At 37.4% G+C, this 60,948-nt stretch overlaps 3 protein-coding genes and 1 pseudogene across 9 annotated transcripts; 1 reads left to right on the forward strand and 3 right to left on the reverse strand.

Annotated features, from left to right (window-relative positions):
- Nucleotides 1-20,974: 20,974 nt before the first annotated feature.
- On the reverse strand, nucleotides 20,975-31,529 carry LOC112805659 (cationic amino acid transporter 8, vacuolar-like; annotated as a pseudogene).
- A 4,846-nt stretch (nucleotides 31,530-36,375) lies between these two features.
- LOC112696785 (phosphatidylinositol 4-kinase gamma 1-like) lies at nucleotides 36,376-40,879 on the reverse strand. Of its 6 annotated transcripts, none has more exons than XM_072197189.1 (4): nucleotides 40,700-40,879; nucleotides 40,014-40,047; nucleotides 39,771-39,880; nucleotides 36,376-38,259 (listed from the first exon to the last, which is right to left on the reverse strand). In XM_072197189.1, exon 4 carries the CDS (start codon nucleotides 38,082-38,084, stop codon nucleotides 36,735-36,737), a length of 1,350 nt encoding a protein of 449 aa, XP_072053290.1. In that variant the 5' UTR covers nucleotides 38,085-38,259; nucleotides 39,771-39,880; nucleotides 40,014-40,047; nucleotides 40,700-40,879; the 3' UTR covers nucleotides 36,376-36,734. The 6 variants fall into 6 exon arrangements, with proteins under 6 accessions (XP_072053290.1, XP_072053288.1, XP_072053289.1 ...); XM_072197187.1 differs by having other exon boundaries at nucleotides 40,010-40,047; XM_072197188.1 differs by having other exon boundaries at nucleotides 40,014-40,061.
- An 8,189-nt stretch (nucleotides 40,880-49,068) lies between these two features.
- LOC112696786 (4-alpha-glucanotransferase DPE2) lies at nucleotides 49,069-57,834 on the reverse strand. 2 transcript variants are annotated; one of them, XM_025749650.3, is made up of 23 exons: nucleotides 57,352-57,834; nucleotides 56,622-57,003; nucleotides 55,711-55,831; nucleotides 55,545-55,603; nucleotides 55,292-55,419; nucleotides 55,048-55,174; nucleotides 54,771-54,967; nucleotides 54,313-54,391; nucleotides 54,167-54,205; nucleotides 53,389-53,508; nucleotides 53,124-53,225; nucleotides 52,934-53,017; nucleotides 52,606-52,848; nucleotides 52,381-52,506; nucleotides 52,212-52,286; nucleotides 51,999-52,070; nucleotides 51,377-51,496; nucleotides 50,871-50,968; nucleotides 50,577-50,736; nucleotides 50,378-50,476; nucleotides 49,813-50,010; nucleotides 49,599-49,692; nucleotides 49,069-49,504 (listed from the first exon to the last, which is right to left on the reverse strand). In XM_025749650.3, the coding sequence occupies exons 2-23, from the start codon at nucleotides 56,964-56,966 to the stop codon at nucleotides 49,311-49,313; spliced, it is 2,880 nt and encodes a 959-aa protein (XP_025605435.1). In that variant the 5' UTR covers nucleotides 56,967-57,003; nucleotides 57,352-57,834; the 3' UTR covers nucleotides 49,069-49,310. The 2 variants fall into 2 exon arrangements, with proteins under 2 accessions (XP_025605435.1, XP_025605437.1); XM_025749652.3 differs by having other exon boundaries at nucleotides 56,622-57,036; nucleotides 57,352-57,785.
- A 956-nt stretch (nucleotides 57,835-58,790) lies between these two features.
- On the forward strand, nucleotides 58,791-60,478 carry LOC112805660 (uncharacterized). The gene is made up of 4 exons (XM_025848011.1): nucleotides 58,791-59,082; nucleotides 59,166-59,759; nucleotides 59,922-60,164; nucleotides 60,243-60,478. The coding sequence occupies exons 1-4, from the start codon at nucleotides 58,791-58,793 to the stop codon at nucleotides 60,476-60,478; spliced, it is 1,365 nt and encodes a 454-aa protein (XP_025703796.1).
- The last annotated feature ends 470 nt before the right edge of the window (nucleotides 60,479-60,948 follow it).

The raw sequence follows: 60,948 nt of genomic DNA on the forward strand, positions 1-60,948 counted from the left end.
TTTAGCATGTTTTGTTTAATTTTTATTAAGTTTTCATAGGTTTTAGTGTAAAATTTACATTTTTGGTTTCTACTTTGAGATTCTGTGTTTTTGTACAATTTCAAGTATTTTCTGGCTAAAATTGACGAGTTGGAGCAAAAGTCTGATTCAGAGACAGAAAGCACTGCAGATGTTGTCCGGATCTGACCTCCTCGCACTCGGAAGAGCTTTTCTAGAGCTACAGAACTCCAAATGGAGCGTTCTTAATGGCTATGAAAATCTGACTTCCGGAGCTTTCCAGAAATATATAATAGTCTATACTTTGCTTTAAAATAGAAGGCTTAAAACTGGCGTCCAACGCCAGCCTCCTACCCCCTTCCAAGCGTCCAGCGCCCAAAGAGGACCCCCTAGCCAGTGTTCAATACCCTAGAGGCCTCATAGCACGTGGATCTCATCAAAGTTCAGTCCAAACACTCACCAAGTGGGCCCCAGAAGAAGATTTTAGCACTAAAAGATTGTTTAACCCTTTCTAATGTAATCCTTCGTTATTAGCTTAGCATTTAAAGACTTTTTACACTTGATCTACAAATCATACGAGACTTTATGCCATATTCTTTTACCACTATGTTTTCTATCATTAGGAGTTTCTAAACCTCCTAGGTTGAGGGGAGGAGCCCTACTGAGTTTTATGGATTAATAAAAGTATTACTGTTTCTCATCAATCCATGTTTAATTTAATTCAAAGAAGTATCTTCGTTCTTCAACTTGATGAATGGGATGACCGGTGACAATCATCTTTGTTCTTCATACTAAGATTGCGTGCCTGACAACCACCCGTGTTCTTCTTGGGTTCGTGTGAATACTTAAGTGGAAAGCATCGAACCGCCAGCTTGATTATACATCTCTTAGACGGCTAATCCATAACTTCATTGGGACTTCTCGAGACACCAGTTCAGCCGAGGTATGAGGAGATTAGGGGCTTTGTGGTAGATTCTAGAACCAAGGCGCAGCATCCTCTGACGCGGAAGATTCGACCTTGTCTGTGGCATTTTGAGTAGGATCACGAAAGAGAATGAACTGCAGGAGCTTCACCCTCAATCAGAATGGATCCGCACTAACCCTGGGGTTCAGATCTGGAGGAGTATTGGCGGCTGCTCAAACCAGCGTCAATCACATACAGCTTGCCAAAGAAGAAATTATTCACAATTGAAGAAGATAGTAAAACCAGAGTTAATCCAGAAGGACAAAGCATCTCCAAACCTTAACCATCCTCTTTTCATAGTTTACATGACTTCTGAGTTATGATTACCCTTTTCTTTTTATTTCCTTTTATGCAATCACAAAGATACCTACATCTCTTATTTGCCTGACTAAGATCTGCAAGATAACCATAGCTTGCTTCAAGCCCCAATCCTCGTGGGATCGACCCTGACTCATTCAGGTATTTCTTGGATGACCCAGTGCACTTGCTGGTTCAATTGTATGAAGTATGGGGATTCGTGCACTAGCCTCTCTTACACTCAGTTCAGAGCTCTTCTCATTGAGCTTCAGGTCCTCCCTCACATCCGTCCAGCCACCGCCTGCTCCCTCACTTCCCCTCTATCGCAACCTTCCTTCCGCTCCATCGTGCAGCCACCATGCGAATGTGGAAGCTTCCATCAGTGCTAGCTCTATTCCACTGCAGCCACTGTCTTGTTTGAAGCCCGTTTGGAGGTGCTCATTTATCTCAGTGTCTCCCTCCTACATGCTCTGTTCAAGGAATTTAGCTTCTAGGTAATTTTTTTAACTATATTGAATAATTTTTCATTACTATAAAGTTTTGTGAATTGTTGATTTTTCTATGAACTACGAACTGAACTCTATTCTAGTTTTGCTGCGTCACCTCTTCCCCTCGCATTGTTCTGTTGTGTTTATTTTTTTTACTATAATTTTCTGTTATTGATCTTGTTACGTTGTTATTTTGCTAAATTGTTGGGTTGCTGTGTTTGAATTTGCTGGATTGTAATTGGGATTGTTCTTGTTTTTTTATTGGATTGTTGAATTTTCTATTTAGGTCTTATTCTTGCTTATTTGCTAAATTCAATAAATTTTTATTGTTGTGTACCTATTGTTGTTCTTGAGATTATTGAGTTGCTATGTTTTTGCTAAATTTTTAATTGCTAATTATCTAAATTGTTGTAGTTGTGATTTTTGAGATTGAGATTGTTCTTATTTCTTGTTATTAGGATGTTGGATTTTTTATTTGCTATATTTGCTATTGTTTGTGATTTTTAAGATTGAGATTGTTGGCTGGATTTGCTATTATATTGTTGTGTACCTATTGTTTGTCTTTGAGATTGTTGGGTTGTGTTTTTGGTAATTTGTAAAATTGTTATTATGATTTTTGAGATTGTTGGGTGGTTGTTGTCTTCTTTGTTGTTGTGGTGTGTTTTTTGGTGCTTTGCTGCTCACTGTTGTGGTTTTTTGTGTTCAATTAAGTCAATTAAAACTATGATTTAGGAATAATTGTGCTTAGATTGTTTAGTTAATTCAACATGTGAATTTTGCCAATTATGCATTTCTTAATTCCTAGATTAAAACTTGCACTAGTTCCTTTCGTAGCAACAACCTATGTGACTAATTTTGCACTGTTATGAACTTATCCATTCACTTTGTAGGCATGCACTTGGTGGCTTTGATGGAAGCACAAAGGTGTCAACCGTTGAAGTGTTTGATCTTTGTCATGAAGTATAGATAACCAGGGAACAAATGAATCATCCTAGTCGCGAAGCACAATTGTGTCTACTTACATTAGTCTTAATTGTAATTCAGTGGTACCTGTTCTATGTTGTGCTAACTGAATGTGTCTATATATGTTGAGTTTGAAAAACTAATATTTGATTAAAATGATGAACAAATATTATTAGAGAATTATTAATTATTTATATGATTATGTTGTGCTTGTGTGCAGGAAAATAATTTTATAAACATGGCCCAAGGAACAAATAATCAAGCCCATACATTGTGGTCCATCAGAATTAAAGCCAAGCCCTATCACAAGTCTATGAACCAAATATGAGGAAATAAGGAAATGAGCCCAAAATTCTTCAAGCCTTATACGGTTACCTACTCCCATACTTGAATCCAATGTTTAAATCACTTTAATCCTACTTAACTTCTACCAAAAGCCAAAAGTCCTCTCTTCTCTCTCCTCTCTCTTTTCACTTCGGTCATGTCACTCAGTAAGAAAGAAAGACAGAAAGAAAGAAAAGGAAAGTGTAGAAGCTATGGTGGGATGAAGGACAAAAGGCATGTTTCTAAATCCAAGCAAGAAGAAAGGGCTACAACCAAAAAGCTAGTCACTCCTCGGTCAGAACACATCCAAAAGTTTTTTTCTCCTTTTGTGCTTCCCCAAGGAACCAATGAGAAATCAGCCAAGCACCAAGAATAGTACAAGCATCAATGAAGAAAACGAAGTCAACTACGTTCAAAAACTTATCAACGCTCAAAATAAAACTTGGAGTCAAAGCAAAGCTCTATGGTCAAGATTGAAGAAGCTTGAAGAAAAAGGATGAGAGAGATTGGGCAAGTTACATACAACAGATTTGGATTTCTCTTTTCTAACTAATGAAGCTGCTACAAGCTCTGTGAAGGTGAAGAAGACATTGTGAACCTTGAACTAACTTCAACCTTGGAAACTTCACTATTCTATAATAAGCGTGAACGGCCAAGGGTTGAAGGTAAGAGAGTAAGAACAAAGCAGAGAGTTCGGTTCTCATATCTTCCTAAGCTTGTTGAGTTCTTCTCCTTCATGTTGTTCATTTAATATTTCTTTTTCTCAGTTGAATCTATTTGAGTCTCATTGAAAAAGGCAAACATGGTGAAGTTTGTAAGAAAAAGCCAATGAGAGGTAAAAGGCAATGAGTTAAACTTTGAGAAAAAGTCATCAGATATTTCAGATTTTCTTTGTACATCTTTCTATTTTGAGTCATGATCTTGTGAGAATTTGCTTGCAAGATGGGTTAGCACTTTGCTGTTGAAAGCTAGATTGAGGTCTAGTCAAATTTAGATTGGGTTAGAATCTAGATTTGTCCCAGATAGGATTGGGTAGTGATAAACTACTATTTTATGTTATATTTTAGACTGAATTGAGTGGGTTTTGTCAACTATTTTCACACTTATTCATGTAAATTGCATGTTTTTCATTTCCTTCTTAATCTTATGCTATGATTGAAAACATGCTTCCTATAGCTTAAAAGTGTTGAATCTTAATTCTCCTTTGTTACCATTCGATGTCGTGATGTGTTTGTGAAGTGTTTTCAGGTTTATAGGGCATAAATAGCTTAAAGGATGAAGATGAGGCATGTCAAAGTGGAAGGAACACAAGAAACTAAAGAGCTGAGAACCGAGGAGCGACGCGCACGCATGACTGACGCATGCACGTGATTTGGAGCGTCTTACAGCGACGCATACGCATGACTAATGTGCACGCGTGACCAGCGCATAAGTTCAGCGATGCGTACGCATGGCCGACGCGTACGCGTGACAGAACTTCACGTGCTGAACTTAACAGAACTCACTGGGGGTGATTTCTGGGCTGATTTGGATCCAGTTTCAAACCCGAAAACACAGACGAGAGGCATGGGTGGTGCTGGGACTGGACACACTTCAATTTTCACTTTAGTTTAGTTTTAGTTTTGAATTCTAGAGAGAGAAACACTACTTCTCCTAGGGTTTATGATGTTCTTAGTTTTTTGAATTGGATCTACAGAGAGCTGCTAATACCTTCAATTGGAGTCATCATTTTTACAGTTTTCTTCTCCATTACTTCTATTACTTTTGTTTTTCCATTTGATTGCTCTGAATTCATGTTTGGATCTTGTTATTTTTGAATCTATTAATGCATTGAATAATTTTTACATTTAATTTTTGTACTTGTTTGATTATGCTTAATTATTGTTCGTGCCATTTTTTATTTAACTAATTTTTCACAGTTATCATGTCTTTTATTTACTCCTATTATGTTTTTATGAAAATGGCATTCATGTTAATGGGGTAGACATTCCAACTTGGCTTAGGAATTGATTAATTGTGGTCCCTATATGAAACCTCCACCAGGTCTCAAAATTCACAAACCAGGTCTGATATACAGATTAGATAGATTCCTCTATGGATTAAAACAAGGGGGCAGTGTACCTGGTGTTGAACGCCAGGAAGGGGGCAGCAATATGGCGTTGAACGCCCAAGCAAGGGAGACCAGTCACATGCTGATAACAACCCTCCTAAGCAAGCTAGTAACCCCCCCTTCCAAGACATGAGGTACTCGACCTTCATCAACCAAGATTGATGAGTACAAGGCCAAGTTACCGTACCCTCAACGACTCCAAAAAGCAGAAAAGGATAGGCAATTTGCCAAATTCTTAAAAGCTTTTAAGAAGTTGGAAATCAAAATCCCCTTTGCAGAGGCTTTTGAATAAATGCCTTCATATGCTAAGTTTATGAAAGAATTGTTGACCCACAAGAGGAATTGGAGGGAAGTAGAGACAACAACTCTTACTAAAGAGTGCAATGCAGTCATTCAGAGGAACCTTCCTCAGAAACTGCAGAGACACCCTAACGCTCTTCTCAGAGACACAGAAGTAAATCCTAGAGAAGAGTGCCTGGCCCTCATTAGTACCAAGGAGGCTGAGCCTCAGATGGTACACACTGCTGAGGAGCTAAATGAAGAAGAAATTCAAGAAGAGGCTGGAAACACCTTGTTGCACGCCACTACAGAGGTGAAGGAACCTCAAGTTGATTCTTCTCTGGGCATGTAAGAGGAGCCTGTGACTCCCACAGAGCACGCCCTTGCAGAGGTAAAAGAGCCTCAAGAGCTATCTTTCTTTGGCATGCAGAAAGAACTGGCAGATGAGCAGTTGGCTCATTCCCCAGCAGCCTTTAAGGAGCTGCAAGTCAATATCTCTTTGACAGAGGTATTGAAAAAGAAGACTCCCTACACGGCCCATATAAAAGGTATTCTTTTTTAAAAGAAGGACCTAAGGGGAGATGAACGAAAACGGATTCTCACACACAAAGCTCACTCCCTCATAAGTATTCCGTATAATCTTACTGTTGTGATACACCACCAAATTAGCGATATCCTCCATTACACTAGCAACACACTCAAACAACTCTCTTCTTCACAATGAAATGGTACCGAACTTTGCCTTATATAGGAGAAGCACTCAACACGCTCTCCATGTGTTTATTCACTAACCAACCAGACTGAGAGACGTGGCAACACGGCCCCACGTACTGACTCAGCATGCCCTCCACGTATTGCTTCACCAACCAACCAGATTGAGACACGTGGCAACACGCCCCCACGTGTTGACTCAACATGCTCCCCACGTGTTACATCACCAAGCAAGCAGACTGAGACACGTGGCAACACGTCTCCCACATGCTGTGGCAGCACACCCCCACGTGTTGGCAACATTCCCCTGCATGTTGAAGCTTCTCTCTGATATGTTCACCAATTTATAAATACACTAACTGCATTTATTTTTAACTAAAACACCAATAATAATTTCATTTTATAAAAAATTAGCCTTATATTATTATATATTTAATATTAATAATAACTTATATTACTATATATTGATAATTAAATTGCATATTTTAGATATTTTTTTTTGTGAAAGATCATATTATGTCTGAATTATTTTCATGTAACAAAAAAATAATTAAAAAAATTTGTTTGAAATTCGATCTCTATATATTAAATTTTTTTGGATCCGTCTAGACTTTTATAATCAATAATAGTGCCAAAAAATATTGTCCAACTATATTTTTGATGGTCGCTTATTAATTGTTATAAAAAGTATTTAGTATTTTTGGAGCAGAAAGCCAATGCTAGCTTTTTGTTATTTTTTACATACAATGGAACCACAGAACATCAATTGGCATTTGATTCAATTAAATTCTGTTTGGCTAAAGCCCCGATTATGGCGAATGTTCGTCCGTGTGAACCTTTGAAATTGTATATTGCAGCCTCTGAAAATACTATAGGGTGTATGTTAGCCCAAGATGATGAAAACAAGCATGAACGGGCTGTTTATTACCTTAGTCGAGTCCTAACCGATATCGAGACAAGGTATTCCCTGATTGAAAAATAATGTTTGTCATTATATTATGCTTGTATGAAGTTAAAGTGTTATATGGTGGCTAAATCGGTGAAAGTTATAGCACAGACCGATGTTATTAAATATATGCTTAGTTTCCCTATGCTGAGGGGACGTTTGGGGAAATGGATGTTAGCATTAATAAAATTTGATTTGTAGTATATCCCAGCAAAGGCTGTTAAAGGACAGGTCATTGCAGATTTTCTTGTGGATAATTCGAAAGATCTGAATGACCAGGGGGCAAATATAGTTGATATAGAGGTCAACTATTGGAAATTGTATTTCGATGGATCTAAGCACAAAGATGGTGCAGTGGTTGGAATCCTTATTATCTCACCAGAGGGTATTCCGTCAGAATTCTTTTTTGAATTAAAGTATCCTTGCTCTAATAATGTTGCTGAGTATGAGACTTTAATTTTAGGTCTCAAAATTTTAATCGACAAAGGAGCTTTAGAAGTTCAAATTCTAGGGGATTCACAGTTGGTTTTAAAGCAGCTATCAAAGGAGTTTAAATGTAATAATGAGACGTTACAAAAATATTTAGTAATTGCTTGGGAATTGTTAACGTCGTTTCAGAAAGTTTCTTTGGTACATATCCCTAGAATTTATAATGAAATTGCCAATGAGTTGGCTCAAATCGCTTCGAGATATTGGATTGGTCTGGAAACTGTTAAGAAGTTATCTAGTATCCATCAAATTTTAGTACCAGCAAATGAAAGAGAAGTGCTGTGTATGGATGAATGGGAGGACTCTGATTGGAGAAAGACTATTGCTCGGTATTTGAAAGATCCCAATATTGCAGTTGATAGAAAAATAAAGTTACGAGCAATGAACTTTATTTTATTGGCTGATGAGTTATATAAAAAAGGGATTGATGGAAGTTTGATGAGATATTTGAGTCGAGAAGATCAGAATATTGCTTTGGGTGAAGTTCATAATGGAATCTATGGTGCTCATCAGGCAGGAAAGAAAATGAGATGGGTGTTGTTCCGAGGGTTACCTGAAACGTGTAGCTCGGTCGTCTGGAGAGGCCCGAGGTGGGGGTTCAGGGACCCGAGCTTGATATGCAGAGTGGTTGGTGGTTGTACCTGCAATGACACTCCGATGCTTAAGTTAGCATGGGTCCAAGCAGATATGTGTAGAATGTGGAATGAATGCCATACCTGGGTGCTCCAGTGTATTTATAGTAGTTGGCCGTGATCTTCCCTGGATAAGATATTCTTATCTTATCTTATCTTTGGGAGTTTTATCTCTATCTTTGTGGAACCGCCTTTTCTAGGCCTTTTCGGCCTTTAGGTTTTGGGCTGCGTTCCTTTTGATGGGCCTTCCTTGCTTTATTGTCCGAGGTCCGACCTTTAGGCGTGAGCCTTAGGACGAGGTCGGACCTTTTATGAATTTGCCGAGTTGGAGGAGCCCGGTCAGGGTATGAACAGTGCCCCTGCCCGAGTTCGTCCTTTTTGGGAGGTCGAGCTCGGGCATAGTAGTTTTTCAAAATTCAAAAATGGCCGTTCCTGCATTTATTGCATTTTACCGTTTTTCCTCGATTTCCGTTCGGGCCCTGTGAAGGCTTTATTTATTTGCCCCTTTCCTCCTTTTTTGCGTTTTGTTTTTCTTTATCCTTTTTCGAGCACTGCTTCTTCTTTCTCTTTGCTCTGCTTCCCCGAATCTCTCCGTGTGTCTTTCTGGGGTTTCCTTCTGTGCCGTCGTTTCGTTCTCCTTGCTTCGGAGCTCGTCGTCTTCGTTTCTTTCTTCCAGGTTTGTTCCCATGTTTCTCTTTTCTTGTGCACATATGCTTCTGTTCTTTGTGTGGCTCTTGTTTGTTTCTTTTTCTTTATGCCTGGGTTGCCCCGAAAAGAGGCGCCGCCATTGCTTGTTGTTTGTATATATGGGGGGGGCTCTTTTTGTTCTCTGGTATTTTTTGTTCCGGGTTGCCGCATTTTCTTCGTGGGGTTTTTGTTTCTTGCTTTGCTGAATGGGTTTTCGTTGTCTTCTTTATGTGATTTTTGCTTGCTGTTGTATTCTTCTTTGTAGGTAAGAATTTTATGTCTCGAAAGGTTCTTCAAGCGATGTCGACTAAGATTCCATGTGGTCTTGGTTGGGTAAACCCTCTTCCTCTAAGAGTCCCTTCTGTGGTAGATTCTGAGTATTTAGCTAGGTTCCATAGGCACTGTAGCATATGTGAAAATAGAGAGTCTGAGAGGGATTATGAACTAGTAGCCCCGGATTCCGAGGAGAGAGTGTGCTTCCCGCCCTTAGATAGTTCCGAGAAGCTCTTCTTTTATGCTTTATGATTGTTTTTTCTCTAAGCTGAGTGTCCGACTTCCCTTTACCGATCTGGAGTCCGAGGTGTTATGGTCTTGTAACCTTGCCCCTACGCAGCTCCATCCAAATTCTTGGGTGTTTTTAAAGCTGTTTCAACTTTTGTGTCAGTTTTTGGGCGTCTCTCCCTCTATTTCTCTTTTTTCCTATTTGTTTGTGTTGACGAAGCCGGGGTCGGGTGGAGGGAAGGTATCTTGGGTCTCTTTTAGGGCTAACCAGGGAAGGAAGTTTTGTACCCTGTATGATGAGTCTTTTCATGATTTTAAGAACTTTTATTTCAAGGTCCGGGCTACTGGAGACGTCCGACCTTTCTTTCTAGATGAGAGTGGGGAGCCTTCTTTTCCTCTTTGTTGGCAGGAGAATGTAGTGTCTACTAAGTATACCCTTGAGAGTCTAGATGAGGTGGAGCAGGCTTTTGTGGGTGTGGTAAGCAGTTTATGGGGTCGGGCACCTCACTTGGACACGAAGAAAATGTTGGGAGATCCAAGCCTTCTCCGTTCCGAGTTAGGTAGTTCCCGACCTCTCCGAGATTCATCTTTTTTAGTATTTTGGTTTTGCTTGTTTTGGTGGAATTTCTGTTTGTGGTAATCCTTTTTCTTTTATTTCTGCAGAGATGTCTTCTCAGGCGGATTCCATGAAGTACCTTCGTCGGACGAAGAAGTCTGTGGCTGCTCGAAATATCGAGGCTGGGGAGGCTTCTGCCCGATCTTCTCCGAAGAAGACTACTGTGGGTGTTACTACTCGGTCGAAGACTATTCCGACTCCCCAGTTCCGAGCTATAAATCAAGATCCTCCGACCTCTGGACCCGGTCACTCTTCCCCGCCTTCGTCCTCGGGTCCTCCTCCCAAGAAACAGAAGACCTCCCAAGAGCTTGCGGGCTTTAATGACAAGGATTTTGATGCTCTTGGTTGGATTGAACAGCATATTCTCCCTCAGACCTTTATTTCTACTGATGATGTGTCTATGGAGCACCATTTTCAGTATATGGCGCGGAGTTGTGTCCGGATGGCTAGTCTTCATGCCGCTATTGCCCGGGAGTTCAAGAAATCCCCCATTGGTGCGACCAGCTCCCGACTTGAGAAGGCTCAGTCTGAGTTCGAGAGGATTAGTGAACTGAAGGCTGCTAGGATTGCTGAGCTGGAGGCATCTTTGGAGAAAGAGAAAGCTAAGGCTACCGCGGCTGTGGCGGCAGCGAATGCATCTGAGGAGATGGCGAAGGCGGCTACAGAGAATTATACTCGGACATATGCTGAGCTTGTAGAGACAAAGGAGAGATTGCAATCCGCTCAGGATGATTTTTACGAGCTAGAAGGTCATGTGGCTAAGGGTATGGATGCTATGTTTGAAAATTTGAAGGCTCAGGTCCGGGTTCTTGCTCCTGACCTGGATCTGAGCTTATTCAGTACGGATAACATTGTTGTGGAGGGAAAGATTGTTCCTGCTCCCAACGAGGATGAGGTTCCGGTGTCCGACCCCAAAGTTCTGGTTGCGAACCCGACTTCACCTTTGGCCGGGGATGGATCTGGTGTGGAGGTTTTAAACCGAGATGACGGTGCCGTCGATGCTGTCCCGATTTCTATGTTTCCTCCGCAGCCTCCTGTTGATGTGGAGTCCGGAAAGGATCTTGATTCTCTGTAATCCTTTTATCTTTGGTTTTTTGCCCGGCCTGGGGGCTCTTTTTGTTTTTGAATGGTTTCTGTGAATGCTTTGGACACCTTTTTGCTATTAGCTACTTGTAGTAACTTTTTAGCTTATTATGCGGTGTTTTGTTCGCGTTTTGACTTTTTGTTCCGCCTTTATGCTTTTTAGTTGTTTTTGGATAACAACCTTTTAGCTAGCGCTTGAAACTTTTGTTTTACCCTTTCCTTTGATTTCGTTTTTTCGCTTGTACTTTTTAGTTGTATAGCAACTTTTTAGTAAGCGTTTTCGAAATCTTTGTTTTCGCCGTTTTAAGGCTTCCTTCTCGGGTCCGGGCTTTTTCTCGGACCTCAGGAGGGGGCGGTTGAGTACTTCCCTTTGTTGGGCCCGACCTTGTCGTTGGTCGGCCTTTTAAGTTATTTTTGTAATCTCTTTTTATTTGGCTTTTTGAGCCTTTTCAGAGTTGCTTTATAACTTCTCACATTAATTTGAACCTCGTCGCTTTATCTTTGCCGACCTTGTGTGGTCTCTTGGCAATGATTTTTTGCGTTTTGTCGAGCATAAATTAATGCGCCTTGGCGGGGTACTTTTCAGGATTTGTTTCATCACGAGGAAGAAGAAAAGAAAATAGAAAAATTTGATTAGTATTAAAAAAGAAAGAATATTTACGGAGTGTTTACCCTTGACTAGGTCGGGTGCCTTACTTGACCGGGTGTCTCATTAAAAAACCCTTGTAGGGAAAAAGAGTACACCTCGGGTTAAATTTTTCTAGCTGTAGTACCGTCTTAGATTACAGGCGTGCCAGGCCCTGGGCAGCTCATTGCCTTCTAGGTCGGATACTTTGTAATAGCCTGTTCCTAAGACTTCTGTTACCTTGTAGGGTCCTTTCCAATTTGCAGCTAGCTTTCCTTCTCCCGACTTTTGTGTTCCGATGTCATTTCGGATTAGAATCAGGTCGTGAATGGAGAAGCTTCGCTTTATTACTTTCGGATTGTATCTGAGGGCCGTTCGCCGTTTTAAGGCTTCTTCTCGGATCCGGGCTCTTTCTCGGACCTCGGGGAGGAGGTCGAGTTCTTCCTTTTGTGCCTGCGGGTTACCTTCTTCGTTGTAGAAGATGACTCTGGGTGACCCTTCATCTATTTCGATAGGAATCATTGCCTCCATCCCGTAAGCTAGTCGGAATGGCGATTCTCCCGTTGTAGAGTGTGGGGTTGTCCGATATGCCCATAGTACCTGGGGGAGCTCCTCGGCCCATGCCCCTTTGGCCTCTTGGAGTCTTCGTTTTAACCCGGCCAAGATGACTTTATTTGCGGCCTCTGCTTGTCCATTGGCTTGTGGGTGCTCGACTGAGGTGAATTGCTGTTTGATTTTTAGTTCGGCCACCAAGTTCTGAAAACTTGTGTCCGTGAACTGTGTTCCATTGTCTGTTGTGATGGAGTAGGGGACTCCGAACCTTGTGACAATGTTTTTGTATAGGAATTTGCGGCTTTTCTGAGCTGTAATGGTGGCTAAGGGTTCAGCTTCGATCCACTTTGTGAAGTAGTCGACCCCCACTATGAGGTATTTGACTTGCCCCGGTCCTTGGGGGAACGGGCCGAGTAGGTCAAGTCCCCATTTTGCGAAGGGCCATGGTGCGGTGATGCTGATAAGGTCTTCGGGTGGTGCCTTATGGAGATTGGCGTGTTTTTGGCAGGGGGGGCATATTTTCACAAATTCCGTTGCGTCTTTCTGCAAGGTCGGCCAGTAGAACCCGGCTCGGACTACTTTTTTGGATAATGCCCGAGCTCCGAGATGGTTCCCACACATGCCTCCGTGGACTTCTTCGAGGACGTTCTTTGTTTCTGAGGTCGGGATGCACCTAAGGAGGGGGTTTGAGAATCCTCTTCTGTATAGTACGTCGTGAATTAGTGTATAATTCTGGTCGCCTTTCGTGAGTCTTTTAGCTTCCTTTCTTTCGGCGGGAAGAGTTCCCGACTTCAGGTAGTTGAGTATGGGGGTCATCCATCCTTGCTGTTGGTTGGATATATTTAGCGTTTCTTCCTTTCTTAGCACGGAGGGGGATTGTAAGGTTTCCTGGAGGAGACTTCTGTTGTTGCCTCCGGGCTTGGTGCTGGCGAGCTTTGAGAGGGCGTCTGCCCGGGCGTTTTGTTCCCGAGGTATGTGCTGAATCTGTATCTCTGAAAAGTGGCGTAGTTGTGCCTGTGTTTGGTCCAGGTATTTTTTCATGATGGGGTCTTTGGCCTGGTAGCTTCCATTTACTTGTGATGTGACGACCTGGGAGTCGCTGAAGATCGTGATTTTCTGGGCTCCGACCTCTTCGGCTAGCTTTAGACCTGCTAGCAGGGCCTCGTATTCGGCTTGGTTGTTCGAAGCCTGGAACTCGAATTTTAGGGATAGTTCTATCCGCGTTCCTTGGTCGCTTTCGAGTATAACCCCGGCTCCGCTTCCAGTTTTGTTTGAGGACCCGTCGACATACAGGTTCCATGAGAGTGGGGTTCCAGGGGTCTCAGTGTATTCTGCGATGAAGTCGGCTAGATACTGAGATTTTATGGCAGTCCGGGTTTCATAGTGGAGGTCGAACTCGGACAGTTCCACCGCCCATTGCAGTATTCGTCCTGCCAGGTCTGTTTTTTGGAGGATGTGTCTCATGGGTTGGTTTGTCCGGACTTTGATGGTGTGGGCTTGAAAGTAGGGACGGAGCCTCCGAGCTGTGAACACTAGGGCGTAGGCGAATTTTTCTATCTTCTGATAGTTTAATTCGGCCCCTTGTAGTGCCTTGCTTACAAAGTATATGGGGTGTTGTCCTTGGTCATTTTCTCGTATTAATGCTGAAGCGACTGCTCGATGTCCAACTGAGAGGTATAGTACGAGCTCTTCTCCTTTTAAAGGTCGGGTTAGGATTGGTGGCTGCCCGAGGAATTCCTTGAATTCTTGAAAGGCTTTTTCGCACTCCGGGGTCCATGAGAAGGGTTTCCCTTTCTTTAGGAGTGAGTAGAGAGGTAGTGACTTTATTGCTGATCCTGCCAAGAATCTTGATAGGGCGGCTAGCCTTCCATTCAGTTGTTGTACTTCCTTGACACACGTCGGGCTCTTCATATTGAGTATCGCTTGGCATTTGTCCGGGTTTGCTTCGATGCCCCTTTGAGTCAGCATGAAGCCTAAGAACTTTCCGGCCTCTGCGGCGAAGGTGCACTTTGTCGGGTTAAGTCTCATGTTGTGTTTTCTGAGGGTACCGAAGATACTGGTGAGGTCGGTCAGCAAGTTTTTGTCTTCTTGTGTCTTTACCAGCATGTCGTCGACATACACCTCCAGCTGTAATCCGATGTGCTCTGAGAACACTTTGTTCATTAGCCTTTGGTAGGTTGCCCCTGCGTTCTTCAGCCCGAAGGGCATTACTACATAGCAGTAGTTTGCCCTTGGGGTTATGAATGAGGTCTTTTCTTGGTCGGGTCCGTACATCGGGATTTGATTGTATCCCGAGTATGCGTCCATGAAGGAGAGATATCTATAGCCTGAGGCTGCGTCTACTAAGGCGTCGATGTTTGGTAGTGGATATGGGTCTTTGGGGCAGGCTTTGTTGAGATCCGTGTAATCGACGCACATCCTCCATTTTCCATTGGGCTTTTTCACCAGGACCACGTTTGCGAGCCATAGGGGGTATTTTGCTTCCCTAATAAACCCTGCATCTAGCAGTGCTTGTACTTGTTCTTCTATTGCTTGCATGCGCTCGGGTCCGAGCTTTCGGCGTCTTTGTTGGACAGGTCGGGATCCCGGGTAAACTGATAGCTTATGGCACATCAGGTCGGGGCTTATGCCTGGCATGTCGGAGGCTTTCCAGGCGAAGAGGTCGGAATTCTCCTTTAAGAGGGTTATGAGTTTCTCTTTTAGGCTTGCTTCGAGGTTTGCTCCTATGTTTGTTATTTTTTCAGGTGTGTTCCCAATCTGGACTCTTTCGGTTTCTCCCTCTGGTTGTGGCCGAAGATCTTCTCGGGATTGAACTCGTCCGAGTTCTATTGTGTTGACCTCTTTCCCTTTTAGGCTCAGGCTTTCGTTGTAACATCGCCGCGCTAGTTTTTGGTCGCCTTTTAGGGTAACAATTCCTTTTGCGGTAGGGAACTTCATACAGAGGTGTGGGGTCGAGACTATAGCTGCCAGTCTGTTTAGGGTTGGTCGCCCAATGAGGGCATTGTATGCTGAAGTGACGTCGACTATAATGTAGTCGATGCTTAATGTTTTAGATTGCTCGCCTCTTCCAAAGGTAGTGTGTAGCGAGATGTATCCTAAGGGATGGATCGGGGTATCCCCTAGCCCAAATAGGTCGGTGGGATGGGCCTTTAGTTCTTTTTCTTCAAATCCGAGCTTGTCGAAGGCTGTTTTGAACAGGATATCTGCTGAGCTTCCTTGGTCAATCAGGGTTCGATGTAAGTTGGCGTTTGCTAGGATAATGGTGATTACCATTGGATCGTCGTGCCCGGGTATTATCCCTTGAGCATCTTCTCGGGTGAATGAGATAGTAGGTAATTCGGGCAGGGGACTGTCTTCTCGGACGTGATAGACTTCTTTGAGGTGTCTTTTTCGCGAGGATCTGGATGTTCCTCCGCCTGCAAAACCTCCATTTATCATGTGAACTTGCCTTTCAGGGGTTCGCGGGATTTGTTCGGCCCGATCTTCGTTATCTCCCCGCTTTCTCTTCCTGGTCTCTTCTCCTTTCTCTGCTATGTATCTGTTGAGTTTTCCTTCTCTGGCTAGCTTTTCTATAACATTTTTTAGGTCGTAGCAGTCGTTAGTAGAATGACCGTAGAGCTTGTGATATTCACAGTATTCGGACCGATCTCTCCCCGCTCTCTTGTGTTTTAGCGGTCGGGGCGGTGGGATCTTTTCGGTGTGGCATACTTCTCTGTAGATGTCTACCAGGGAGACTCGGAGGGGGGTGTAGTTGTGGTACTTCCGTGGCTTGTCCGAGTTGGGTTATTCTTTCTTCTTCTGTTCCCGATCTCGATCTCGGAGTGGGTAGGTTGATTCCTTCCTAGAAGAGTCTCTTAGCTGGGAGGTTTCCTCCATGTTGATATATTTTTCTGCCCGCTCCTGCATCTCGTATAGGGAGGTCGGATATCGTTTGGATAGGGATTGGCTAAACGGTCCCTCTTTTAGGCCGTTTGCTAGTCTCATGATGGCTGCTTCAGTGGGCAAGTGTTGTATGTCCAGGCAGGCCTTGTTGAATCGCTCCATGTATTCTCGGAGAGTTTCTTGGTTACCTTGTTTGATCCCGAGTAGACTGGGGGCATGTTTTGTCTTGTCCCTTTGAATAGAGAACCTTGTTAGGAATTTTTTGGTTAGGTCTTCGAAGCTGGTGATTGATCTTGGTGGCAGGTTGTCGAACCACTTCATGGCTGACTTGGTGAGAGTGGTGGGGAAGGCTTTGCACCGAATCGCGTCGGAGGCGTCGACTAGGTACATTCTGCTTCTGAAGTTGCTGAGGTGGTGACTTGGATCGGTGGTGCCGTCGTAGAGATCCATATCGGGTGGTTTGAAGTTTCGCGGTACCTTCTCCTTCATGATCTCTTGCGTGAAGGGATCATGGTTGCCTTCGGGGGTGGTGCCGCGTTTTGTCCGATCTTTCAGGTTGGCCTCTATTTTCCGCAGTTTTTCTTCTAATTCTCTGCGCTTTCGAGTCTCCCTTCTCAGATTTTGTTCAGTTTCTTTCTGCTTCTTTATGTCCTCTTCGAGTTGTTTCAGTCGGTTTTGTTGTGCCCGGACTGCTTCTAGAATTTCCGAGCTCTTCTCTTTTTCGTAATTTTGTGGATCTTTGTTTGGGAGTGATGTCTTTGGGTGATTCTGTTTGTTTCCCCCTGGAGTGCGTGGTGATAGAGGGCTGTCCGGTCGTTCTCCGGTGTCAATTTCGTCCTCTTGTTCAGATGCAGCGCGGTCATTGTTGTGAGGGTCGTCCGCCATGGTAGAGGGATGACTTCCAGGTCCCCGGCAACGGCGCCAATGTTCCGAGGGTTACCTGAAACGTGTAGCTCGGTCGTCTGGAGAGGCCCGAGGTGGGGGTTCAGGGACCCGAGCTTGATATGCAGAGTGGTTGGTGGTTGTACCTGCAATGACACTCCGATGCTTAAGTTAGCATGGGTCCAAGCAGATATGTGTAGAATGTGGAATGAATGCCATACCTGGGTGCTCCAGTGTATTTATAGTAGTTGGCCGTGATCTTCCCTGGATAAGATATTCTTATCTTATCTTATCTTTGGGAGTTTTATCTCTATCTTTGTGGAACCGCCTTTTCTAGGCCTTTTCGGCCTTTAGGTTTTGGGCTGCGTTCCTTTTGATGGGCCTTCCTTGCTTTATTGTCCGAGGTCCGACCTTTAGGCGTGAGCCTTAGGACGAGGTCGGACCTTTTATGAATTTGCCGAGTTGGAGGAGCCCGGTCAGGGTATGAACAGGTTATTATATCGCAATCATGTATACTGGCCATCTATGATAAAAGATTGTATTGATTATGCAAAGGCATGTCAAGAATGTCAGAAACATGGTTCGATACAACAGATTCCAGCAGCCGAATTACATTCGATAATAAAACCATGGACATTTAGAGGTTGGGCTTTAGATTTAATTGGGTTGATTCACCCTCCCTCATCGAAACAACATAAGTTTATTTTGGTGGCTATTGATTATTTCACAAAATGGGTTGAGGCTATTCCGTTAGTAGAAGTTGGTCAAAGTGAGATAATTGACTTTGTCGAGGAAAATATTATCCATCGATTTGGAATTTCTCAGACTTTAAGTACTAACCAAGGGACTATGTTTACTGGCTAGCGAATTAAAAATTTTGCGGCTTCGAGAAATATTAATATGGTTACTTCGACTCCTTATTATGCACAGGCTAATGGGCAAGTAGAGGCAGTAAATAAGATATTGATAGGCTTGATTAAAAAACATATCGAGAATAAGACTCGAACGTGGCATGAAACTTTAAGCCAAGTACTCTGGGCCTATCGAAACTCACCAAGAGGTTCGACAGGAACTTCACCTTATAAGTTGGTATATGGCCATGATGCGGTATTACCATTGGAAATTAATTTGAATACTTTAAGAGTATCGAAACAAAATCATTTACCAGTTGATGATTATTGGAATGCAATGTTTGATTAGTTAAATGAGTTAGATTCAGAGCGAATCTTGGCACTTGAGAATATCATACAATAGAAAGAAAGTGTTGCTTGAAATTATAATCGTCGAATTAAAGAAAAATCTTTCAAATTAAAAATATCGAGTCAGGAAAGGTGATTAACTCGATCAATGGGAAATACTTAAAACCTTTCTATTGTTGGCAAACTTAAAAGTTTAACATATATTAAAGATCAGAAAGGATGGAAATTGCAACAAAATAAAGTTAGAAACAAAAGGAATTCAAGGTGCCAATAGTTTTGCCAAATTGGAGCGCAGCTTTGTTCTTTTGTTTTCCAGGGTTGTAAGCACTTCGATTTGCTTGAACTTGTCAGCTTGGATTTTCTCAAGTTGTTTTTCATATTCTCCTTGTTCAGTATCGAGTGAGACAAGTTTCTAGATAAGAATATGTTGTTCTTGTTGGGCTGCAACAAGAGGTTTGGCTATAGTGGCTCGATTTTGGCGAATGGTGGCAAGTTGTTTCTGAATTTGGGCCAATTCTGTTTCAAGTCTTGCTTCTTCTTGATCATGGAAAGCTTGGACATAGATAGCATGAGAAATTCTCAGATCAAATTCTTCATGAGAAGCTTGAATGGGTTGAGCAGTTACAAGAATATTGTCTATTTTTAGTTGGGCTACAGCTTCTTCATTTTCAGTTTCTTGAAGTTGAAACTAAGATGCAATGTTCTCATTCAAAAGTGGTTTGAATTCTTGAATCGAAGTAGAGTATGGAGTATTGGTTGGGAATTCAAAAGAGGATTTCAAAATGTCGGCCAAGAGTTGGTTGAGAATCGGATCATTAACCCAGGTGGTAGGTGGATGATCCAAGAGCTTGATGAGTGATCGAAGTTGTTCCCAAGTGTTAGGATCTAATTCGATCAAAGGTTTTGATGTAACAGGTTTCGAAATTATTGGTACAGGCACTGGTACTTTGTTTTCTTGGATGATTTTATTTAAAACAGAAGTTAAATCTTCCAAAGTAGCGTTAGTTGGAGTGATAGGAACATTTGATGTCCCTGGTTTTGGTCTTGGAAGAGTTTGGAGTGAAGGATCAGGTTACAAATCTAGAGGAGTTTCTATAACTGTAGATCGAGAGGAATCTGAATTGGTAGTATCACCAGCTTTAGAAGCAGAATCAAAATCTGAAACTGCTTGGTTCTCCTCAGAAAAGACAACTCGATCGTTTGGTGAAGTTGATTCGAGCCTGTGGGTTTCTTCTGGAGAATGTTGCAAAGGATTTGTTGTTGAATCAATCACCTGTGTTGTATGAGAAATAGGTGGGAAAGTAGCTGGAATTGTTTGAGTGGGTCTTGTGACTTGAATGGAGTCATGTGATGTAGATTGTTCTTGACCATGTTGTTGTGGCAGAATTGATTGGTCAAGAATCCCAGCAGTTGATGTCGAATGGGTGACAATGACAGGCTAGTATAGAAGGTACACAATTTCAAGTTTGAAATTTATTTTAAATTAAAAGTATTATGTGTGTAGAGGTAATAGTGTTACCTGAGAAAGCATGGATCTTAGTACTAGTTGAGAACCAGGATCAGAATCGGCTGCACCTTCTGATGGAGAGGAGACAATAATAGCATTTTTATTGGTTGGTTCACTTTCATCAGCGCTCTCACTCGATGTTAGTAATACTAACTGATAAGAGATTCAGAATTGAGTTTAGATAAGAATATATAACTTATAAGGATTTTTAAGTTAAAGAGAGGAATTACAAAATTACCTTTTGAGAAGTTCTGGTAGGAGTATTTCTACTCTTAGATGGTGGTGGTCGAAAAACTTCAGTTTTTCTTTTTTGAGTCCTTTTCGGAGAACCCTCAGCAACAGGGATGGTATGAATTGCAGTTTGTTTAATTTCCTCCAAGATACGAGTGTACCTGGAATAATAAGTAGCCCACTATTCGAAATAGGATTTGGTGATGTAGAAACTACGATCGTACACCATGAAATTGAAGTGGTCCCTACGCTGCTGATTCTTTAAGAGGCAAGAATCAAAGTCTTCTTGGATGGTTAAAGCAAAGTGACAGAAAGGTTCATCATTTCGAGGTTGTGGCATTGGTATGGCTTGAGAAAGTCCAAATTGTCTAGCTGTCATATTTGGAGCATACAGGGTGATTTTGAATTTCTCCTTTTTGTGTAAAGGTAACCCTGTTGGTATTACTTGTAGAGCCAGCATGTTTGCCCAACTTCGATTTGCAAGATCATTTTCTTCATTGGTATCAGGAAAGAGTAAACGGTCCAACCAAACAAGACCATGGTTGCGACGCAAGAAAGGAGTGAAATTGAGTTGGTCATTGTCAAAATCTTTACAAGAATGGAAAAGGGAGAAAACAACCCAAAATCTATCTTCATCTAAATCGGTGTCAGAAAAATTTTGCTTGAACTCAGTCAATCGAAAACCTTCAATGTATTGCTTGTCAGTGTTACCACTTCCAGGTTTTGTCATAAAATTTTCAAAAATGGCATTAAGCCATAGTTGGAGAAGCCATAAAGGGCCTCCTGCACTGATGATTTTGTTATCTCGGAGGTCACAAACAAATTGACTAAGTTCTTCAAAAATGTGTCCTAAGAAAAGCTTGGCCAAATTGAAGGCTTTCCCTTCGTAAAGAAGAGTGGCTAAAGGAAGATAAATTCTCGACATTTGGAAACTTCAAGAGCAGAACAAGATGGCATTCAACCAATAAAATAGGAAGGCAACATGTTCATTATCGGTGATTTTTGTACCTTATGCACCCATGTTGTGGGCAATGAAGTCACTGTAAGGGTTGGTCATGACCACGTTGTATTGACGCTTTGATTGCATGTCAGGAGTGCAGTCTGGGAAATTGATCGGAAGCCCTGTAATAGCAGCCACATCCAGAAGAGAAATTCCAATCATTCCACATGGAAGGTGGAAGTTGTTAGTTGTTCTGTTCCAGAAACAGGTCACGGCCCCAATCATCTAAGGGTGAGTGGTTAGTGAAAAGTGGGAGAACCTTAGTAATTCATGGATTCCTGAAGATTTCCAATCAGCATTTTTGGTGGGCTCAAGATGCCAATACCAAGCTATGAAATCGTAGCCCCTAGGACTAATCTTCGGATTATTCCTGAAAGTTTTTTTATTGATAAAATGAGAAATATTGAAGGATTGATTTATCAACAAATCTTCCCCTTTGGCACTTGGGAAGAAAGAGAGTTTTTTGTTTTCCTTTTCTAGAGATTCAATTGGTCCAAGAGAACAATGCGTCTCGGCTCCAATGGTGAAAGTAATTAGGATTCTGGAGTCTTTGGATGGTAAATGAGGATCGTCGATGACTTCATCATTTACTTGGTTGAGAATGAAAAGAGCTTGTGGAGATGATGGTACAATTTTGTGACCTTTTCCTTTATCTTGAGTGGTAGTCTGAGAAGAAGAACCAGTCATTTTCAGGAGGAATAAAAGATTGAAGATTTTGTGAAGAAATCTGAAGCCGTTACTGAAGAAGGAATGTGAAGAGAAGTAACTTCGCGAAGAAGATGAAGTGACGGAGAGAGAAAGCGCAAGTCTCGAAAAACGTGTCGAGTGGATCAATCGTAATGGAAGATTTAATGGTAATTATTATTGATTTGGGAACTGACGTTTCTTTGGATTAAATACTCTATTTTTCGATAATGATATCAAAAGCAATCATATCAATTCAAGGGGGCAATTCGTTGGTCGAAAATATTTTCTACCGAAGAGAGTTGTCAGATCGATGTGAATTAAGTTTGATTTCTCGAGAAGACACGTACATAGGTATGAGTTTGAGAGTAGTTGGTGGGCGAAATTGTGATCACTACAACTCAAATAATCCCCGGTGATGAATCCAAAAACTTGGTATTCAATACCATGGCATAAACACAACTTCGCACAACTAACCAGCAAGTGTACTGGGTCGTCCAAGTAATAAACCTTACGCGAGTAAAGGTCGATCCCACAGAGATTGTTGGTATGAAGCAAGCTATGGTCACCTTGTAAATCTTAGTCAGGCAAACTCAAATGGTTATGGATGATGAATAAAACATAAAGATAAAGATAGAGATACTTATGCAATTCATTGGTGGGAATTTCAGATAAGCGTATGGAGATGCTTTATCCCTTCCGTCTCTCTGATTTCCTACTGTCTTCATCCAATCTTTCTTACTCCTTTCCATGGCAAGCTGTATGTAGGGTTTCACCGTTGTCAGTGGCTACCTCCCATCCTCTCAGTGAAAATGTTCAACGCACCCTGTCACGGCACGGCTATTCAGCTGTTGGTTCTCGATCATGTCGGAATAGAATCCAGTGATTCTTTTGCGTCTGTCACTAACGCCCCACAATCGCGAGTTTGAAGCTCGTCACAGTCATTCAATCATTGAATCCTACTCAGAATACCACAGACAAGGTTTAGACCTTCCGGATTCTCTTGAATGACCATGAAGATTCCGGTTAAAGAATCCAAGAGATATCCACCCAATCTAAGGTAGAACGGAGGTGGTTGTCAGGCACACGTTCATAGGTGAGAATGATGATGAGTGTCACGGATCATCACATTCATCAAGTTGAAGAACAAGTGATATCTTGGAACAAGAACAAGCTGAATTGAATAGAAGAACAATAGTAATTGCATTAATACTCGAGGTACAGCAGAGCTCCACACCTTAATCTATGGTGTGTAGAAACTCCACTGTTGAAAATACATAAGAACAAGGCCTAGGCATGGCCGAGAGGCCAGCCCCCAAAACGTGATCAAAAGATTCAAAGATCTAAAGATGAAAATACAATAGTGAAAGGTCCTACTTATAGAGAATTAGTAGCCTAGGGTTTACAGAGATGAGTAAATGACATAAAAATCCACTTCCGGGCCCACTTGGTGTGTGCTTGGGCTGAGCTTGAATGTTACACGTGCAGAGGCTTTTATTGGAGTTGAACGCCAAGTTGTAACGTGTTTCTGGCGTTTGACTCCAGAATGCAGCATGGAACTGGCGTTGAGCGCCAATTTACGTCATCAAATCTCTAATAAAGTATGGACTATTATATATTTCTGGAAAGCTCTGGATGTCTACTTTCCAACGCCATTGAGAGCGCACCATTTGGAGTTCTGTAGCTCCAGAAAATCCATTTCGAGTGTAGGGAGGTCAGATTCCAATAGCATCAGCAGTCCTTTGTCAGCCTTCTTATCAGGGTTTTGCTCAGGTCCCTCAATTTCAGCCAGAAAATACCTGAAATCACAGAAAAACACACAAACTCATAGTAAAGTCCAGAAATATGATTTTTGCTTAAAAACTAATAAAATTCTATTAAAAACTAATTAAAACATGCTAAAATCTACATGAAATTACCCCCAAAAAGCGTATAAAATATCCGCTCATCACTTCATATATAATTTCCTCTCCTTCAAGATTTGCAACACAAATCTCAAATGCTCTTCATGATCCTCTTCAATTTTTGAATACACCAGTATGTCATCTATGAATACTACGACAAATTTATCCAAAAAGGGTCGAAACACCCGGTTCATGTATCTCTTAGTGCAACTAGGAGAAGGCATTAAACGAAAACATGTGCCATGAACTCTTCCATGATTGATATTAGAACACTTGGTTAGGTCGGAGGCATAGCCATCAAAAAGCCTCAACTTTGCAACTGGAGACACATGTTTTGTCTTTATTCTAAGGTTAAAACCTATCACCCTTTTGACTTAGCCCATCTATCATCCCTATTGACACAAGATTTAGTTTTGGCCTTCAGCACACCTCAGTTAAGTCCAACATAGCATTGTGGTTATCTTTGGTTCTATCATTATCCATCATCATATGGATGATATTATCAAACACGTTCTTCTCAATATGCATTACATCGAGGCAATGAAGGACAAGAAGATCTTTCCAATAGGGTAAGTCCTAAAATATACTCCTCTTAATCCAGTTATGTTTGTTACCATATCCAGAAAAATGTAACTCACAACCCTTGTCAACTATTCTGGGATAACCGCTAACCCCACATCAATATAATTAAACTAAATTCAAGGATAAATTCAGAATTCATGTACTTCTTTGTTCTTTTGAATTAAAAACATTTTTCATTTAAGAGAGGTGAAGGATTAATGGAATTATTCATAACTTTAAGACATAGTTACTAAACACTAATGATCATGAAGTAGAGACACAAAACATAGATAAACATATAATATAAAAACCGAACAGCAGAAAAGTAAGAACAAGGAATGAATCCACCTTAGTGGCATCTTCTTCTTGAAGGACCAACAATGTCCTTAAGCTCTTCTATGTCCCTTCCTTGCATTTGTTGCTCCTCCCTCATTGCTCTTTGATCTTCTCTTATTTCATGGAGAATGATGGAGTGCTCATGATGTTCCACCCTTAATTGTACCACATTGTAGCTCAAATTTTCTAGGGAAGTGTTGAGTTATTCCCAATAGTTGTTGGGAGGAAAGTGCATCCCTTGAGGCATCTCAGGGATTTCTTGATGATGAGCTTCCTCATGCATCTCTTGAGATCCGTGGAGGGTCTCTCTTGCTTGCTCCATCCTCTTCTTGGTGATGGGCTTATCCTCTTCAATGAGGATGTCTCCTTCTATGATAACTCCAGCTGAGTAACATAGATGGCAAATAAGATGAGAAAAAGCTAGCCTTGCCATGGTGGAGGACTTTTCGGCTATTTTGTAGAATTCATGGGAGATGACTTCATGAACTTCTACTTCCTCTCCAATCATGATGCTATGAATCATGATGGCCCGATCCACAGTAACTTCAGATCGGTTGCTAGTGGGGATGATGGAGCGTTGAATGAACTCTAACCACCCTCTAGCCACAGGCTTGAGGTCCAGTCTTCTTAGTTGAACCGGCTTGCCTTTGGAGTCTCTTTTCCATTGAGCTCCTTCCACACATATGTCCATAAGGACTTGGTCTAACCTTTGATAAAAGTTGACCCTTCTAGTGTAGGGGCGTTCATCTCCTTGCATCATGGGCAAGTGGAATGCCAACCTCACATTTTCCGGACTAAAATCTAAGTATTTCCCCCGAACCATTCTGAGATAATTCTTTGTACTCGGATTCACACTTTGATCATGGTTTCTAGTGATCCATGCAGATAGAACTCTTGAACCATTAAGATTCCGACTTGTTGCATGGGGTTGGTTAGGACTTCCCAACCTCTTCTTCGGATTTCATGTCGGATCTCCGGATACTCATTTTTCTTGAGTTTGAAAGGGACTTCAGGGATCACCTTCTTCTTTGCCACAACATCATAGAAGTGATCTTGATGGCTTTTGGAGATGAATCTTTCCATCTCCCATGACTCGAAGGTGGAAGCTTTTGTCTTTCCTTTTCCTTTTCTAGAGGATTCTCCGGCCTTAGGTGCCATTGATGGTAATGGAAAAACAAAAAGATTATGCTTTGACCACACCAAACTTAAAGTATTGCTCGCCCTCGAGCAAGAGAAGAAAGAAGAGAAGAAGAAGAAGAAGAAAATATGGAGGAGAGTAAGAGAAGGTGTTTCGGTCAATGTGTAGAAGAGGGGGTTTGTGTTGTGTGAAAATGAAGTAGAATGGAAGGGTATATATAGGGAGGGGAGTGGGTGTAGTTTCGGTCATTTAGGGTGGGTTTGGGTGGGAAAGATTTTTGAATTTTGAAGGTGGGTGGGGTTTATGGGGAAGAGTGGATGGATGTGAGTGGTGAAAGGGGTAATTGGGAAGAGAGGTTTGAGGTGATTGGAGAAGGGTTTTTGGGAAAGTGTGTTTATTGGAAAGAGAGAATGAATGTTGAGAAGAGGGGAGAATATGTTAGGTGGGGATCCTGTGGGGTCCACAGATCCTGAGGTGTCAAGGATTTACATCCCTGCACCAATTAGGCATGTAAAATGCCTTTGCACACCATTCTGGCGTTTAAACGCCGAAGTGATGCACACTCTGGGCGTTCAACGCCCATGTGTAGCATGTTTCTGGCGTTGAACGCCAGCCAGATGCACCTTACTGGCGTTTAAACGCCAGTAAGTCCACCAATCCAACTGAAGCTGATACCTAGTTTCAGGCTATGGAGCGAGCACTGCAAGCACAGTTGGTACCTGAGGAGCAGTGTGTTGAATTTGCTACCTATCTGCTCACATCCCGACGACTTCGCCCGTACTTCCAAGCGCATACCATTAAGGTTCAGACCAACCAGCCCAAAAAGGGGATATTACAGAAAACAGATCTAGCAGGAAGAATCCTACAGTGGGCAATCGAGTTGTCTGAATTCGACCTCCAATACGAGGCGCAACAGCCATTAAATCACAATACCTAGCCGACTTCATTGCAGAATTCACAGACATCCCGGAGATCCCCATAGAGTGGAATATATACGTGAACGGCTCCTCGAATAAAACCGGAAGTGGTGCAGGTGTGATAATCGAAAGCAACCAAGGAACCCAACTTGAACTTTCCCTCAAATTCGGATTCCCGGCCTCAAACAACCAGGCGGAATATGAAGCGTTATTAGCTGGTTTGAAGCTGGCTAGAGAAGTTGGAGCTCGAAAACTCAACATCTATAGCGATTCACAAGTTGTTACCTCACAAATAACAGGGAGCTACCAAGCCAAAGATCCTACAATGAAAAAGTATTTGGATAAAATCAAGGAATAGCTCGGACAACTCGAGGAATATAGGATCTGCCACACCTCGCGAGCAAAACGCCCGAGCTGACGCACTCTCAAAACTAGCCAGCACCAAATCAGGGGGCAACAATAGAAGCCTCATCCAGGAAGTACTACAGAACCCGTCATGGTCAATGTTCTTTCGTAATTAATATTATATGTAATGGTTATACTAAGCGTATATTAAAATCAACCATTAATAAAGTCAGTTATTAGTATAAAATACATGTTAAAATATAAATACATATTAAAAATAAATTAAATCACACGTATATTTATATACAAATATATTAATAATTAATTTTAATGGCTGATTTTGCTATACAAATAACATTTTTGTATATGTAACATATTCCATTAATAATCGTTAATCAGCGTCACTCATATATGTAGATAATAGGATTATGAAAAACAAAGCGAAATCTATCTTGGACATCATATTAGGTGACTAAAAAGAGCAAGAAGCAATAAGATGCATGCATACACTTGCATCTTATGGAGGGGTTTGGCTTACTTACATTTCGAAAACTTTTCAAGTAACTCTTGCCACGCCAATAATAACTACAACAATAATCAATTTGCATTTGATATAGTAGTTATTAAAAATATAATTATCTATAAAATATTGTTAGCCATATAATTATTTATGTATTTTTTTTATTAATTTAATTTTTTTTAAAACGTGATTTTATGATATAGTACAAGAACGTTTATGACCTAAGCTATACAATTCGATCCTTGTTATCCAAAGAAGACCAATGCAAAAATTTACAAAAATTCAAAAAGTGATTTTTGAATGAGAAGCCTGCTAGAACTTAAAAATATAATCATTATTCATGTACCTCTTCTATCAATTTAAAATTTTGAAGAAAATAATTTAATGACAATTTTTTTTTTATTAATTTAAGTTATTAAGAGAAGTAGTATCACGAAAATAGTCAATCTTATTTAATAATAGCTATATATGTTAGTTGTTATTAACTTCATGTTTGAGTAAGCTAAAAAGAATGGAAAGATGCTAGTTTAAAGTTTTAAAAGTAGTTATTTAGTTTAAGTTAACTAGAGATATATAGGTTAACTATATATAGCTAGTATTGATTGTAAATGGTATTTAAACTCTAGCTTTAACTTCTCAAGGTGAATTCTGTGTTGATAACAAATAAGTGTCGTAAGAACTAAGAAGTAGTAGAAGACAATGATGGATCTTAGTAATTATTAGTAAGGTTGGATATGACATGGAAATTTGAAAGAAACACATCATGGTATCGATAATTATTTGATTGTTGGTCCATACACCTACTTTTATATAATCTTAAATAATCTTCTACATACGTCACTATTTTTGAATTGGTGTCACAAATAGAAGCCAATTCAAATTTGTGGCTGAATTACGGAGTAAAATATTATTTTAATTTTTAATATTTAAATTTAGTCTCATATTTTTTATATTTAAAATATTTTATTTTTATTTTAAAATTTTCAAATATCTTTAATATTATCCTACTATTATTAAGTATGAGTAACGTCATTAGTGCATGTATAAGATACTTTTCTCTACTTTTTAGTTTTATTGTTTACTACTGCATGTTGCTTTATGTTTTTATTTATGCTATGTATAATTTCTTTTATACTATATGTAGAATAATTTAATCCCAAAATTACTTCGCTAAAGAATATAATAATGTATTTATTTCTTTGACTAATTTATCATTATCATTATTATTACTACTATAATCTGCTAGTAATTATAATTATGAGAAAGATATTATTTTTTTATTACCAATTATGTTACGTGTATATAAAAAATCAGCTATTAAATTAACTGTTAGTATAAAATTTGAAAAAAAAAATCTAAGAACTAATTACAATATAAGTCAACTAAGTCAACTTTCTTTTATTTGTAATAAATTTATTTTTCAACTAATTAGTTAGAGTTAACTTTATTCTTAATTGGTTCCTTAATAGAAATATTTATACATAAATTCATAATAAATTCTTTTTTTTTAAGCACGTAGATTTTTGTTTTAAATATGTCTTCTTATCTTTGATGCACTTTCACAAACTGAAAATTTTTTTTAGAAGACCAAAATATCTTTTTTTTCCTATTTAAAAATCATTTTACAAATAATTGATTTTTATAAAATCCAAAATAATAAATTCATATATTTTTCTTTCTTTGTTAATATTCAAACCCTTACACCTCTTGCATCATTGAATTTAAGTAAGTGTGACACAAATTAATAAATACAGGTAGAAATACACAACCCTACATATACTACTAATCATAGTTCATAGTCTTAATATATTATCAATACCTCAAATATACACTTAAGTAAATGATGAAAGGGATTGAAGCATTTGTCTCTTTCACCTATTGGCCCTCTAGTCCTCAATCGACTCTTTCAATTGCACTTTGCCACCTTAATTAACTGTTACGTGTAATCAATTACACTTATAATAAATATTGACGGCGTGGCTTGTTATCTTCTACACAATTTTCATGTTGGACACGTCCCATAATTAACAAGTGTTCACTAATGAGGCTACATGCATTCTTTTTATTCTTTGCCTTTTTGATAGAATATCCTAGCGACAATGCTTTCGTTTTGGGTCATGTCATTAGTCAATCATCACCCAATTAAGAAAAAGGAATTGAAAAGGAAGGGAAAAACATAAACTAAATATCTTATTTCAGAGGAGAATTAGAAAAAAAAAAAACACTTGAGAGCTAACATTGCATCAGCAACATCGCTGATATATATTAGAGTGTGTTTGTTTACATACATATAACACTGAAATAAAGACATAAAAATATAAAATCGTATTTAATAAAAAAAAAGTATATTTTGTGTTTATTCTCACAGAAAAGATATAGAGATACTAATAAAAGATATAATTTATTTTTTATTTTTTTTATTATTTTTATTAATTTTTTAGGTTTAATTACTCTATTAGTCCCTATAGTTTTACCAAATTTTTAATTAGGTTCCTATACTTTTTTTTCTTTCAATTAGATCTCTATATTGTTTTAATTTTATAATTAAGTCCTTCCTAGTGTAAAAAATATTAGAGTTAACTGAATATTTCTTCGCAAATTGAAGGTATTTATTATAATTAAAAACTTAATTGAATCTTTGACCGCATGTATTTTGGTAAAAATATTATGTTAATTTTAACATTTTTAACATGAAAAGGACGTAATTACAAAATTAAAAGTAGTGTAGCGACCCAATTATTAAAAAGAAAAAAAGTATAGGAACCTAATTAAAAATTTGGTGAAACTATAGGGACCAATAGAGTAATTAAACCTATTTTTTATTATTATATTTTTTGTCTCAAATTTTTTAAATGAAAAAAATGAGAATAAATTAAATTTTTATAGTTTGTTCTAGTTTATCAACAAATAGAATACAAGTACACAAAATTTTAGAGTGAACTACCAACCCGACCCATGTCCGTTTCGTAGAATAACAAAGCAATCTCTGACGAATAAAGCAATCCACTTCGGTCCCTGTTCCATACTTCCGTGATACAAGACGGTCTCTGTGGGTGAATCTCCAGTAACTACGTAAGGAAAACGCTGAGCTGTCACAGTGAGCATGTGTTAACTTGCTAATGTGGATGAATGTTGCAGACGTGGACACCTCAAATGATCAGGGGGTTAATTGTCCCCATCCACATCAATAAAAAATGTGGTTGTTTTGAGGGAAGAAATTAACCGTGATCATCGACATGGAACCAACCAAACCAATGAGTATATTCCTCGCAGGGTTCTTGGTTTTCTCAGCCATAGTTGTCACCATGTCGAAGCCTGTATAAGACCAATGCACAACCACATACACCAGCATTGAACATTCCCTTCATCCTCATAGGGAGGAATGGCGTCAGATTTGAGGCTTTACTGTGAACAAATCCAACAACGATGATGAACACAATAACAAACGTAGTGACAATGGAGCTGAGCCAATTTGGGGTTGAGGTATTTCTAGTGCTACTCATTGCAACACTGTTGGCAATAAAAAAACGACAACAACAATTAGATCCAGCATGTTGAACCCTTCTTGGAAGGAATTCACCCGGATCCGAAAGAAATCCGGATCATTCTTGATCATATTGGCAAAATAAGAGGACCACAAACGGCTGGGGTCGGCAGCGCCTACAACAGCCTCGACGAGGATGTTTCCAGCAGCAAGAAAGGCAATGAAATCACCAATCTCGATGCGGAGGAAGGAGAAAGAGCCGCCAGCAACGGAGACGTCAACTGAGCATTCGGTGTAGAAGAGGGCGGAGAGGAGGGCGGCATATACGAGAATGATGGTGAGACCGACATCGGTGCGGGCCCCCTGGCCAATGATTACGAAGATTTCGGACCCGACTACGGAGCCGAAAGCGAGCCAGATGAGGTCCCAAGCGGTGAGACAGCGGTGCATGGGATTCTCACTTGCGTAAGGGATGACGATGAGCTCGTTGTTGTTAGAGGAGTGACTGAGGAGGCAATCCCTTAGATGGGGGCATGCGGAGGCAAGGGAGGCCCGGTAGGTGGTGAAGCTCTAGAATGAGGGCTCTGAAAAAAAGTCTTGCTTACTCCACCGCCAGTAGCTCCGGGTGCGGGTGTTGGGGATGGTGGAGGTGGGCGGTGGCGGCGGTTCCTCCATTCCAGCGTAGCAGTTGAGCGAAGATGGTAGAAGGAGGTCGTTTTGGTTGACGTAGATGGGACAATTAACCCCTGACCATTTGAGGTGTCCACGTCTACAGCATTTATCCACATCAGCAAGCTAACACACGTTCACCGTGACACCTCAGTGTTTTCCGTTTGTAGTTACCGGAAATTCACACACAGGGACCACCTTGCATCACGGAAGTATGGGAGAGGGATCGAAGTGGTTTATTTTATTCGTCAGGGGTTGCTTTGTCATTCTGCGAAACGGACAGGGACCGAGTTGGTAGTTCACTCCAAAATTTTGTGTCTCTATTCTTTATGTGTTGTTTTCAGTGTCTTGTCTTATCGTATCCTATTCTCAGAAACAACCTCAGCTTTATAGTCAACATTCGACCTAAAGAAACAGTTTATCTAAATTTCTTAAAAATAAAAATATTTAAAATTCAATTATATGAAATATCTAAAAGAAAAAAAGATTTAATGGCTAACAGAATTTATTATTTTTGGTCAGTAGTTTTCATTGATTAATTTTTTTAGTCTGACAATCTAACAATATATTTTTATCTTACACTTTTAAATATTGTTAATAAAAAATAAGTTTAATTACTCTGTTGGTTCCTATAGTTTTACGAAATTTTTAATTAGGTCCCTATACTTTTTTCCTTTTAATTAGGTCATTACACCAAATTTTTTTTAATTAAGTCCCTCTTGGCAGTAATTGGTTTAATTTTTTAAGGATCTAATTAAAAAAAATTGATGTAAGAACCCAAATAAAAGTAAAAAAAAAAGTGTAGGGACTCAATTAAAAAAAAAATTGGTGCAAGGACTCAATTAAAAAAAAGTACAGAAATCTAATTAAAAATTTCATGAAACTCTAAGAACCAATAGAGTAATTAAACCTAAAAAATAATAAAGTTTACTAATCTTCTAGTATTTTTCATATTCAAAATTCAAATTCAATAAGAATTACTCATTAATAAATTTCATACTAAATTTATTTGACATACAATATATTACAATGTGGTTGAAGTTAGTTGTTATTGTGTAAATTTTCTAGTAATTACTTGAAAAAAATAGCGGGTTAAAAGCTGAGAATACTATGAGGTATAGTTTATAATCAAAATATGTTTTCCTTGGCTGTTGATAAGTAGCAAATTAGTGAGCTAAGTTGAGGCACAGTGATTATAGGAAGTCCCTGCATCACGAAATGAAATAAGAGTAAACATAAGAATAGGAATCCTTTAATAAGAGAATAAAGAATTTATCAATTTGGCTATCACACTTCTGTTATTATTGCACACATGTTGGATTTTAGTTTTAAAAAAATGAAATGCATAATAGACCCATTTATGTAATGAACTAGAAGACATAAAAGAAATATTATAAACAAAACACTAAAAATAGTTTTGTTGTAAAACAACTAAATAAATAAATAAGTAAGATATAATATAAAATAAAGAAGTATTGATAGAAGACTCTAGCATTAATATAATTAGTTCAATAATGATTTGTATATATATAATAATATTATATGTTGTAATATATATATATATATATATATATATATATATAAAGATAGAAAATAGTATAAAAAATAAAGAGAGAGAGAATTGCATAAATATATATATATAAAGATAGAAAGAAGTATTAAAAGTAAAAAGAAAGAAAATTGCATTTGTTTATAGTAAGAGAAAAAGAGAGAATATTTTTATATTGCTTCTCTGTGTATATTCCTTGATGATTTATCCTCTATTTATACATGCAAAAATTTCATATTTTCAAACTCTCATTTAATTCATTCACTGTTGAGAATGTTAAACCGCCCATCATAAATGGGCATCCACCTTGTCATCCTTATCACAACACTCCCCCTTGGATGACCATTTAGGATTATTGCCTCGTTAAAACCTTACTAAAGAAAAACCCATTGGGAAAAAACCTCAGTGAAGAAAAAAGAGTACAATATCCTTTAGTGATGGGGACTGCCTCATTAAAAACATTGTCAAGAAAAACCCACTGGGAAAAAAAACCTGACCAAGGAAAAAAGAGTACAGTCTCCCCCTTTTGTCGACATCATTTAATGTCTCGAAATCGGCGCATCCCAATCTCATGTATCAATCTTTCAAATGAGGATTTTGGGAGTGACTTTGTAAATAAATCTGCCAGGTTGTCACTTGAGCGGATCTGTTGGATATCAATTGTCCCTTGATTTTGAAGATCATGAGTGAAGAAGAATTTGGGAGAAATATGCTTTGTTCTATCACCTTTGATGTATCCACCTTTAAGTTGAGCAATGCATGCTGTATTATCTTCAAACAGGACAGTTGGAGCTATCTTATGATCAATCAGTCCACATGATGACAAAATATATTGAATCAAACTCCTCAGCCAAAAACACTCACGACTAGCTTTATGAATCGCCAGTATTTCAGCATGATTAGAGGAGGTTGCTGCTATCGTCTATTTCGTGGACCTCCATGATATAGCTGTACTACCATATGTGAACAGGTATCCTGTTTGAGATCTCCCTTTATGTGGATCAGACAAGTATCCAGCATCTGCATAGCCAACTCATTGTGACTTGGATCCATAGGGATAAAACAATCCCATATCAACCGTTCCATGAAGATATTGAAAGATTTGCTTGATCCCACTCCAATGTCTTCTGGTTGGAGAGGAACTATATCTTGCTAGTAAATTCACCGCGAATGATATGTCAGGTCGCGTATTATTAGCAAGATACATTAGCGCTCCAATGGCACTAAGATATGGTACTTCAAGACCAAGGATATCTTCATTCTCTTCTTTAGGACGAAATTGATCCTTTTTCACATCCAAAGATCTTACGATCATTGGAGTATTTAATGGATGTGACTTATCCATATAAAATCTCTTCAAGATCTTTTCTGTGTATGTTGTTTGATGAATAAAGATCCCATCTTTTGTATGCTCGATTTGCAGGCCGAGACAAAATTTAGTCTTTCCAAAATCCTTCATCTCAAACTCTTCTTATTAAGTTGTGATACTCAAGTATTAATCTTAATTGGACATTGCTGGCTAGCTCACTTTTCACCAACTCTAGTCATTCCCCATGGAGTGATTAGGACTTGTGAGGTAGAGTTAGTGAAGCCACTTGACTTTCCTTCAGTTGTTAGAGGATAACTAAGTGGGAGCAATGAACCTTTATGATTGTACTTGGAAGAAACAACAAGGATAGAAACTCCAATTTTCTCCCCTAACCAATGCCTTTTATTTCAATTACATAACACCTCTTATTATTCATTCGTTGCTTTAATTTCTAGTTATTCATTTTTTCGTTCTCAACCTCAAAAATATCCAGAAAATTTCTGACCAATAATTTACATCATTGTGCCAACTCTTTGGAAAACGACCTGGAATTCTACTCTCGATTATTTATTTTTAATTGTGACATATTCTAAATTGATAGTGGAATCTTCGTCGGTTAAGACTGTACTTGCAACGCTACTTTTATCAGAGATTCTTAACCAGCATTTTTTCACCCATCAGATAGATCCTAGGAAAATATTGGTGTATGTAATGTGTTGAAAAAGTTAGTAAAATTTCATCATAATTGTGATGGAGGATGGATGTAGGCTACATTATACTAGGTAGTTGAACTAGGATACATCTGTGTGTCACTTCTTCTCTCTACTTCACTTTTGGTTCTGCTACTTAGGAGACAAAAATAAAATGTCTCTCAACTCATCACGAGACAAAAGCAAAAATATTTTTTAAGTTTCTTTGAAAAAGCAAAAAATAATATTTATCACAAGAAAATAAAGCTAAGATTCAATTCCTCCCGTTCTCTTATCCACGAATAACCATCAATATATAATAATCTGTAGGAGGAGAATTATAAAAAAGCTAATGATGTCATATAAAAGTTCTTCATAAGTATTTTTATCTAATTTTAAATAAATATTTGTTTATCCTGGATTCTAAATTGTCAACCGTAAAAAAATATATTAGCATTCATTTATTTTTTTTATTATAATACATAAAATATTTTTTTATTTTGTTATTGTTATTTGATTCTTGAATTTATATTTAGATGAAATTATAATATTGTAGTTAATGTAGTATATTTAATTTAAATAATATTTTAAAGTTAATAGAATCTTCCTTATTCCGTTGTTTCTATATTTAATTTAAATGATATTTTATTATTCTATATCTCCATCGATCTCAAAAGCCAAACGAAAATACATTGCAATAACAGCAAAGGGACTAGATTACTAAAGTGAGTTTATACTGTTGATATAAGAGAGAGAGAAAGAGAGAGAGAGAGGTGCCAAGTGTAATTAATTTTGATAAAAATATTAAGTAGTTCAAATATAATTTATCCTGTTTTTCATAATTTGATAATCCAAAGATTAATAGCTAAAATATCAAAGACAGAAGTCATTATTCAAAATTAGTTTGGGCCTAATTAAAAATTTTACTCTCATTATTATAAACCCTTTTAAGCTATCTTATCGTCTAACTTTAACATTATAATAAACAAATTAAAGACTGTTATTTAATTTCATATGTTTAAAAATTATTCTTATATTTCATAAGTTCGCATAATGCATGCATCTTAATCTAATTAGCATTTTAATTTTGGATAGTAAACCCTATTTACGTTGCTTACAATAGACCAGATGCCAAGTCTTATTTAATATACAAGAAATTATAAAAATAAAAGTTTAAGACAATGTACATTGTGCAACAAGAATGTAGTAGATAATCAACATCAAATAGACTCTTTAGAAAGAGTAACCAAAATAAATACATCCCATTTACAATCTGAATCCCCAAAATAAAATAAAGTTTACATATATATATAATCACATGTTAAGAAAAAAAAATCACTTAGATAATGTACAACTGATATTTTGACAAATTAAAGAAGGAGAAATTGGAGAACTGGATGAAAAGAAAAAAAGAAAAAAAAAGTTTGCAGAACGGAATGGATGGCATGAAACTAATTAGCACCTCACCAATCCCTATTCCATCCCTTTTTGCCATATTAGATGTCCATCTCTTTTATATCTACAACCCTAATCTATGAATATTCTTCTCAACATTAGTGTACAATTACAAAGCGACAGTGATTGTTCTCTTGCTTTAATTTTTTTTTCATATATATCTACTAACTCTGATCAATGATCTCCACATTATGATGTTCCAAATAATTTTAAACTTGCTTGTTTCCAAACACACCACACAAAACCTTATCGAAAATCTCCAGAAAAGATTCCCATTCACCTTTCCTCATGTCTCCAAAGGAAATGCCACTAATCTCGCAACTACTCCCTTCTTCTTCTTCGTTATTATTGTTGGGAACATCAAGAGGAACACTGGCCTTAACCTGTGAGCAAATTGTCTCTAACTCGCTCGGTGTTTCTTTGCCGCCACAAAACTCCCTCGTCATCAGTAACCCTATGTCGGTGAGGCAAAGACCTGCAGCTGCAGCATGCTTCAAGAAAATGGTGCAAACAACAAGAACCCTAATTGAGGACTCCCTCAACAGAGGAAGCTCTGATCTTAGAATCTGAGCGTCCTTAAATGGATCGAGTTTCGAGATGTAATCAAGTTCTGAGTTGGAGAAAGGTGTAGAAGCCTGTGGCCAATGGAGCCACTCAAAGTAAGGATCGTCAAGCCACTCAGGGAGGCAGAAGCCATGGTCAATGGGAACAAGATGAGCAGCAACACCAGGAACGAAGCCATGATTCATAACAAGCATGTTGCCGGCGTGTCTATCAAGGTTGAGAAGGCGAATGTCCAAGATTCCGATCTGGTGAACAGAGGAAACAGAGTAGAGAGAAGGTCCCAACTCGCCGGCATCGAAAGCGTGACCGATGAAGCGTTGAAGCGACGCGAGTTTAGGCGCGTCGTTGGCGAAGAAAGAAGCGTGAGAGAATTTGACGAGGGCTGTTGGAGGTACAGCAGCGAAGGAGCCGTGATCGAGGAGATATGCAGCAAGCTCACGGGTAGCAGCCTCGCCGATGCGAATTGAAGTCTTGAGGCCCGGCTGGCCCGGCAATTGAGAGCCCAGGTCCTTTGGGTTGTTTAAGGCTAAGGGCTCTTCGTCGACGGGCTTTGCTACGGCGATGTTTTTGCCGCTGATTGGATTGCAGAAGAGGTAGGCACCGCCAAGACCGTTTGGGAGTGGTTTCGGGTGAAGACCGGAGGCCATGGCAATTGCGACCTCGACTACCAGAGCGTGGACCGGAGCCCCGGTGCCGCGAACAATCTCGATTCTTGGATGCGAGGAGGAAGGGAGGTCTTCCCCGGATGATAAAGTGGTTAAGGGGAGGCATGGAGTGGAGAAGCTGCGATGGATGATGTCAGCTTCTTCAGATTCAAGAAGGTGAGTATGTTGTTGTTGTTGTAGTTTTTGTTTTTGTTTAAAGGAGTGGTGGGAAAGAGTAGCTCGATTGAGTTCCAAAATGGTCTGATCAAGGTGACTGAAGGATTGGAGCTTGCATCTCTGGGACCTGCTGAATGGCTTAAATCCGTGGTGTTGGTTAATGGCTACAGCCATTTTGAACAATCTCTTCCAGATGAGAAATTATTATTGTTGTTGTTATTATTATTATTGCTTGCAGCGCAAGAATGATAATGGTGGTGCATTCCAGGGGCCAATTTTCTTCTCACCAAGCAACTAACATACATCAAGATCCCCTAAATGTTCATTTTTCCCAAGGCAATCATCGCATCTGCAACAATACAAAAAGCAACACAACTCTTTAATTGGTGCCTTTCCTCTTCTCTCATAATCAAACAAATACCCCTTTGTATGTTTTTCATTGGAAACTCGACTGCACTGGTTTTCATATATAAAATTGATAGTTGAAATCATTAAAAAACTTTAAAAAAATTTGATTAAATTATCATTTAATATTTTCAATTATTAACTTAATACAAAAATAATATGAATTTCTATCTTTATTTAAACTCATTCAACTAGTCATAGAAAAAATTCATAGAATGTATTCACATATACACGTATAAAATTGATATAATTTGTATTCATTTTGCATTAATTTTGACATAAAGCATACATGCATGCATAAATATATATAAAGAAAAATGCTAGAGCATAGAATTTATTGTTTTTGGCTATGAGTTAGCTATCGATGTTTAAAATTATGGAATAAAGTATATTATTGTATTATTAGATTAAAGAAATTAGACCAAAAAAATTGAATTGATAGTTAAGTGATGACAAAAAATAATAAATTATGATGATCTTCTAATATTTTTCATATATAAATAAGAATTTGTTTATAATTAATTTTTAAACTCTATTTAAAAAATTATCTAAATATATAAATATAATTTAATAATTATATAAATCATTTTATACTATAATACATTAAAATTAAACTCTTAAGTACATATTAAAAATAATATTGACAGACACTAAATTTAAATTCATCATATATGTTTAGACTTTTTATATCTCAAACAACCTTTGTATTTATGCATTTTTTTTATATTTTACATATATAGTCTCAATCTCAGATATTAGTCTAGTATTTATATTTTGTTAGTGTTGATGATGCCAAAATGAGCTGCCGAATTTGCCCCCAAAAAAGACCTAACTATAATATTTTCAAATATAAAGTAGTAAGTTTACATTGTCAATATTTCCAAAATCATAAAAAGGAACAAAATTTAGATAATTTCGACAATAAAATTAAAGGCACTAAAAAATTTGTCTTGTATTATACTCTTTCCTCATTTGCAAATTTACTTTAATATCATAGAGAGGGCAACTCTCCCTCCAAAAAACATAAGAGGCGAAAAAAACAAGATTTATGATAAACCTGAGAGAACAATTGTATATCCTTAAAATCTATTACGATATATAGAAATGTTTGATAAAAAAAATATAAAATTATCGAAATTTATTTTATATAAAATAATTAATAAATATTAAATAAGATAAATTTTGACTTTTTTTATTTAATTTTGGTAATATTATTGTATGATATATCTTATCTGTTTTTATTGTACAAGCAAGAGACGGAATAAATACACAACCAAATTTTTTAATAAATAATAAATATTTGGTAAAAACTCATACGCAGTTGTCTTTATGTGAAGTTGACATTTAAGAATCGTTAGATAATTTGATAAATTTGAGATAATTATCATCTAACAATTCTCAATTATCAATTTCAGATAAAAACCACTGCAGGTAAATTTTTACTTAAATATTTACCTTAAAGGGGGTGAAAACCAAATGGCACTCATCGCTTAAACTTTGGATAGCAAATAATATCAGAAAAGCAGGCTAATTTCTGCGCATTTTTTTCTCGAATCCCTTATAACCTACACATTTTCCAACCACAATGTAAACAACAATGTTTAGATAAAAATGAACAAGTATATATATGTATATACATGTCCCACATTCATTAATAATCATCATATATTTTAATATGGAATGAAAATACGTACGTACAGAGAAAATCCAAGTACATGCATCTCTCGCTTTTCTGCACATGATTTGCTACAATTTTTTGAACCATAGATCATATAATATTCACACAATACACAATGCAATTTCAGAATATATTGTGCACACAACATTGTTTGAAATGAGCAATCATAAACACAATACACCATGTCATCATGCTATGAACAAAAATTGTAAGACAATCACTATTTACAACCATCTCGAAATATAGGAGGCCTCCATTATCGACTATGATCTTCAGAGATGAATCAATGACATATGCACGCATGGATAGCAATAAAGCAACAACGTTACGCACAAACATGCACATCCCCGCAAAAAGAAGAAGAAAACAAAATTCTTTTTTTTTTTAAAAATAATTAATCATCAATAAATCAATAAAATAAAGTAAAGATAAAATTCACTTTTTACATATTTCGAATTCAATGTTTCAATATTTTTGTATCAACAAACTACGAATTGATAGAACTTTTCATATTGAGATCATAAACAACGACGAGAAACCACCAAATTAAACCACCCAAGAAAAAAAAAAAAAGAACACCAATAATCTTTAATTTTTCACATGATGGATGGGAACTTGTTCTACCAGGAATCAAAAAAAACAAAAACACAAAAAGAAAAACATATATATAGCGAAGATGTTGAAATGATGATATGTATTATCATACCCTGAACACTTGTAAAGGTATTCAGGGAAATGAGAAGCAACGGGAGCGCGAGAGAAATCAAAGCGTCACACCGGAGTAATATCGAAATAAAACTCCACTACTTCTCACTTCCACTCCCACTCCCAAAACTAATTTAAATCTTCCCTCACCCCCTTTAAACACACAAATCCTTCACACACCCACCCCCCGTAACCACCCTTTTCCCTTTTCTTGTGACCTCTTTCTCCATCTATCTTTCTTTCCCTTTTCCACGTTACTATTTTTGGCACCACTCCAACACTTGGCATGCATGTTTCTGCATATAAAATTAGCATTCTTCAAAATCACCAAACTATAATATCAAAATCTTTTATTTTAGTATTGACTAACCTTCGTTAAACTGTAACCGTCTACTATATAATTTGGTTCGTGGCGATATCGCAATGTGACACCTGCCATGACCAAAAGAATAGGATGTGGTTAACTGTATCAAAATTAGCATTCTTCAAAATCACCTAACTATAATATCAATCTTTTATTAGTCTTTGCTCCTTAAAAAGTTTTCTAATGCCACACACTGTTTTTTATTTGTTTCTCCTGGAGTTTTGCTCTTGATTTGTTGCGTCGAAACCGCCATGGATTTGGTTTAATGTTTTTAGTTTCACATACACGTTGAATATTTACAAGATAAAATGTGTATCACACTATCAATCATGCTAAGTGTATAATAAAAATTAGTCATCAAATTTTTGTTAATAAAAATTAATATTAACATATAAAATATATATTAAAAATAAATTAAAATATATATTTATACATAAATATATAATAATTAATTTAGTAACTTATTTTTTAAAAAGTAATTATTTTTATATACTAAAATGACTATTTAAAAAAGAATGTCATTAGATAATTTAGTTTTTAAAAAATATTATATATACAATAAAAATTAATTATTAAATTAATTATTATATATATTTATGTATATTTATACATATCAATTCATTTTTTTAACTAAATAATCAGTTACCATTTACTAGAATAATCAAATATATTATAGTAGAATAATAAAATCAGCAATAGATATATAATTAATTTTTTTATAATAGTATTGTTAGTCGAATAAAATAAAATAAATTATAAATTGAAGGTGGTACAATTGACGTCAAAGATTATATCCGATAAGTTTTGTTTGTCGAAATAAGGTTGTTGATAAGAGAAAGGTATATGGTTGATGAGGTTGTCGAAGCAAAGCAGCACAGCTAAAATAGTGTTAGGATCAATGGTCAAGACAATTGAAGACAGTTATAATATAATATATGTATCTGACGGAACGGTTACTTTTTAAGTTTTGTATATGAAATATGTGGTGAAATTTGATTGGTTGGAGAAGCTTATAAATATACAAGTTCTAGAAGAAACAATGGTTGGAATTTGTTTTCAGAAAATACTCACGCACACTCATATTCCATCAACTTTATGAGTTTTCCTCGAGTCTCTTTTCTATAGGATTCCTTCCATGTTTTTATTATGTCGAAGGCATTTTATTGCTTTCTTTAAATTTAAAGTCATTTACTCTGCTTTTTGTATTTTCAATACAAGCCATTTAATCTTTCTTTACATTTCAGGTTTTTTTTCCCTTTTGTATTTGTTCAAAAAATTGCATATTTGAAAATTGATACTTGCAAAGAGGATTATGTTTCGCTCCTAGATTATTAGATACAAATCAACCAAAATTTGCTAAAAATATGCATAACAAATTGGCACGCCCGACGGGACAGTTTAGTAAGTATGTCAAAAGATTTAATGATCTAGTTTATGCAACTTCAAAGTGACAGAATTATAAATATGGCTGATGAAATTTTGAATAGCAATGTTGGGTCATTTGCAACTGATAATGTCCCCATAGTAATTACACAAACTTTTGTAGAATTAACGTCACATACAGAAGGGAGTATCCAAAATCCAAGCAATGACTCTAGAAATAACGCGGCGGTTAGTGATCCTCTCGTCGGGAATAATGAGCGTTACCCATGTCCAAAAATTTCTCCAACATAATCGCAATTACCAAAAACTGCAGGTGGCCTTCTTTTGGCCTTTCTCTAGGTTATACCACACCTATATGAGTGGTTACGTGTCTCCAATTAGATTTGGTAGTGCACCATAAGCGTTAATAATTAACCACCTCTACATTATCCTGAGTTTTCTTGAGATTATCAGGTGAGATCGACGTCAAATAATCCTAGTTCAATGGCTGTATTTTGACAACATGTCGATGAGAGTCATCATTACTTGGTCAATTTGTTGACTCAATAGATGACTACTATCTTGAATCTAATGATGGCTGATCATGAAACAAAGTTTGAGCATTTGACTAGACAAATTGAGCGAATTACTCGAATTATGATTATGATCAAGGTGGACGTCAGAATTTAGGTGTGAATCTTGAGGATTTAGAGAATAACCCTAGAGATATGAATTGATAATGTGAACTTAGATGAGAATGTTCCTTATTGGTTTGACGCGATCAAAATGCAGATGATGTATTGGATAGGATTCGTGTTAATTAGTGAGGAGAACATTATCAAGTAATTAGGATTGTCAAAAATGTTCTTAATAGGTTGGTATTAATATGTGTTTTATGAATCAAATATATTTTGTCTTTACATTCCCTACTGTTGTGCAGATGGCATAAGTGCCAAGGGGTGTGAAGAACCCTAAAATAATAACAGAATTTGCAAGTCAAGTCAGAGAGTCTACACTACTGAGCATATCACCCGATATATCGTCGAGTTGGAAAATTTGGTAAATGATATGAGAAAGGACAACTTTACAAAGTCTAAAATTTCATATTCAAAATTGGTGAAAGGGAGACTCACTCCTAACCTAGTGAAAAAGAACTTATACATATAAATGAAATGGCATTCCGACTTGTCAAGTCGGGAAAAGAAGATTTTCTCCTCAGGATCAGCAACTACTATCTCATACTTATTTTCATCTTCCTGATTTCTACACATCCTATGTTGTCTACGAAAGGTTTCAGCATATTCATTATCAACTAGGGAGACAGCAGAAAGAAAAGTAATATCTACCAAATCTAAGTCAAACGAAACCTTAGACGACATGCTGAAAACTATGAATCGAGACATAAAACTATACTTACAATACAACAAAAGAAAAAACCATCACCACAAGTCGACAATCCAAGCAACACAACAGAAACATTCAAATAAAGTCATAAGAGGTTGTTCATCTTCAACAATGCAGACACCATTTGGCACCATTTGGATAGAATGGCACCATTTGGGGGGCACCACAAAGCAAACACCATTCAACATACAAATTTATAGCAAAGGAATAAACTTCTTCAAAAAAAGACAAAAAAAATGCAGAAGCACCAAATAATCACGAAATAATATCAACAAAAAAGCATTGTCACCTCCTCATAAACAGCAAAAACAATGGTACAAGAAGCACAACAAAACACAAGGATGCAGAAAACAAAGCGAAAAAGGGAAAGCCAACCCCTGGATGAATGCGAGAACAAGAAGCGCACGTAACAGCAAACACACCAACGTTCCAAAACTTCTTAAGAAAGTGCGAGTGAAGATTCGAAGCTGAATTTCAAGATGAAGAAATCTTAAAAGGGCTGCAACGAAGAAAGCAAAAAGCTTTGAGGAAGAGTGAAGTGAAAATGTTTCAGAAGAAGTCAAAAAAAAAGAACGAGAAAAGGGGGTGAGTATTTATAAAACCCAAGGGACAAAATGGTAAAATGATTCTCTCAATTATGACATACACAGTTACCAAAGTAACCATAAAGAAACGTGCCAATAATCACGAATAAATGCAACATTTCAGATTCAAGAAATCATGTCGAGTACCCGACCTAAACTCCTCAATAGGCGGTCTTCCCGATGTGATAAAACTAATGTCATAAAATGGTTAGCTCGATCTCTGATAAAAGCTCGGTGCCTCATGCAGGGGCACTATTCATATCCTGACCTAAAATATAGCTAGGCCCAAGACAAGTAAAGCCCAACTAGCATAAAAAGGCCTGAACGGCTCCCACTTGACAACGTAAAGGTCGGACTCGATGATGCTGTCATTTGTCCTACTTACCCGAATCAGTAACTAACTCTTATAATCTCTCCCCCTCATCCAAAAAGGAGATCTCAACAAACTCTCTAACAAAAGGGAGTAACGAACCCACCATCCAAGGTGGAACAACTTCAAAAGGTGGTTATTATTTCTACAGTTATAAATACTCTGACACTTATAAGTATAATTCAAATCAAATCTATCAAAAATCTGCCTAAAACTCTTACTAACTTAAACATCGGAGTCCCTTGCAGATATCATCCCCCACCTCCTCACAAGGAACTCGGACGGCAATACCTCGACACTAGTGGATGTCTCCCCAAAAGGGGTTTGTACCTCACGTTCAGGCTCAAAGCAACCCAATTTCAGATAACCTTCAGAACAATTATTATTAGAATTATCCAAAAAAATTAATTCTAATTTCCATTAACATAATAATATTTATTAAAATTGTCCCAAAAAAATAAATTTTCATTAACACACTAACTAATTTTATTATTATTAAAATTACCTAAAAATAATTTTAATTTCTAATAATATACTAAGTAATATAATTAACAAGGTTCTAAAAACCAGACCGGTTATCAAACCACTCTAGTCACTAGTTTATTGATACAATTGGTTCAACTATAATAACCGTTTTATAATAAGATAATAAATGAAATATAAATAAATACACTAAAACAAATTAAAGTCTAATATAAACTTTAAATTATCATTCCAATTTAAAATACTACATCAACCAAAATCTTAAATCTTGTCAAAGTATAAATTCAAAGGTTAAATAACCTTTCATTTTATCAATTAATAACAATATAATACTCATTATATTATTAAGACAGTCACAATTTATGCACAATTTTAACAAAATTGTTAGCACAAAAATTAATAAAGATTAATAAGAATAAACATAAGACTGATTATAATTAATAAGTAATAGTTTCACAATTTTAACATGGCCTAAAGTGATCTTGGTGGATGATTATGAACAAGCTCTGCTAAAAGAAACAAAACGAAGAACCAAAAAGAAAGGAAAACTTGAAATGCTAGAATACTGTGTAATTGCTATTTAGAAAATGAACATATTAACAATGCTATTGAATTTGCGCGCGTGCACACACATATCAAGACTCTACACATATATATTCAAGACTCATCCTAAGACTCTTTTTTAACAAAATTAATCTCAATTGATATACCAGATATATATTTCCTATAAATAATCATAATAGAACTTAATTTCACTAAGTGATTTCACTATCTTTTGTATCCTTTACCAAAATAACAAATTAACCAATTTAGTCAATACACAGCTCCAAACATAGTAAGTAATCTGCTTTATACACTCCTTAAAAGTGTTCCTAAATCATTTGCAATAACAGTGAACTATGCTTCATAAACAACTCAAATTGTTGAAATCAGATACATGAAGGACACTAGTTAGAATTTACAAAAGCATACCAATTTCAAGAAATGCATAATTGGCAAAATTTATCAAGCATGGCAAAGCTAAGTTCTCAGAAAAAAATTTAATTGAACAATGAAACACGGCATAACAGAACACAAAATACACAGCACAACAGTGAAGAAGACACAAAACAGTATAATACATCACAACAGCAGTGAGTAGAGCTAATCAATAATCAATTAAACATTCAATAGTCAATCAATCGTTCAATAATCAATATAATTTATAAACGAAAAATAAAAACAAAAAAAAAAGAATAAGCATTAGCAGTGAGCAGAGAAGCCATTGCCTTCTTCGATTGAGCTGGGCAGAGTATGAGGAAAAGTGGTTGAGCGCGACGGAAGACGGTGACTAGGCGACAAGCACGACGACGGATGGCGGTAGAAGCGCGGCTGAGCAAAGGTAAACCAGACGACGAACGTGAAAAACGAGGAAGAAGCTGCGATTGGTGAATGAGGAGAGGAGTTGGAGACTTGGAACACAACGACGATGACCAGACGAGGACGAAAGCTCCCGAGCACGACGAACGGCGGTGAAAGTTACTATAAGCTAGGGGTTTTTTTGGGGGAAGATAGCTTCATTTGAGAGAGTGGGAGTTGAGAGGAGTTGGAGTGAACAGAGGTTGGAGAGCTCAAGAACGACGATGGCGCGATGAACGGCTGCAGTGTCTCCCTCCTTGACACAGCAGTAGAGGTTACTGCTAGGATTTTGGTTTTTGTTTGAGAGAAAGTTTGGGAGGAGAAGGAGACTGAACGCTAAAGGCTTTCCCCTTTTTGTTTTTATACAAAACGCAAAACGGCACTGTTTTAGAAAAATCAGCCGGGTCTCGATTCAGTTCGACTGTTCGGTTCAACAATTTTCAGATAGTTTTATAGTTAGCAATTTTATAAGTTGAACCAAACTGTAAAGATGTCCGATTAACAGTTGAACCAATCGGACTGACCAGTCCAATCCAATTTTCAAAACCATGATAATTAATAAAACTACCCAAACAAAATAACAAAAACATTATAACACATTACACACTATAACACTTTCGTTTAAATAGTATAAACATTATTAAGAAATGACATTAGTACTACTTGTTCAAAAAAAAAAAGACATTAGTACTAAAATTATTGTAACTAAATAATAAAAATATAAAATAAAATTTAAATAATTAGGATGATTGAAATAAATTATCAACATCTTTCTTTATTACAGACATCTCCTTTTTTTCAAAAAAAAAAAAATCACTTATACTCTCAACCCTCAACTAGTCTCTTCTTCTAATTGGACTACAACAACACACAACACACAAAAGTAATACAAGAGACAAAAGAGAGGAGCCGATGATTTAAGCAATGTTAAGCAACGTTTTCCGCTTCACCATTGTTGCACGTGCGATACGCGATCTGTGTCAACAAATCAAAGGAGTTAAACTCCATTTTGATCTTTGAGATTGGTGAGTTACATTGATTTAGTCATTGACTTCTCAATTGTTACAATCTGATCCTCAGATTTAAAAAATTACACCAATGTAATTCTTGATGTATTTTCTGTCACTCGAGCTTAATGCCGTTAGTGACGTGGCTCAAGCCTTGCACCGTTTAAGCAATGTTAAGCAACGTTCTCTGCTTCACCATTGCTGCACGTGCGATACGCGGTCTGTACCAACAAATCAAAGGAGTTAAACTCCACTTTAGTCTTTGAGATTGGTGAGTTACACTTATTTAGTCATTGACTTCTCAATTGTTACAATATGATCCTTAGATTTAAAAAAGTACATTAATATAGTCCTTCATGTATTTTCTGTCACTAGAGCTCAACGCCATTAGTGACGTGGCTCGAGCCTTGCCACGTTAGGCACGTTAAAATGACGTCGTATGCGTTTTGACGCTAAAGAATGTATTAAATGACGTCGTTTGATAATTTGAACAATACTAAAATGTTATACCCTACTATTTGATCACTTCATCGTTTAATGTCTTATTTAGTATCAAAATACATACGATGTTATTTTAATATATCTAACATGATAAAATTTGAGCTATATTATTTATGTCGTTGTGCTCTATTGACAAAAACTACACAAAAAATTATATTAATGATTTTTTTAAAATTTAAAAGATCAAATTATATTAACTGAAAAATTATGTACTAAATTAGTGTAACTGGCAATAATAAAAATCAAAGTGAGACTTTAACTTCAAATCAGTCGGTGTAATTTATGCACCCAATTGGACTGTCGGATTTCTTTTCCTTCAAAGCGAACGGTCCAATTATATCTAAGCTGACACTATACCGTTCTCAATCCCCTATATAGTCCATATACGTGCTAATCACAGGTGATATCCATCCCATATTATAATTAATTTCCGACAAAATACAATGTACACAATTATTTTATGAAAAGGTATAGGTAGACGATAAAAGTATAAAATAATATAAATAATAAATATATTAAATATTTATTTTATTAGATATACAGATAATTATTTTAATATTAAAATTTAAATATTTAAAAATATAATATATTTTTATTTAATTAATGATTATTTATGTTATTCAAAAAAATTATTAATTATCTAATATAATCCTCATTTTATAACATTCACCGATAAACCTAAAAACATACGCATAACTCGAGAAGGGTGCTTGGTTGTTTGGATTTTTTTTTCTTTTATTTCATCGCACTTATTTTCTTACATTTGAAGGATGAATTAAATTTTTGGAAAAATTGTGTGTATTTTCGCTAGAAGATGCAGAAATGTTTCAATCCCAATTAGGTTAGATTATTTTGGGAAGATTATTTGGGCAAAAATTATTTGCAGAAAATGAAAAATTCTTGAAAAGATTTTTATGATAGATACAATTAATGAGCACATATATGTTTAGAGTTTAGACATTCTTTTTCTATTTTCTTTACAAAGAAAACATACCATTAGAAAACTGGAAACAACGGAACCACACCAACATGTGGATGGATCCTTATGCTTTCTTTATTGATGCAGTTTATGTAACATTATGAATTTAAATTGAGACGTGGAATAGATAAACATGAGCACCCTTTGGTGGAACTCTATTCTATTTGGAAGGAAGACTGATCTTTTCCATGGAACTGGCAAGCCGCTCCTTGTCGGAGTTGGATCCTGATGCTGATGATGACGATACTTCAGTTTCATCCGGGGGGAAAGATCTTCCGCCCCAACGAACAAGATCTTTGATGATGGTTTTGAGCTCAGTATCCTTGTTCAAAGATTCCAGCGTGGCATGTACACCTGACAACAGTTTCCAAGCAGAATAAGATCATAATATTCCAGAAAATGAGTTTGATAATAACATATTAGAATTAAGAGAAAGCTCAAGACATACGGTATCTCCAATAATGCTTCGGATTTGTGGGGTCATTGATTGTCTCCTCTGTCGCGGGGCGTGTAGTATATTCTTCTTTTAATGCTAGCAAGTCCTGCAGACCGGATTGCACGCGGTTGTGAAGTGAACAGAAAAAAAAAAAAAAACACTAAAATGGAGGAATTCAGCATTCAGGTTCTTCTTTAAACATGAGTTTTACAATCTGTTACAATACCTGGAGAGGGAAAATTGCCAACATTGATGGGGCTTCAACATGTTGCCTTATAACAAAATGTGCAACTTCTGGAGTGCATCGATCGGGTGGTAACTCGTCAGACTCCACCACATTCTTGAAATAGCGCAGTCTTCTATCTTCATCTTCTTCCCACCAGGCACGCAAGGTGGAGCAGTCGTGACAAGACGGGGCGCATACCTGCACATTTCCATAACTCAGAATCAAATGAACTTTTTGCTCCGGTTTCAAAAACTATACCAGTTCTTCAAAACACTCGACTCATAAGCATAATACAACAACGAATCCGTATGACCGGCGTTCTGAATCACAAAACTAATAAACCTCCCAAAGGCCAACACATTTAATGCTCTGATATTCAAAGCTCAGCATGTTTGAATGTAAGGTTTAAATAAAACACAAAACAGATAACATGAGTTTAAAGGCTTCTAAACAAATACACAACCATGAAGATGTGAAAACAGCAACATCAAAATCTTTCCAATATGAAAATTCAACCGGCAAGGCCAACAAAAATCAAGAATGATCAGTATTGCAGAAAGATTACTGTCATGTAGCTGTACTGGGAAGGAATACCAAACTCCAGACCAGGTTCATTGGGCATGCGTTGAATCCGCAACCCAACCAATCCCAGTTCTTGCATAACCTACAACAACAAATTTTGATACAATCTCTTTAATATCTTTAGCTTAAGTTAGAACATATATATACAAGAGAGAGAGTATGAAAAAGCATAATAGACATACAGGATGGACACAAGAAGGAATAAGACCCAAATCTTCTCCACATGCCAGCATGTCTGATGAGTTCAGAAGGACGGGTAGGGTCTTCAACGCATTTTCCCTCCAAAGATTCTCTTGACGATGGAAATAGTAGTCGTAGTATAATCTTTTGAGAACATTCTTGCTGTATTACATATCAAGCAGTAGGAGCCTTTGTGAGATGATATCAAGACGAAGTCGAATTGCAAACGGAATTTTTGTACTAGATACTGAATAACAGTTCTATAACTCTATTTCAGTGTCAAATAACTGAGGTACCTTTTATCATCCAGATCCTTGAAGCTTGAAGTATCCTCAAGGTTGAAACGAGGATAAAATTTTCTTGGATCCTCTGGATCTTGGATAAGAACTATATTCTGCAAGCCAAAAGCCAGGTCAGAAAGGACTTTAAGGAGTGACCAAGATGAAACAGATCATAAAACAGAAAAAGATTCAAAATGTATTAACAAAAAAATCCATGTTAAAAGTTGAATACTTAGACTCTGATATGTGACTGTCTGGAATGTAAAACTTTTCAAAATAGGTAAAACGGAGTGCCACGTCATTCTAGTAAATCGTAAGGTTTTCACTTGCAGTGGAATTTGAAGAGGTTCTTAAAATAACTAAACCATATATGTTCCCCAATTGTTAAAGTGCCTTTTCATGGTCAAGTTTAATCAAAATTATATTAATATTGATTAGTGCATCATTTAAATGTAAATATCGAAAAGTGAAAGAGAGAGACGAATTACAAAAAGGAAGCAAATCTGTTATGCCGTTGCTACCTGTAAAAGATCAAAGAGGGTGCGCCGCAGTTTGTCTTCACTCTCTAACAAGAGAGAACTTTCAGCACAACTTTTTAGCTTGGAAACAACTTTTTTCTCTGTGTTGCAATCCTCCTTGAACTAAAATCATTTACAAATAGTAAACACTTTTTGGGCAAGACACTTCAACATTCTGACATAAAAAATTGGTCACAACAGAATTGACAAAGAATTTAATCCTCAAAAGGACGCTTTTCATATTTCTAAACAACACATGATAAAATATCTAAATCTCTCAAATTGATGCCATCAAATCCTTCGAGTTAAATTGACTCAATTCCCTCTTGCCCCATTGACAAATAACCAATTCAATGCCCACAGCTGCACTTGCTTTCATATGACCAAGTATTTATAAAGGCTAACTTGGCCATATTTTTAAGCAATATTATGTGAAACTTATTTTAATCATATCATTAACGTAGGATTAACAATATCAAATCTGAGTATCTTTATGTGATCTAAACTCTTGTTGGCCCTATTCTCATAGGCACGTGCAATTTCTATATAATTACTTTCCTAACAAATTAATCTTTAAGGAGAGATGGTCATACACAAAGGAATCTATACAGAAAATTATGATCACCTCATAGCAGTTCTTCTCATATTCATTCAGAAAAGTTGTTGCAACAAAGGCCCAAGCAGCTCCAAATTTTTGCTGAGTAAGAAAATGAAAATATTATAGCACAACTTGCCACAAGAAGCAAATTTACTAGACCTACAACGAAAAACAAACAGATACCCGGAAGGTGAATTATTTGAACATAACGAAAATTAGCGTACAAGGTAGCCTACTAACCTGCAAGAGTCCCTGCCTAATGTAAGGACGACTCAGGCGATTAAAGTCCCATATGCCCTCCCTTTCGAGTTCCTCCTAAAATATATATAATAAAGATGATAAGTTTGACTACACTGAACGAAAATCGTTCAAAGTTAGAGCACTTCAGCAAGTGTTGACCACAGTATACCTGACTTAGAGGAATAGATGGTCGGAATTTTCCAACTAAACCAGTGGCAGCATGATCCGGAAGCTCCCAGATTCGAAAGAATCCCAATATGTGGTCAATCCTATAAGCTGTAAAATATTTTGCCATCTGTCAAAGATATAAGCAACATTAATCTTCAACCTCAACACTTAAGTTGCAGAGATTATTCTCATGTTAACCATAGGAACAAGAACTCAAATGTAAAACCTGTGTCAAGCGAGCTCGCCACCAGCCATAGTTGTCTTTTGACATTTCTTCCCAATTATAAGTTGGAAAGCCCCAATTCTGGCCGTTCTTATCAAAATAATCTGGAGGTGCTCCCGTGGAAGTATTCATTCGGAACAGATTTGGATAAACCCAAGTATCAACACTGTTCCTATCAACTCCAATAGGAAGATCTCCCTTTAGAACCACTCTCTTCTTTCTCGCATATTCTGCAGCTTCGGATAACTGTTGGAATGAGTTAGATTCTTTTTGCCAAGTGTTTTGACAGCTATGAAGAAAAACTTGAATGATAGGGCTCGATTGAACATACTTGTAAGTGTAGATGGTATTGAATATAGTATTGGAAGCAAATTATCTCATAATGCAAGCTTTCCTTTGATACAAGTTTCTCAAGCTACAAAAATATGATACCAGAATAAATTCTCATCAAGATTATGATTATGTTAGTCTTAAGGTGGGAATTTAAATCATAAAAAAAAAAAGAAAAGAAGATAATGTACCTTATCTTCTGAATAATGAGCAAAACAACCCCATTGAGTGCGATCTGATGTCTCGAAAAAGTCCCGCAGGAAACAGAAGGCAGCATAGGGTTTCAACCAACCCTATTACCATGAACAACAGAACATAAAATAAATAAATAAATATTGACCATGGGAATTTCACTGTGAAGGAGGAAAAATAATTGGTAGAAGAAACAAAAAGATAAGACAGATCAAAGCTCTTTTTGCAAACATATAAAGCAGTAGCATTATGCAGCGGTAAGACCTCGTTCTCTGCAAAAAACTCCTTAAAGGAACTCGAGTTAAGTATCGCATCTTTCTCTAGGTCGAAAATTTTCTTGGCAATTGAGAGTTTAGCAGCCATTGTCGCCTCATAATCAACATCCTGCACAGACACATAAGGCTTAATCAACTGCAATAAAACTGTCATCCAACAATATGGTTGCAAAAATAAAAAATTGTAAATGAAAGCACTAACATAATTAAAGAAAACATATCAATAATAATGCATGTGTCAATTACAAAAGTGTTCATATTACGTTTAAGGTAACAGTAAAAGATGAAAATCCATAACTGTTTCTACTTTTCTACTCTAAAAGGTTCCTCCATTAGTTTCTCTTAATTCAAGCCAGGGATTGAATCTAATAAGTATTTTTTGGTCAATTAATTGTGAAAATTGAATTTTCAAAAATTGAAACATACATCCATAGGTGAAACATTGTTTCTGTCTTAAAAGAAAGGAAAAGAGATCGAAGTAAGATTGAATACTGAGAATAGTTTAGCTTTTACGACTTTGGCAACATCATCACTTATAAAACCCAAAAAGAATATTTAAAAAAAAAAAAACAGAAAAACAGCAACTACAAGCCAATTTGGAATTTTGGATGCACCCAGAACATGAAGTTGTATATAAAACAACAACAATTTAAAAGAAGGACACAAGGTGGGGAGATGAATTGTTTTTCCTGTGATGGTAAACTATTCCAATGGCTGTGTCAGGAGCAAGATAAATTTAAATAATTAAAGATATTATATAGCATTACCTTCAAATCCAACTGTTGTTTTGCCTTCTCAATCTCTTCCTGTTTAACCGAAAAACAAAGCATTTATATTATCAGCATTTTTAAGTTGTTATCAGTTATCACTAGTTCACTACTATTCAATAGAGAACGAAATTCCAAAAAATAACCTTGATCTCCTTAGGTATGTTCTTAGAAAGTGCCTGAACTCGCAGGTACAATGGATGCAATGCAAATACTGATAGTGAACTGAAAAACAAGCACATTGTGAGATCACAACATTTAATCACAAAAATAAATATTTCATCCATCTTAGATGTGATAAAATTAATTTCAAAGACATTTCAATATGATGCATGTGGTTTGTACATTATATAAATTTAAAATCAAACAGAACATATAAATTGAGAAGTCAAGCAGATGCCACTTCAAAGTTGTATGGAGATCAAAGACGGCAGTTTGAAATTTTTCATTCCCTACATTAAGCTTCCATTTTTCTTTTTGCCAAATTTCCAGCATAAAGCAAAGTAAACAATCCATGCTTTTATAATACAGATACATGGTTATATACAAGGTATCCATCCATGTTCAACCTCTACTATGATTCGAACATAATGGTATGTCATACCTGTATGGATAAGAATCCCACCACATCCTGTGAACTGATGTGTCATTGATAGGTAAAAGTTGAACTAAATGAAATCCGGATGCTACAGCCCAGTCTACTAGTAATTTAAGATCAAGAAACTCTCCAACTCCGAGATCACATTCCGACCTAACAGAAAACATAGGGATCGCCACACCAGCACCACGCCAAGGTGTTTCCTGGTGACAGGAAAAAAAAATATATAAAATGAATAGAAAGAAACATAAGAGAACAACAAATTAAACTATTGCCAACTTACTCGCATCATGCTATCTGAAAGACATATATATTTTGCCTCACTCCTTGAGGAGCTAATGGAGACTTCACGATTCGGGCCATTCTCTATAGAAACATTGCCAGCCCCACCATATTTGCAATATCTATACGTGGAATTTAGCTAAGGAAGAATGTAAGGTAGGATGAGAATAATAGTAGCAATTTGTGGAAATAATAATGCAAGATTTTAATTGTATAATAAATAATGAAATGTTCAAAATGGATATCTTATTGGAAAATCACTCCTTTTCATCAGACATTCAGCTTGCCACATGGATTTGCCACAATATCTGAGTTTTAATCCATTTTCAGGCTTCCACTTCCCTAACTTTTCATGGCTTCCAATCACACATATCTGCAAAATTTCAAGAGAGGTCACTAATTCATCAGAAGTGCCGATTATGAGCAGAACCAAAAGATTATGAATTAAGAGTCCATGCAGATAAGAACATTAGCCATTTAGGAATAAAAAGATCTCACTGATGTGTCTTTCTCAATGCTTGGGCAGTTTATCCTGAACAGAATGACTATGGATTCCGCTGGTCATCAAACGTCAAAATTTATGAGTTATCAGCAGAATAATAGCGCACACTTTACACACACAAAAAACCTAAGCTCAAAAAGGATGGACTGAGAAAAAAGCTACCTTCCAGCTCAAATTTACTATTGTTGGCTTCTATGGCAGCTGCCTCTTTGCTCGGATCCCAGCTTTGCCGGAAAATAACATCTCTAAAAGCACTTCGGAAAGGGATACCATCTGAGCCTGTCTGTAATTAATAAAAATACAAGAAAAAGACCTTAACTAGACATATATATAAAAGAAGGCTTTTATCTTAACTAAATCTATTAAATTATACCAGGGAAGAGATTTAAGTTCAACTTCTAGAAGTAATTTTTTTAATAAACAGTTTCAAGGAGTAGCTTCCGCATGGAGAACAAAAAACCAAAAAAAAAAAAGCTGAAGTCTACACCATTTAAAGTATTGCTGTGAAACTGAGCAAAATGACAGAGACAAAAAAGACCATGAATCTGCGAAGCAACATCACAGACCATATATTTGTTGTATAAAAGCATTAGAATGTGTTATATTATATACACAGTACAAAGAACACAAAAAAAAGTGTAACTAATTTATCCTTGTGACAGAAAAACCATATAATTTTCTGCAAATTGACAGCTTAAAAAGTAATATGTGCTAAATATCTTTTGATACAACCACCTCAACACAAAGTGTCACTAGCACAAGATTGCGGATTAGGTACTAGCACCTACAATTCGCTCATCCCAAGTGACTGAGAAATATCAACTTAAATCACAGAATCTGCACAATATGCTGAATAAGGCTTAAGCACCATATTTTTAGTATGGGTATATTCTTTCAGTATTTCAATTGTCAAATAAAGTATAATACCGAAAAGGTCTACTAGATGGCTCTACATTCTTCTTTTTTTATTAGGGAATTTTATTAGAATAGTAACACTCTAGATTTGAACTCACAAAACCAACAAAAAGCAACTTTACAACGAATTCCTTAGAATGGAAAGATACGGGTAGCACCTGCCAAAGATCACGGAACTCGATCTCCTGCCCACTCTGTATGCCTTCAGGGAGCACCAATTCACGCCTCTTCCCCATCTCAGACCGCAGAACATTTCTATTATCATCAACCACATAATATTGGTATTGGCATTGGAACCCTTTTGGCACTGTGATGCTGCCACTCCAGATGAGCTCAGCCCCTTGATGAATGGGGGTGAGCAGCACACCCTTCTTCACATTCCACGAACCGAGCACCGACACAGAACCACACACCAGCAAACTCTGACCCCAATGGGTGAAATATGGTAACTGGAAGGTAATCTTCACTGATTTGCTTCCAGAAAGCAATCCAGTATTCACCATATCTTCTCAAATGTATTTAACAGAAAATATCCAAAATCTGGCCAAAAAAAGTGTGATTATCTGTATAGAACTGTAGATGAAAGGTCAGAGAAATATAAAATGCATGGAACCCTCAAAGTATAAGCAAAATTCAAATTCCTTTTTTTTAAAAAAAATAAAGTGCTTCAATTTCTGACTTCACATCTAAACTCTTCATACACATTCTTCCAGTTTGTCTAAGCAAACAAATAATGGATCTCGGATACTATATTAAACACCAAACACCCTTCGGCCAAAATTCAATAAAATTGAAGTATCACGGACAGAGAAACTCCGAATAACATGAAATGAGTTTATCAAAAATCTAATATTTACTCTGAAAATGAAATGGGTTGATGAAATTTACCAGATAAAAAGAGAGGGGCCTAATTCAATTCACCTTTTCTTCAACCACGGCAAGCCTTCTCAAGAGAACATGACAATAAATAAAATTAAAAAAGTAGAGTGAAAATGGAGTTTGTTTGATTCTGAGAGCAAATGTGGGGAAACGGAGAGATATTTTTTAATTTAAAAGTGTTTCAAGTGCAATTTGAGATGAATGAGACAGCCAACGGTTCAGAAATGCTGGCTCTGTGAGATTTGATATTTTATATGATTGGAGTAGTGTGTGTGTGAGATTTGTATGCGAGATATTTTTGTTAATTTTTTATGATACGATAACATTTTGGCTGAAATGGATGGAGTGAAGTCCAATCATTGTTGCTTTCACAATCTGCAGAGTTTTAGTTCCTCGTGAATTTTCTTTTCTGCAATGATCACAAGGATATTCAGAAAGATCGCATACTTTTTATTGGGGCGCTGATACTTGCAGCTGAAAATTAATGGTGATACTTGAATAAAAATTTTATAATTGTGTTAATCTGAAAAAAAATTTTTGATTTTTGGATGATGAATTATAGGGTTAAATTTTGGGCTCATTTTTTTTATATGGAACAAAATTTGGTATTGTTTAATGTAATGGACGCATGGACAAATTTTTTTCTACTACGATGTGAGGTGTAAAACGTAAGATACATTTTACTTTTGGCCTATTTTTGTTTTTTTTTTTTCCAAGAAAGGGAACAAACGTGAGCTGCGTTTTGTTTTCTGTAGACTTTTCAAATTTTTTTATTTGTTTTAATCCAAACGCGGCCTGCGTTTTGTGATGGGTTAAATTTTTTTTTCCGTAATAACAAAACGCAGATGGCGTTTTGTGCTGAGTGTCGGCTTTTTTTTTTGGAAAACGCAAAACGCAGGCTGCGTTTTTTGCGTTGTCAGATTATTTTTTTGAAAAATGAAAAACGCAGGTTGCGTTTGTTGAGGAAAAAATATTTTAATGAAGAGGCCTGCCTATAAATACGAAGCATTTCTCGCCCAAACGGCCTCACTCCCATTCTACTCATCATACTCTTCTTTCGAATACATATGTTGTAGTTCTTAGTTTTTTTGGCAATTAGGTGTGTCAAAAAAATCGGAGTAGGTGAGGTTGAAGTTATGGAAAATATTGCAAATTTGCGAGTATATTATAACGGTGAAGTTATACCAAACACACATGAAGGAGTGACTTTTGTTTGTGAATATCCGTCGTCATTTGCTATTCCATGTACCATGAGCTTTGTCGAGTTTCAAAATGGGCTTTGTAATAACATTCAAAGCCACATTTTGAAAAGGGTGAGCAACCTTTTATACAAAAGTCCTGTGCAAGTATTTGGTGGGTTAATACAGTTTCAATTAATGCCCATCACTGACAATGCCAGTATGCAGCGGATGTTCTGTATTTATCAACAAACCTGATTTCACGTGCCGATGATAGAGTTGTACGTGGAGTTTGAACAGCAGTCAGGGTCGGGCGCGGTCGGCGAGGAGGTCAATGTTGATGAGCTCGGGGATATAGATTGGGAAGAAGATAATAATGACAGTGAAGAGAAGTTCGAAGCTAACTATGAAGTCGATAACGGAGACTTGGCAGGCAATCCAGAGGTGCAAATTGAAGCAAATGCGATTGTAAGCCAGCACCCATTTAGTGTTCCCTCTTTTATGCGGACTCTAGATCTCGAAGCCATGCATGACCCAGAATTTCCTGAGTATGCGAATACGAGTATGTTATGATTATTAACTAAAGTTTCCTACAATGTTTATTTTATTTGCCTTGTTTGACTGATGGTGGTGCGCATGCCGTAGGTGAAGACAACGCTACGGCAGAAGATGGCGAGTTTAGTGTTGGAATGGAATTTGGTTCGAGAGAGTCGGTGATATCTACAATTAAAAGCTACACTATCTCTAGAGGAGTTGATTACACTATGTATGAGTCTGAGTCGCAGACATTCTATGCGAAATGTAAGGGGTATGGTGTAGGGTGCGATTGGCTTATCCGGGCTAGCTTGATTCGAAAGAAAACTTGTTGGGAGATCAGGAGATACAATGGCAAGCACATGTGCACCGTTGGAACGATATCACAAGATCATGCCAAGTTGGACTCGGACACAATTGCAGATGCCATTAGGCCGTTGGTCGAATTAGACCCCTCGATAAAGGTGAAGTCTGTAATTGCAGAAGTTCAATCTTGGTTCAACTACACTGTCAGTTACCGCAAGACTTGGTTGGCAAAGCAGAAAGTTGTTGCCAAGGTTTTTGGTGATTGGGAAGTTTCTTACCAGACTCTGCCAGTACGGTTGAAAGCAATGACGGTTAAAATGCCAAGGTCTCGTGTTCAAATCAAAACGCTCCCCGTTTACCGTGAGACTGAGGAGGTTCAAGGTGTAAGAGTTCTGCACCGTATTTTTTGGAGCTTCTATCCATGTATTGTAGCATTTAGACATTGCAAGCCACTGGTGCAAGTTGATGGCACGCACCTTTACGGAAAATATAAAGGTGCACTTCTGGTACAGGTTGTACAAGATTGAAATCAAAACATTGTGCCTATTGCATTTGCCATAGTCGAGGGCGAGACGGCAGACGCATGGGAGTTTTTCCTGACGAATTTGCGGAGATATGTTGTTACCATTGATGGTGTGGGTATTATTTCTGACCGCCATACTTCCATCGACGCTGCAATAGCTCGCACTAACGGTGCATGGTCACCACCAAGGGCGTGGCACATGTACTGCATCAGGCACATCGGCTCCAACTTCTTAAGGAGGTTCAAGGCTCCATATTTGCATAAACTCGTGGTGAACACATGTATTTTAACTCGTTGTTATGGTTCTATTCATAGTAAATTTGTGCCATCTGCTTATGACTAAATGGTTTGTTCAACAGGCTATTCTAGGACAGAGCAGGAGTACAACAAAAACTACCAAAGGCTTAAAGAGCGGGGTGAGGCATATACTCAATGGTGCAATGAGATCGGTGTTGAGAGATGGGTGTTGGCATTCGATGGTGGTCATCGTTGGGGACATATGACGACAAACTTGGTAGAGTGGATAAATTCTGTCTTGAAGGGTGCAAGCAACCTTCCTGTGACTGCCCTGGTCCGTCAACTTTCTATCGGCTGAATGAGTTGTTCACTCAGAAGAGTACCGAGGCTCATGAGCGTCTCCGCAACGGATTCACGTATTCAGAATTCGCAACGAAGAGAGTTGAAGAATGATTCTGACGTGCAGAAAATGTTGTGGTCAACCGGTTCGACAGGCGCAACGAGATGTTTAAGGTTCGTGAAATGCAAGATGGTACCATTTACACTATCAACCTTGCGCAACGACACTGCGACTGTGGCCATTTCCAGGTTGAGCGACTTCCATGTCGCCACGTGCTTGCATGTTGCGCCAACCAGCGTCTCGATTGGCAAGTGTACGTGCACGATGTGTACGTGCACGATGTGTACAAGATGTCAAAAATTTTCAAGGTATACAGAAGCGAGTTTGTTCCGATGGGTAACACATCTACATGGGATAGATACGAAGGAGCGAAGGTGATCGCCTACTGGACATTGAGGCACATGACGAAGGAAAGACCGAAGTCCACC

Source organism: Arachis hypogaea, chromosome 6 (assembly GCF_003086295.3).
Source record: "Arachis hypogaea cultivar Tifrunner chromosome 6, arahy.Tifrunner.gnm2.J5K5, whole genome shotgun sequence".
Lineage (NCBI taxonomy): Eukaryota > Viridiplantae > Streptophyta > Magnoliopsida > Fabales > Fabaceae > Arachis > Arachis hypogaea.

Bases quoted from the DNA above. Each gene is read 5' to 3' on its own strand.
- LOC112696786 (XM_025749650.3), bottom strand. From the start codon at position 56,966: ATGGTGAATACTGGATTGCTTTCTGGAAGCAAATCAGTGAAGATTACC. The intron at 54,392-54,770 runs GTATGACATACC...CTTGTTTTTCAG, and splicing joins TGGGATTCTTATCCATACAG to TTCACTATCAGTATTTGCAT. The intron at 50,737-50,870 runs GTACCTCAGTTA...TATGTAATACAG, and splicing joins AAGGATCTGGATGATAAAAG to CAAGAATGTTCTCAAAAGAT.
- LOC112696785 (XM_072197190.1), bottom strand. From the start codon at position 38,084: ATGGCTGTAGCCATTAACCAACACCACGGATTTAAGCCATTCAGCAGG.
- LOC112805660 (XM_025848011.1), top strand. From the start codon at position 58,791: ATGATAGAGTTGTACGTGGAGTTTGAACAGCAGTCAGGGTCGGGCGCG. The intron at 59,083-59,165 runs GTATGTTATGAT...CGCATGCCGTAG, and splicing joins TCCTGAGTATGCGAATACGA to GTGAAGACAACGCTACGGCA. The intron at 59,760-59,921 runs GTATTTTTTGGA...CATTTGCCATAG, and splicing joins AGGTGTAAGAGTTCTGCACC to TCGAGGGCGAGACGGCAGAC.